Source organism: the organism of the source record quoted next, unplaced genomic scaffold (genome assembly GCF_019419815.1).
Source record: "Pyrus x bretschneideri cultivar Hongxiangsu unplaced genomic scaffold, Pyrus_bretschneideri_v1 Contig24, whole genome shotgun sequence".
Taxonomy (NCBI): Eukaryota; Viridiplantae; Streptophyta; class Magnoliopsida; order Rosales; family Rosaceae; genus Pyrus; species Pyrus x bretschneideri.
The window spans coordinates 6,218,992-6,282,500 of record NW_025999546.1 but is presented as its reverse complement, the minus strand read 5'-3'; the positions used below and the strand labels follow the sequence as shown (position 1 = coordinate 6,282,500).

General features: G+C 37.3%; 4 protein-coding genes across 10 annotated transcripts; 2 read left to right on the top strand and 2 right to left on the bottom strand.

Annotated features, from left to right (window-relative positions):
- Positions 1-17,711: 17,711 nt before the first annotated feature.
- On the bottom strand, positions 17,712-19,496 carry LOC103945802 (DNA polymerase delta subunit 4). Its single transcript, XM_048586308.1, has 2 exons — positions 19,249-19,496; positions 17,712-18,127 (listed from the first exon to the last, which is right to left on the bottom strand). The coding sequence occupies exons 1-2, from the start codon at positions 19,424-19,426 to the stop codon at positions 17,934-17,936; spliced, it is 372 nt and encodes a 123-aa protein (XP_048442265.1). The 5' UTR covers positions 19,427-19,496; the 3' UTR covers positions 17,712-17,933.
- Positions 19,497-30,325: 10,829 nt separating this feature from the next.
- Positions 30,326-36,514, bottom strand: LOC103945803. The gene is made up of 9 exons (XM_009356384.3): positions 36,292-36,514; positions 34,878-35,134; positions 34,663-34,730; positions 32,595-32,661; positions 32,304-32,458; positions 32,107-32,177; positions 31,696-31,764; positions 31,379-31,479; positions 30,326-30,825 (listed from the first exon to the last, which is right to left on the bottom strand). The coding sequence occupies exons 1-9, from the start codon at positions 36,467-36,469 to the stop codon at positions 30,532-30,534; spliced, it is 1,260 nt and encodes a 419-aa protein (XP_009354659.2). The 5' UTR covers positions 36,470-36,514; the 3' UTR covers positions 30,326-30,531.
- A 3,927-nt stretch (positions 36,515-40,441) lies between these two features.
- On the top strand, positions 40,442-42,687 carry LOC103945804. Of its 2 annotated transcripts, XM_048586026.1 has the most exons (3): positions 40,442-40,708; positions 41,018-41,605; positions 41,732-42,687. In XM_048586026.1, exons 1-3 carry the CDS (start codon positions 40,594-40,596, stop codon positions 42,601-42,603), a joined length of 1,575 nt encoding a protein of 524 aa, XP_048441983.1. In that variant the 5' UTR covers positions 40,442-40,593; the 3' UTR covers positions 42,604-42,687. The 2 variants fall into 2 exon arrangements, with proteins under 2 accessions (XP_048441983.1, XP_009354660.2); XM_009356385.3 differs by having other exon boundaries at positions 41,018-42,687.
- Positions 42,688-47,085: 4,398 nt separating this feature from the next.
- On the top strand, positions 47,086-53,614 carry LOC103945805 (cysteine protease ATG4-like). 6 transcript variants are annotated; one of them, XM_048586247.1, is made up of 10 exons: positions 47,087-47,254; positions 47,597-47,763; positions 48,132-48,641; positions 48,723-48,808; positions 49,129-49,194; positions 49,333-49,712; positions 50,193-50,331; positions 52,890-52,945; positions 53,015-53,085; positions 53,183-53,614. In XM_048586247.1, the coding sequence occupies exons 3-10, from the start codon at positions 48,182-48,184 to the stop codon at positions 53,398-53,400; spliced, it is 1,476 nt and encodes a 491-aa protein (XP_048442204.1). In that variant the 5' UTR covers positions 47,087-47,254; positions 47,597-47,763; positions 48,132-48,181; the 3' UTR covers positions 53,401-53,614. The 6 variants fall into 6 exon arrangements, with proteins under 6 accessions (XP_048442208.1, XP_048442204.1, XP_048442207.1 ...); XM_048586251.1 differs by lacking the exon at positions 47,597-47,763 and having other exon boundaries at positions 47,086-47,254; positions 53,163-53,405; XM_048586250.1 differs by lacking the exon at positions 47,597-47,763 and having other exon boundaries at positions 49,129-49,179; positions 49,417-49,712.
- The last annotated feature ends 9,895 nt before the right edge of the window (positions 53,615-63,509 follow it).

Sequence of the window (63,509 nt, the reverse complement as noted above, 5' to 3'; positions counted from 1 at the left end):
CTCCAATCTTTCTACTGAAAGTGTGTCATTGACTAGGTAGTCTATGATAGAACTCTACCAGTTCGGAAGTTGTACTAACCTATGACATTTCAATTGTTGGCTCCACCTCTATGCTTTCTTGAACATCATGTTTACCAATCATTAGTAAGTAGCTCCCGCGTTCTTAAGGCCAAAAAGCATGACTTTGTAGCAGTAGGTGCCTAGCTCGATCACTGACGCGATTTTCTCTTTGTCTGGCTTGTACATGGCTATTTGGTTTTAGCCAAAGTATGCATCCAAGAAACTGCGCAGTTGGTTTCCTGAAATTGAATATACTAGTAAGTCGATTCGGGGGACCGGATAAGGATCCTTCGGGCATATACTTTGTTAAGGTCAGTGTAATCCACACAAACTCTTTATTTGCCCTTCCCTTTCTTCATCATTAGCACGACTTTGGCAAGCCATGCTGAGTGTGCTACCTTTTCTATAAACGCAGCCTCCAGTAGCTTGTCGATTTTTGCTTCAATGATCGTCATTCATTTGGGTGCGAAGTGCCTTCTCTTTTTTATTACCAGTTTGGCAGCGGGGTCAACATGCATCTTGTGGCAAGCTATCTTGGGGTTGATACCGAGCATGTCGAAAGGTGACCATGTGAAGATATCACAATTTTCCCTAAGAAAAGCTGTGAGTTCCTTTTTTTTCCTTCAGGCTCAAACGTGAGCCAATTCTAGCTGTCTTCTCCAGCTGCTGAAGATCAAGAATGATGTGCTTGGCATCCTCTTCAGGTTTCCATCTCGTCTCATCTACTGGTGCGTTGTCTTAAACACTCTTCTTGGTCTGTTTACTGTAATTGTTATTTGGTAGCTTTCGTTGTCCCTTTGAACTACAATGGCCTCTACGGGGGTAAAGAACTTCTTCATTGACTCCTTCAGTACTTACACAATGTATTGTCAAGATGTGGCCCGGTCAGACTTGATTTCTCTGATTCCTCCTCTCGGGTTGTGGAATCGGATCTTTTGATACTTGACAAAGGTTACGGCATCCAGTTTTATCAGCCAAGGTCGCCCTAGAATCCCATTGTAGAAAGACGAGTCATTTATTATCGTGAACGTCTACTTTGAGATAATTGGCGATGTTCTCATGTCAGGTGTAATGCTGCAAATAGCAGTAGATGTGTCTCCGTTGAATCCTGTGAATACCTCTACTAAGTGATTGTCTTTTCAGGCCTATCTTCTGAATTACTAGGAGCTGAAATAGTTTGACCGCACTTTCGTTGTCAACCATCATTTTGCCGACTATAGCGTTAACTAGTTGGATGGATATCATTAGTACGTCGTCATGTGGGAAGTCGACGCCTTTGGTATCTTGCTCGATAAAGCCAACAATGGGTCTAGGTTGAGTGTCGACTGCCTGGATCTGAGAGATTAATAGATTTTGCCGGATTTTCCTCTTCTTGGTGTTATTGGTCGCCCCCAAGTGCTCAAATTCAGCGAGGATGTCATTGATCCGAATTGTCTTGGTTGATGGCTCTTCATCGACGTCTGCATTTCTTTTAGGCTATGCAGCTGGCTCGACCAAGTATCAGTCAACCTTACCTTCTTTCACTAGCTTCTCTTAGTAGTTCCTCCAAGTGTAACAGTCGTCAATCGTGTGATTGGGATCTCAATGGAATGCACAGTATTTGGTGTGATCCAACTTGGAGGTGTCTCCCTTCGATTACTTTAACAGCTTAAACCATGGTTCACTCGTGACGTCATGGAGGATTTAGTGGACCGTGATTGAGAACTTAGTATAGTTCTTTGGTTTCAGGCCTCATTTAACCGAGGTCGGTCCGTATACTTGACCACCGACCTAATCTTAAAGTTGTATTGTTTTCCATCCTCTTTCTTTTAAGCTATAGCCAATTCTTTTTTAGGTTGCTTAGGTGCCTTGTATGCTTGCCGAGCCTCATCCCAAAGTGCATGCTTCTCTACCAAAGCGAATGAGTATGCCAAAGTCAAATCTTCTCCCATGATCAATTCTTCGAATAGCAGGTGGTCTACTAAGAGTCATTTTTGGAATGATTGTTGCATCCGATTATCTTCACCTTCTTTGCTTTGAACCTCTTCATATAGTCGCGATCAACTCATCTGGTTTTTCTTGATGTTGAACAATGACTTCTTCTTAATCAAGCGATAGGACGGTGAAAACCAAAGAAAGCTCATTGAAACTCCAGATCGATTGTGGCGGCAAGGTGTGGAACCAATCTTGTGCTTCACCTTGCAAAGTGGTGGCAAATATCTTGCACATAAAGGCGTCGTTGTTCCGATAAAGGATCATTGCACCAGTAGTGCTTTAGGTGCCTCTCCAGTTCTCCATCTCCCCTGAAATATGTGAAATATGGCATGTTGAACTTGCATGAAGGCTCTGCCTGCTCAATCTCGTCCATGAAAGCTGACCTGATTATGTTGGTCATGTCATGTCAGAACGCGTCGTCCGTAACCTCATTGTGCTGAAAGTCGCGAATCGTTTTGGTAGTAACCTCTCTACTTCGTCCTTAATTTACCTCTTTTAGGGTAGCAGAGCTTCTTGCTGCCCTCAGTCGTGACCTGTTAGTCTAGGCTGATTTTCCCTATGCTCAGCTCGTCTATGTTGCGGTTGTGGTTGCGGTGCATATGGTATTTTCCTAGCAGGTGAGCGGGTTACTCGCAGGCTGCAGGTTGAACATGAGCAAGATTGAGTGACTGTTTCTCTCCGTCCATCATCTTGCCTACTCCGATGTGAAGTGAAGGATGCTCCTTGCAAGCCTAGTCATGAAAGAACACTTCGTCTTGAAGGTTGTCTATATTGACCATCGGAGTGTGGCCCCAACCGTAATGTATGCTCATCTGTGGGCCTAATCGGGAATGCACGCTCATCTACGCGCTAAGACGAGAGTATACGTTATCCCGATGGCCCGAGCGGGATTATAGACAACTAGAACACTCAGTTCATGGTTGGTTAAAATGCTGCCGGAGACAGTTATCGTCTACCCTTGTCCTGCTTAGGGACACCTTGTCTAGGGGACGCTGCATCTCGGTGTGCTGCAAAAGCTGATTCACCAAAAGCGTCTACTGGGCGAGGGCGCTTGTCAACTATGTGACTTCTTAGAACAAGTGTTGTTCACCATGGCGAATGGAAAAGCTTGGATGGTAAGTTTCTCAATGAGTGGTGAAACTATAATGGACTCCAGGTGCAAAATTTGAGCTAAAACATGCCAAATCTGCATAAAATAGGCCAAAACATTGAAAAATGGGTCTATATCACCAAAAATGGGTCAACTCAGGCACAAGAAGGCACGGATCCAGGTCACGGCGCGCAGGTTCGAGTCTGGAACGCAGGTCAACCCGCTAGGCTACGTGCTGGAGCGTACGCTGGGCTTCTGCACATTAGGTTTGCGTGGAAGTAAGCCTAGGTAACTGCCACAGTGGGTTGCCTCCCCGTGGGCTATTGTGCAGCCTTTGCTAGGCTCGGGTTAACATGGCTAGGCGCTAGGCCTGCATGCGTGTGGCTTTCTTTAGAGCTGCACGCTGGAATTGGAGGCTCGGGCCTTGGTACTACCATATCTGCTTACTGGGCCAATGTTGCGCCTAGGCTTTTGGAGCATTGGGATCACACATCCTAGGCCTTATGGATTTCTCCTAGATGCGCTGTAATGGATGCTTGCATTGGGATTGAGCCAACACAGTGGAATTATGAGTGGTTACAGAAAAATTGCAGTGATGCTTGATTGGGCCACGACAGTTGCAGTGGGTGGTGGCAGCCATCATTGCTCTGCGATCAGTCGAGTGGGTGAAAACGCAAGTTTGTAGGGAGCGTCGTTTGTTGTCGTTTCATAATTTTTCTGTCATCGTATTTCTTCCCCAGGGTTATTCAAAGAATTTATATAAAAATTCTAGGAGTCAAGCATGTGGGAAAATCTACGAATGAATGAAGAAAATTAGAAATGTTGAATGCAAGAGTCTTCTTCGAGCGTTTAAATCAAACTCTCAATAAAAGCATCATTTTGTGGATGCAAATTTCCACCATCTCTTCCTTTGACGAAGATGCACTTGCAAAATAACTAGGGTGGTTCGATATAAGACCCCAAACCGAAAATGTGATCCCGCATCCCAAACCGAAAATTTTCAAGACTAGAATTTGAAGGCCAATCGCAAACCGAAATTTCGGTATTCCCAATTTTAGGATTCTCGAAATGTTTTCAGTATTTCGGGATGGATCGAGATTGGATTTTCGATTTTGGGGTTTTAGGTTTTTGGGTTGAAATTTGAGATTTTTGGGCTGTGGACTAAAATTTGGGCTTTTGGCCTAAAAAAAATTTCCCCAATTTCATATGAACTGAAATTTTCGCTTTTTACCTCATATCAATTTGAAATTTCATGCCAATTCATTCGTACCAAGTCAAATCGATGTTCCAAAGTTCCAAACTACTTAATTTCATACTTTTATTTCTAATATAGTTTACTATCAAACTACCTAAATTCAACATTCAATATGCATGCAACCAAAATAATTTTTTTTTTCCTTGTCGGTTCGGGATCCCCGAACCATTGAATATATAATCCCGATTCCCGTACGAAAAGGTTCAAGATCGGTTCGGTATGGATCCCAAAAATTTCGATATTATCGATTTGAGAATTTTTCGGTATGGGATCAGGAATTTTTTTGTTTAGTTTGGAATTTTCGGAAAAAGATTATAGCCCTAAAAATAATAATTCCTTTGATTATGGCCAAAAGCCTCATGTGCCCATGATGAATGAAGGGGCTTTGGCCAAAGAATCTTCGATGTCAAAGTTAGAATTCTAAAAAGAATATATTTTGGAGTTTGTGGATAGCAAATGGCTTAATATTTTAGTAGGATGAGAGGAGTATTTATAGAAGGGTGGATGGTCCTTAGGGAGTGGGTAGCGGCCCGCCTTGTATGGTCGTGATGGGAGAATAATTGCAAGATATTATGTGAAATAATATCTTGCAATTAATAGGGCAATTATTCCTAAATTAAATATGAAGTTTTGGGAGTTACTTTTTGAATAAAATCAATAAGGGATTGATGAGAGCAATACTAAATAAATTTCATATTGATCACTTTGACTCTTCCTTGATTGAGCTGTTATTGTTAGTTGCATGTGCATAGGGAATCCCAGTATACCTCGAGGTAATCTCATCTTTTTATCCAAAAATCCACGTGTTGCCTTCATAGTTTTTTTTAATTATTTTTTGCTCCACATGCATGAGTTTGAATCTTGACCTCCGCCACGAGGAGGGAATCAGGTCACTGCCTTGGCAGGAAAGATCAAGGCAAGTGGAAAATATTGAGTGAAACATTTACAAAACGTCAAATTTTGATCGTCATCCTTATTGCGATCAATCCCTCTCCCCCCAACACAACCTCTCAACCTATAGCGGCGCGTCTAATGTATTCCAGTAGCGAATCTTTCTATCGTACAACTAACGACTAATTACATATTCAAAATTAGTCTAATAAGTTTTAGGTAACTCTGATGATACTTCCCTCCTTGTCCTTGCCCTAAAAGAGCAAATATGTGTGGCATAACAATATTTTTATCATGTAGTCCAAATAAATATTGGTTGATCACAAGTTATCACGAGAAGGAGAAGACATTTGAAGCGATAGCTAAATGTTAGCCTCACTATAATGCAATCATTTTTGCACTCACTATCCAGTTCCGACATAATAAAAATTATCTAAAAGAAAAACAAAATCGCAATGATGGTCAAGAAATCAGATGCACGAGTTGATGTAACAAAATAACAAACAAGGGACATGTTTCATCCCTAAACCCTACACCCTAAACCTGAAACCCTAAACCCGACACCCAAAAACCCCAAACTCCAAACCCCAAACTCCAAACCCCAAACCTCGAACCCTAAACCCCGAACCTCAAATCCCTGAATCCCAAACCCTAAACCTGACACCCTAAAACCCAAACCCTAAACTCGAAACCCAAAACCCCAAACTAGAAACACAAAACCCCAAACCCCAAAACATGCCACCCAAAACAGGCAATCAAACTTTGTTTGGACTTCAAAATAGACCACCCAACTTCTTTCCACGTTTGAATAAGGGTCAGCTCCAAAAATGCAAGTTTTCACTTTCTTTGCCTTAAAATTGATCCTTAAGTACATGTACCTGCACACTAACACAAAATAAGGTAAAACGCAACCAATTTAACTCAAAAACATCACAAAGAGACTAGAAATGATTGTTATAAATGTATGAAATATATGAGTTATCGTTCAACTTTCTTCAGCACATGGTTCAATATTCTAATGGATATGATATTAGATTTCTATATATGCATCATGTGTCTCAACTCCCACCTCTCTTGTATTATTATAAGAGTTTGGGTAAAGTACAAAAAACTACCTCAACTATTGGTGCCACGACACTTTCATACGTCATTTTTAAAAATTGACAATGTCATACCTCATCTTTAGAATTTGGTCCAATGTTATACCTTCTGTTATTTGACCATTTATTTTTCAGTTAAATGCTAACGTGGCTTGATTTGGGCTCACTTTCTATTAAAAAATTAATAAAATATTATTAAAAACTAAAAAAAAAAGTATTTAATATTTTTTAAAATATTAAAAGAAAAGTAAAAAAAAAAAAAAACCCTTATTAAACCCCCCCCCCCCAACAAGAAGAGGAAGGAGGAGGAGGAGGAAGAAGAGGAAGAAGAAGAAGAAGAAGAAGAAGGAGGTCACAAAGGTTTCCCGATTCCACCTCAATGAGATCTAGGTTTTTGTTTTCCTCCTCCTTCTTTTGCAGATTCGGGTTTTTTTTATTTTTCTTTTCCTCCTTCTTCCTCCTTCTTCTTTTGTAGATTTGGTTTTTTTTTTTCTTCTTATTCTTCCTCCTCCTTCCCTTCTTCTTCTTCTTCTTCTTCTTCTTCTTCTTCTTCTTCTTCTTCTTCTTCTTCTGGGTTGTAGATTTGGTTTTTTTTTTTTCTTCTTATTTTTCCTCCTCCTTCTTCTTCTTCTTCTTCTTCTTCTTCTTCTTCTTCTTCTTCTTCTTCTTCTGGGTTGTAGATTCGGGTTGTTTTTTTTTTTTTAATTCTTCTTCTTCTTCTTCTTTCTTCTGGGTTGCAGATTTGGTTTTTTTTTTTTTTTCCTTCTTCTTCTTCCTTTTTTTTGGGTTGCAGGAAGGGGACTAGAAGGGAGAAGAAGATGAAGATGGGGGAGAAAAGAGAAGAGGGGCCGCTGAGAGGGGCGGGGGAAGGGTACAAACAGAAGGTGTTTATTTTTTTTTAATTATTATTTTAATATTTAAAAATTATTAAATGATTTTCTTTAGTTTTTAATAATATTTAATAATTTTTTAATAAAAAGTGGGACCCGGATCAAACCACGTCAACATTTAACTGAAAAGTAAACAGCCAAGTAACGGAAAGTATAACATTGGACCAAATTCTAAAGATAAGATATGTAGGGCTGGAAAAAAATCCCAAAAATCCCAAACCAAACCGAAAAAATCCCGATCCCAAACCAAAAAAATCCCAAACCAAAATTCCCGAAAATTTCGGTAGGTCATCCCGAACCAAACCGAAATTTTCGGTATGGGATTCGGTATTACATCTCCATTTTTTCGGTATTCCCATACCGAATAGAAATAAATATTATATATATAAATATATTATTTTTTAATTATAAGAAAATTATTTCAACCGTTCATTGTTTTAGATTTAATCTGTGCCGTTCATTTGTTTTTAGGTTAGATCCCATTTCTTCCGTAGCTTGAAGTTGAAACTTGAAACGCAGCCATGAGCCACCAGCTTTCCTTCACCAGAAATCAGTGAATCACCACCACCCAGCTTCACAAATCAACACCCAGCCACCGGCGCCACGCCAAAGCATCCTTCACGAATCGTCTCCGACACGATTCCTTCACGATTCCTTCACGAATCGTCTCCGACACGAATCGCCGGACAGAACTCTCCAGCCTTCCTTCACGATTCCTTCACGAATCGTCTCCGACACGGCGACACTTGCGAGTTGCGATCTCTCTCTCTCTCGGGCAATTTTCCCTCACAGACAGAACTCTCAATCTAGCACTGAGTCTGAGTCTCACTCTCACCCAAATTAGGTAATTAATTTATGCCGTTAGCACTGAGTCTGAGTTTCACTCTCTCTCTAGTTTTACTGACCCTTCAAAGTTTTCCAGTGACTTCCCGATTTTTAAGATTTTTAAGGCGTTTTTTTATGCCAGTTTTTGTTTTTCCATGTTTTATAGGAAATATAATTTATCAAAGAAAATGATAAGCATTACTGGAGGGGACACGATTGACTAGAGGTCCGCCAAAACAACTACGAAGTGAGACAAACAAAGGTAAAAAACAGCAGATATAACTACAACCTAGAAATCCCCACAAAGTGCAGAGACCAACCAGTCCAACCTGAAAACTAAAAAACTGAAAAATCCAGATTATACCAAGGGGAAAATCCGTAAAAGTTTTAGACATAAGGTGCTTTCTACTAAGATGTTAGATTTTGAAAGGAATAATTAGAGAGCCTAGGGTAGCAGATAAATTATGGTTTGACCGTTTGAGGGCTTTTGGCTTGTTGTCAGAGTAGAATAATTACGAAACAAGACTGTTCGTATAAATATTCTTGTATTTATTGTTTGTATGGGATGATGAATCCGTCCTTTGGAGATTACATTTCTTTGGATCAACTTATATCTACGAACTACTATATTTCTTGTGGTACATCACTTGTCCAGCCTGTGGTCTTGTTTCTGTTTCTACTGTGCATGGTATACCTTGTTTCAGTGACTAATAAGTGGTTCACTTGATTACCAATCACTAATAAACAAAAATTCTTGTGCTTTTTAATCTCCAAATACCAGCACGAGTGGAAGGTATATTTCATTGATATCATAATGGGGTCAAACATAAATAGTAAGACCGTTTCCACAACTTTTGTGGGTTATTTGTTGTTATTGTAACTTTTACCTTGTGTCAATTTGTGGATTGTCTGTTGTAACTTTTTACATGGATGATGAATCTATCCATTTGGAGTTTATATTCTTTTGGATCAATTATACATTTGGAGTTAATAACTTATACATTTCTGAATCTGAAATAGATTTAATCTGTGCAGCAGCGTCGACCTCAGACTCGTCACAAGGTTCTTCACATAAATCAGCTCTCACGCTTCTGCAACTAGGCAAGTACTTGAAGGAACCACTTTGCAACTCTCAGTCAACTGCAATAGGTATGCACACATTAATAATCAACCTAAAAGCTTTTACTCATCAAACGCCACAAAAAAGATCTAAAAAATGAAAAACAAATACAAGTTTTAGATGCAAAAAATGTTCTTTTATAAGGAAAAGCAAACACAAATTATTTTCAAAAATATACTGCTGCATTTATGCATCTTTATAGTTTATGAAGAAGTTTATGATCTATGGGACCTTGTCCCATCTCATTTGTTGTACAAATAGGTAGATAATCAGTTGTATGATGTCACTGTTATCTATGTGGATGGAAATGTAATGTGTTGTTTTTATTTGTTAAACTGAACCCGGTAATATCATGCACTGCTGACTGTGTTGAGGTGTATTTTTTCCAACTTGCAGGACAGATAGTGCCCAGAAGTTTGGTTGGTTTTTCATGTTCTATATGGTATGTACTGATACTGTATCTATTTGACTTATTATGCTTGACTTACCTATCTGATTTTAATAAGTTTTCGTGTGGCAGCTCCACATTGGATTTTGTATTTTCGTGTGGCAGCTCCTCCAATTGTCTTTAATCCCATCTCATTTGACGTAAGTTCTTACATTCTTTTTTGTTTCTTGTTTCTTGCATTTAATATTATTTACTTGTGGTGATAGCTCCTCCAATTGTCTTAGTAAGTGTTTTGATGCTGTGTAACTGAACCAATATATTTTCCTCCTATTATTTTCGACAAATGTGTCCTTTTTTTTATTTTTTCCATTTTTCTTTTTATATACAGGGGAATTCTTTCGGCAATTGATGTTTTTAAGTAAATGAACGTAAAATTTATATATTTTCATCTAGAGAAAATTACATGACTGAGGAAATGTGGGGAAATTAATTAAGTATAGTTTTAGATTAACTATGTCAATTTTCTATGTTGAATGCTCAGATTTTTGAACCATTTATTTTATTTATTGATTGGAATTTGGATATATGCTGAACTGTGGTTGTGATATATTAATGTGCATTGTTATTTTATTTGTTAGGACTTAGGATGGACGGGTCTAGTAGCCAATCTAGTACACCTATGGTCTCGGTATTAGGAAAACGAAAACAAACCCAACCTAGTGGTACCCTTCAACTAGGCACTCCCTCACCTCAAGATTATTTGCATAATGATTATTATGAAGATTGTTGGGATGATGATCCGGATATGGAGGAGGATATTGCATTAGAACAAATAGAAGAAGAGGGGGAAGAGGGGGAAGAGGAAGTAGAAGAAGAAGAAGTAGTGAGACAATGGGAGAGTCCTCCTCGGAAAAAGGGCAATAGGAGAAAGGGTCCAAGTCCGGCGTGGAATGATGCTAAGAGGGTAACGATCACCGATAATAATGGGGAGAAATCTTTCATGGCCGAATGCAAGCATTGCAAACTCTTAGTACCGGCACACCCTATAATTCATGGGACGACGGGAATTCTTAAGCATTTGAGGAAATGCCCGGGTTCTAGTCTCTTTGAGAATGTGGATCCGAAGCAACCTACATTGACACAAGCGAGGATGGGAGGTCCGGTTGTCACTCACACTTTCAATCAAAAAAGACTTGATAGGAGATGTGTGAGGTGGATTATAATAGCGGAGATGCCTTTTAGGGTGGTTGATCAAGAAGACTTTCGAGATTTTATTCGTGATTTGAATCCAAAATACAAACTTCCTAATAGGCATAAGGTGGCGGCGGCGGTTTTGGAGTTGTATGTTGAAGAGAAGGCTAAAATAAAAAGTGTGATTGAGGGGTTGAGAGTGAGCATTACAACCGACACTTGGACCTCAATTCAAATGATAAACTACATGGTCATCACGGCCCATTTTTTGGACACTAATTGGGGGTTGCATAAGAGGATCCTAAACTTTGTCCAAGTTACTTCTCATAAGGGTGATGATATTGGAAGATGTCTAGAGGTTTGCTTGAATGATTGGGGCATTGACAAGGTGTTTAGCATTACCGTTGACAATGCTAGTGCAAATGACACCGCCATTGCATACATGAAAAGAAGACTCAAGTCAAATGGTACTCTTTTACTTGACGGGGCTCACTTGCACATGAGGTGCGCTTGTCACATCCTCAATTTGATAGTTAAGGATGGAATGACGGAGCTTAGTTGTGAAATTGATGCCATAAGAAATTGTGTGAAGTTTATACACTCATCCCCGGCAAGGTTGGAGTCTTTTAGGGAATATTGTGTCTTGTTGAGATTTGATAGGATGTCAAGTATCCCTTTTGATGTTGTCACAAGGTGGAATGCCACATATGAGATGCTTAATAGTGCTTTCAAGTTTAAAGAAGTGTTCTCTAAGATGGCCTTTGAGTGTGACTCTTTTATTGCTTACTTTAAAGAGGAGGTCTCGAAAGAGGTTGATGGGGTGACAAGAAAGACCAAGCGGGTGGGTCCTCCGGAGGTGGATGATTGGGAAAGGTCGATGAGTTTTGCTCACTTTGAGGGATCCCATACCGAAACCCTTGTCCCGATTCCCAAACCGAAATTTTTGGGAATCCCAAATTCAATACCAATCCCAAACCAAATTTTCGGGAATCCCAATTTTCGGGAATCCCGAAATAATTTCGGGATTTCGGGACAAATCGGGAATCCCGAAATGTTTTTGGGCTTTTGGACTAAAATTTGACATATTATGTTTTTGGGCTAAAATTTGACATATTATGTTTTTGGGCTAAAATTAAATTTCAATCTACCCACTACCCATTTGTGCACAAAGTTTCAATAATAACAAAGTTTCAATTTGCCCACTACACATGCATCATGCATGCAATAAAAATAAATTATGTTCCAAACCCAAAACCAAAAATAATAGTTACAAGTCAAGGTTTTAAAATAAATAAAGTAACAAACTCAAAAGCAAAAATAATAGTTACAAGCCAAGGTTTTAAAATAAATAAAGTAACAAACCCAAAAGCTAAAAAGCAAAACTTAAAGTCTATAAATATTGTTGGCCTCTTCGGCCCCTTCGTCCCCTTGATCTTGTTGATGCTTGTGGTTGCTCCCTTCTTGTTGGTACTTGCACTCTTCCCCTTGATGTTGATGGTTGAGCCCTTCCTCTTGCAATGGGTGGTCGTGGAGGTAGTGATTGATTTTGACGTTGTTGAACTTCAACTTGGAGTGGTCGAGGAGGTGGAGGTGGCATTTCATTTTCTTGTGTTGTATTCTCCTCACCTCCCAAATTAGCCGTGCCTAAAACAATAAACCACAAATCATTTACATTGAATTATAGTCTAATAGATAATAAATACTAAGAAAATAAAGGAGGAAATTAAATTGTTTACTTACTTCTTTCTAAGCGTTCAAGCTCCTTGTAGAAATGGAATTCGTCAAGTGTAGGCTCCTTATAGAAACAAAATTCTTTTCCTCTAAGCCAATCACTAGTACACACTAAAGCCTCAACCGTTTTAGGTGTTAAGGAAGTTCTAAAAGGATCAACAACTCTCCCACCAAGACTAAAGGCATTCTCACTAGCAACGGTGCTACTAGGAAGGGCCAAAACATCCTTAGCAACTTTACTAAGAGTTGGATATTGAGCACAATTTCCTTTCCACCAATCCAAAAGATTGAAACCCTCATATGTTAGGCTTTGATGTGGATCATTGAAATACATATCCACTTCATTGGCTATCTCATTTTGTTGTGCCTCCGCTCTCTTTCGTTGGATCTTCTTTGTCATCCTTGAAGCAACATCAATATCTACAATCACACCCCCCACATCATCTAGTACAACACTTGATCTTTGCTCCACATTTGAGGTAGCACTACTACTAGTACTACTAGTACTACTACTACTAAGGACCACTCCCTCCTTGTATGCATTATACAACTCGGTTACATAGCCTTTAACCCTTACTTTCTCCTCCCTTATTTTGTCCCATCCATAGCCGAGCTCTTCTAAATTTGTCTCCAACATATCAAATTTGTACCTAGGGTCGAGTACTTGGGCTACAAAGAGAATAGGATTCACCTTTTCAATGTGACCCCAATATTTGTCAAACTTGAGCTTCATTGAGGTAGCCACACTTTGCAAAGTGGCATTAGAGGCGTTTAAAATTTGTTCTTGTATCTCCACTTGCAAGGCAATCACTGTGCTAAGTATTAAGTGTGACGTTGGAGTAAGGGTTGCACTCAATGTCAAGGTGGCATCATAAAACTTTTTAAGAAAGTGAGCAAAACTCATCGACCTTTCCCAATCATCCACCTCCGGAGGACCCACCCGCTTGGTCTTTCTTGTCACCCCATCAACCTCTTTCGAGACCTCCTCTTTAAAGTAAGCAATAAAAGAGTCACACTCAAAGGCCATCTTAGAGAACACTTCTTTAAACTTGAAAGCACTATTAAGCATCTCATATGTGGCATTCCACCTTGTGACAACATCAAAAGGGATACTTGACATCCTATCAAATCTCAACAAGACACAATATTCCCTAAAAGACTCCAACCTTGCCGGGGATGAGTGTATAAACTTCACACAATTTCTTATGGCATCAATTTCACAACTAAGCTCCGTCATTCCATCCTTAACTATCAAATTGAGGATGTGACAAGCGCACCTCATGTGCAAGTGAGCCCCGTCAAGTAAAAGAGTACCATTTGACTTGAGTCTTCTTTTCATGTATGCAATGGCGGTGTCATTTGCACTAGCATTGTCAACGGTAATGCTAAACACCTTGTCAATGCCCCAATCATTCAAGCAAACCTCTAGACATCTTCCAATATCATCACCCTTATGAGAAGTAACTTGGACAAAGTTTAGGATCCTCTTATGCAACCCCCAATTAGTGTCCAAAAAATGGGCCGTGATGACCATGTAGTTTATCATTTGAATTGAGGTCCAAGTGTCGGTTGTAATGCTCACTCTCAACCCCTCAATCACACTTTTTATTTTAGCCTTCTCTTCAACATACAACTCCAAAACCGCCGCCGCCACCTTATGCCTATTAGGAAGTTTGTATTTTGGATTCAAATCACGAATAAAATCTCGAAAGTCTTCTTGATCAACCACCCTAAAAGGCATCTCCGCTATTATAATCCACCTCACACATCTCCTATCAAGTCTTTTTTGATTGAAAGTGTGAGTGACAACCGGACCTCCCATCCTCGCTTGTGTCAATGTAGGTTGCTTCGGATCCACATTCTCAAAGAGACTAGAACCCGGGCATTTCCTCAAATGCTTAAGAATTCCCGTCGTCCCATGAATTATAGGGTGTGCCGGTACTAAGAGTTTGCAATGCTTGCATTCGGCCATGAAAGATTTCTCCCCATTATTATCGGTGATCGTTACCCTCTTAGCATCATTCCACGCCGGACTTGGACCCTTTCTCCTATTGCCCTTTTTCCGAGGAGGACTCTCCCATTGTCTCACTACTTCTTCTTCTTCTACTTCCTCTTCCCCCTCTTCCCCCTCTTCTTCTATTTGTTCTAATGCAATATCCTCCTCCATATCCGGATCATCATCCCAACAATCTTCATAATAATCATTATGCAAATAATCTTGAGGTGAGGGAGTGCCTAGTTGAAGGGTACCACTAGGTTGGGTTTGTTTTCGTTTTCCTAATACCGAGACCATAGGTGTACTAGATTGGCTACTAGACCCGTCCATCCTAAGTCCTAACAAATAAAATAACAATGCACATTAATATATCACAACCACAGTTCAGCATATATCCAAATTCCAATCAATAAATAAAATAAATGGTTCAAAAATCTGAGCATTCAACATAGAAAATTGACATAGTTAATCTAAAACTATACTTAATTAATTTCCCCACATTTCCTCAGTCATGTAATTTTCTCTAGATGAAAATATATAAATTTTACGTTCATTTACTTAAAAACATCAATTGCCGAAAGAATTCCCCTGTATATAAAAAGAAAAATGGAAAAAATAAAAAAAAGGACACATTTGTCGAAAATAATAGGAGGAAAATATATTGGTTCAGTTACACAGCATCAAAACACTTACTAAGACAATTGGAGGAGCTATCACCACAAGTAAATAATATTAAATGCAAGAAACAAGAAACAAAAAAGAATGTAAGAACTTACGTCAAATGAGATGGGATTAAAGACAATTGGAGGAGCTGCCACACGAAAATACAAAATCCAATGTGGAGCTGCCACACGAAAACTTATTAAAATCAGATAGGTAAGTCAAGCATAATAAGTCAAATAGATACAGTATCAGTACATACCATATAGAACATGAAAAACCAACCAAACTTCTGGGCACTATCTGTCCTGCAAGTTGGAAAAAATACACCTCAACACAGTCAGCAGTGCATGATATTACCGGGTTCAGTTTAACAAATAAAAACAACACATTACATTTCCATCCACATAGATAACAGTGACATCATACAACTGATTATCTACCTATTTGTACAACAAATGAGATGGGACAAGGTCCCATAGATCATAAACTTCTTCATAAACTATAAAGATGCATAAATGCAGCAGTATATTTTTGAAAATAATTTGTGTTTGCTTTTCCTTATAAAAGAACATTTTTTGCATCTAAAACTTGTATTTGTTTTTCATTTTTTAGATCTTTTTTGTGGCGTTTGATGAGTAAAAGCTTTTAGGTTGATTATTAATGTGTGCATACCTATTGCAGTTGACTGAGAGTTGCAAAGTGGTTCCTTCAAGTACTTGCCTAGTTGCAGAAGCGTGAGAGCTGATTTATGTGAAGAACCTTGTGACGAGTCTGAGGTCGACGCTGCTGCACAGATTAAATCTATTTCAGATTCAGAAATGTATAAGTTATTAACTCCAAATGTATAATTGATCCAAAAGAATATAAACTCCAAATGGATAGATTCATCATCCATGTAAAAAGTTACAACAGACAATCCACAAATTGACACAAGGTAAAAGTTACAATAACAACAAATAACCCACAAAAGTTGTGGAAACGGTCTTACTATTTATGTTTGACCCCATTATGATATCAATGAAATATACCTTCCACTCGTGCTGGTATTTGGAGATTAAAAAGCACAAGAATTTTTGTTTATTAGTGATTGGTAATCAAGTGAACCACTTATTAGTCACTGAAACAAGGTATACCATGCACAGTAGAAACAGAAACAAGACCACAGGCTGGACAAGTGATGTACCACAAGAAATATAGTAGTTCGTAGATATAAGTTGATCCAAAGAAATGTAATCTCCAAAGGACGGATTCATCATCCCATACAAACAATAAATACAAGAATATTTATACGAACAGTCTTGTTTCGTAATTATTCTACTCTGACAACAAGCCAAAAGCCCTCAAACGGTCAAACCATAATTTATCTGCTACCCTAGGCTCTCTAATTATTCCTTTCAAAATCTAACATCTTAGTAGAAAGCACCTTATGTCTAAAACTTTTACGGATTTTCCCCTTGGTATAATCTGGATTTTTCAGTTTTTTAGTTTTCAGGTTGGACTGGTTGGTCTCTGCACTCTGTGGGGATTTCTAGGTTGTAGTTATATCTGCTGTTTTTTACCTTTGTTTGTCTCACTTCGTAGTTGTTTTGGCGGACCTCTAGTCAATCGTGTCCCCTCCAGTAATGCTTATCATTTTCTTTGATAAATTATATTTCCTATAAAACATGGAAAAACAAAAACTGGCATAAAAAAGCGCCTTAAAAATCTTAAAAATCGGGAAGTCACTGGAAAACTTTGAAGGGTCAGTAAAACTAGAGAGAGAGTGAAACTCAGACTCAGTGCTAACGGCATAAATTAATTACCTAATTTGGGTGAGAGTGAAACTCAGACTCAGTGCTAGATTGAGAGTTCTGTCTGTGAGGGAAAATTGCCCGAGAGAGAGAGAGATCGCAACTCGCAAGTGTCGCCGTGTCGGAGACGATTCGTGAAGGAATCGTGAAGGAAGGCTGGAGAGTTCTGTCCGGCGATTCGTGTCGGAGACGATTCGTGAAGGAATCGTGAAGGAATCGTGTCGGAGACGATTCGTGAAGGATGCTTTGGCGTGGCGCCGGTGGCTGGGTGTTGATTTGTGAAGCTGGGTGGTGGTGATTCACTGATTTCTGGTGAAGGAAAGCTGGTGGCTCATGGCTGCGTTTCAAGTTTCAACTTCAAGCTACGGAAGAAATGGGATCTAACCTAAAAACAAATGAACGGCACAGATTAAATCTAAAACAATGAACGGTTGAAATAATTTTCTTATAATTAAAAAATAATATATTTATATATATAATATTTATTTCTATTCGGTATGGGAATACCGAAAAAATGGAGATGTAATACCGAATCCCATACCGAAAATTTCGGTTTGGTTCGGGATGACCTACCGAAATTTTCGGGAATTTTGGTTTGGGATTTTTTTGGTTTGGGATCGGGATTTTTTTGGTTTGGTTTGGGATTTTTGGGATTTTTTTCCAGCCCTACCTCCAACACCACCACTCAACCTCTAGCGGCGCGTCTAATCCATTCCAAAAGCAGAAGCTGGAGTTGATGTCACCGGATAACAAACAAGGGACATGTTCCATCCCGAAAATGAAATACATACCAATAAATGACAACAGATAAACAAAATAGACAAACATTTACAGGCACCTCAACTTTTGAAGGGTCTAATAGAAAATACAGTACAGAAGAAGGTTTTCTAGTTGGTGTACGGACGAGCGAATAGAAAAGGTGTCCTTAGAATCCAATATAGACCATCAATACACGAATCAGGCTAATTTCTAAATGCGACCATCCCACAAGCACTCAGAGCAAACTTTGCCACCCTTCAAAAGATTCTCCACTTCTTTAGGAGGGTTCATTCCTAGACTGCAAGCCCGCTCCAACCGTGCAAGTCTGGTCATCCCAAGGCACGGTCCATATGCCATGTTCATATCAAATTGCCTCAATAGCTCTTCTTGCTCGTCATAATCGACTATCAGTCAGGACAAAAAAAATTACATTTAACCCATCAAAATATATAGAAAAAGCGCCATAGAAGAATCTATCATTACTCAAAACAGATATGGTTTAGGAGTGTATTATATTGTGTTTTCCTTAGCCCTTGATTCCATAGTAGTAAAATTTAAGAATACACAGGAAAACAGATTATTGTTAAACAATGATACATTAGGGTCTAGGGTATGTATTAGTTCAAGACAATGAATTAAAAATTGAACTCCTATGTTCCCATAAGAAACAATGAGGACTCCAATATCTGAGGCTACTTTGAAGTTTCAAAACTCCAAGGGTTAAAAGTTAAGGGAAGTTGGATCCTAATACAAAAATTTAGGATGCCTTTGGATATGGATCTTTGTCCAGTTCCCTTTAAATTTTTAGCTACGTAAGGTTCATTATCTACTAGTGCCTATCTATGCCCCCTTGAGTTAAATAATGGAAACAAGTCCAAACTCTCAAGTTTTACACATTCTTTGCTCTATTTTGAATGTTTAAACACCTTAAATCTACCCAATAAAAAAAAAAAAAGGATAAAAGTGTGCAGGTATCAAATCAAATATGTTATCGCCACATTTGGTACCTAGAAATCAATGCAGTTGAAAGAGTAATGGAACCTAGTCATTAAGGAAAGTTATCCCTTCCAATCACCAACTCATCTAATTTTCTTCAAATCCCTTCATAATTTCAACATGAACAACCACAACAACAGTTGATCCGAGTTTGAATCTGAGGACAAAAACAACAATGTACTGGAATTTCATGCAACTACAAAAATCTCGTTACAATGGAAATTAGGGGTTACTACAAATATCTCGTTACAATGGAAATTAGGGTTTCAAAACTACTGTAAACACAGAACACGTAAATTAAAACAACACAAGTATTACTTTTTGGATCTATAAATTTTAATGAAAATCCAAGTCCACTAAATTTTTTCAATGCAAAAAGGGTTGGGACGCCCAACAACGGAAGATTAGAAGGAATTTGGCAACGGAGTGGATACAATACATCGCAAGGAAATGAGCAGTGAAAACCAAAACAAGTATTCACAAAACAAGAGTAATCTACGAAAAATTAAAAGCAAGAGGAGAGACGGACCTTTGAGGTCTGGAGAGCCGTGTGAAATTACATCTGAGCCGAAAGAGACAGCAGTAGCTTTTGGGTGAGCGGCCGATTGGGATTTTTTCGTCTTAGAGGTACCACCAATGCTACTGCTTTTCCTTTGCCTGTAGAAACGCTTCATATTCTCTGCTTTTGGATTTGATTTTGAAGCCATCCCTAACCCCACTCTATCTCTCCTCTCTCTCTCTCTCTCTCTCTCTCTCTCTGAACTTTTGAATTTTGAATTCCTTTCTTCTTAGAAAAAATAAATAGACGCCCAGTACGTATTTATTGGAAATTTCTTTTTCCTTAAGAGGTCCTCTCAGAACTAAATATTTTGTTTCTAGCCCCAATATATTTACATTTTTATTTTCCATCCCAAATAATGTAATGGGTTTTTTAGCCAATCCCTGAGATTTGCATAACACATCATTTTAGTCCCTAAGATTGAAAATCAATAAAAATTGTCCTTGAAATTGTCAACTATCCATTATTTTGGTCATTCCGTTAAAAACTCTGTTGAGCTATTGGCCGAAAGTTTGGGCAATTTTCAAAGCTTCGTAACTCAATCGTTTCTTAACCAAATTCAACCCATAATATATCAAAATAAAGATAGGAAAGTGCAGAACAAGATTATACCATTTGAAAGCCCAATGGTTGCCGGAAAAGACCGGAAAATAGCCTGAAAGGTGACCGGTCCGCGGGAAAATTGGAAAACTCGCCAGAAACTGGGTAAACTTTAAACGTTCATAACTTCTTCAATACTCTACGAAATCGAGTGATTCAAAAACGAAAATCATACTTCTCAATGAGACGAAGAGAATTATACCTTTATCGATGGCTAATGCGCCGTGTTTTGGCTGAAAAACGGCTCGAAAGTGGCTGTCTTGGTCATTGAGTTAGCCACTTTCGAGCTGTTTTTCAGCCAAACCATGGAGATTTAGCCATCTATAAGGGTACCATTCTCTTTTTCTCGTTGAGAAGTATAATTTTTGTTTTTGAATCACTCGATTTCGTTGAGTATTGAAGAAGTTACGAAGCTTTGAAAATTGTTCAAACTTTCAGGCCAAGAACTCCAGAACACTTAACGGAATTTTTAACGGAATAACCAAAATAATGGATGGTGGACAATCTCAGGGACCACTTCCATTGTTTTTCAATCTTAAGGACCAAAGTGATGTGTTATGCAAATCTCATGGATCATTTTGGATAAAAAGCCAACGTAATGTGACTATGTGAGAGCCAAAGGTAAGCTTTTATTTTTGTGTGTCCAATAATTGAATAAAACTCATCTACTGTTTTGTCATAGAAAGAATCCATAGTAGTTTAGGTAAGTGTGATGTTTGAACTGTTGTTATAGAGGTTTTCTACTCCTCTTTGACACTGAACTACTATCAGCACAAGTTAAGCTCTTTTATTATGAATATTGAGTTTGACAACAAATTATTGATCGCTCATTGTGCAGCTTCGGGGTATAGGGTTACAAAATTTCCCAATTTTAAATTCATTCATGTGTGAGTGTGATGCATAACTCACCTACCACTTTCAAAGAGCAAAATCAAAGACCCGGTAACTAGACCCAACCTAGCCTTTGGCTCGAATATCTCTAACTATAAGGTCATCTCCAATGGATCAGGACATAAGGCTATGGGTTGTGTGGTTAGCCTGAAATGAGACAAAAGCTATCTCCAATGGAAGTTTGGGTCAAAAGAAAATGAGACCCACCAAGCCAAACTCTAGCCCTTTTGGCAATCGAGTTGGACAAGTTAAGCCAACCAGCCAGCTTGTTTTAGGGGCCCAACCTACAGCAGCCAACGGCTACATGACGTCAGCTAATTTTTTTTTCTAAATTTAAAAAAAAAAAAAAATTATTTTATTCTATAAATACCTAAGTCATTTCTACAGGATTTCTCACATCATTTTCACCCTTCCATACTATCTTACCTCATTTTATTTCAAACTTCACATTTTATTCACCTCAAACACTCTTTTCAGACACACCCCTCTCTTACCTTTTTCCAATAATCTGAATTTAAACTTTTCAATATTTTTCAAATGGCCTCATCTTCAACCAAAGGAAAGGCTTGGACCCGAAAAGAAGATGAAGGTCTTTGCAAGGCTAATGGATAGGTTTTGGAAGATAGTATCAAGCGTATTTATCAAACAAGTGAAGGCATTTGGACTCGTACATCCAAAAAGTACTATGAATTCTATGAAGGCACCACTCCACGGAACCCTAGAAACCAAGAGAGTTGTTCTTACGATGGAAAAAACAACTTCATCCAAGATTGAACAAATAGCATCAAGCCTTGGTAAGGGCCAAAAGGAGACATGTTAGTGGAGCCAATCTATATGATGAAGTTGACACACCTCAACCCCAATTACACAAGTTATGAGGTCGTGATGTGCTGGCCAATACTAAATTGATTGTATGACCCCATCCGAAGATGACGTCACAAACCAACTTAATGATGAAACCATATTAAGATAAATATGATGTGTAAGAATTTGAACCAAAAGATGTTCATTGAAATAATAAATCCAAAGCTGCTATATAAGTACTTATCATCCTCCCACTTGGGGACACAAATTATCTCGGGTTTGACTGATGGGTGTATATTTTCATATATTTCTTTTGGATTTTGTATATATGAATGGGTTAAATGCACTAAATTAATTGTTTTATTTTATAGGCATTCAATACAAGAGTCATACAAAAAAGGAGTGGAAAACAAGCTTTTCGGGTGTCTAGAGTAATTCCAGTGGAGCAAGAGGCTAATTAACTACACCAAGACAAATGCATGAAACTACAACGGTTTTGGAGATCAAATGGACATGGGAATGTTATTCATTGGAGTATAAGAGAGAACTTAATTATCAGTTTTTATTATTTCAGTTATTTTTCATTTTCTGTAATAAGGACTTGAAAGTCCATTAGAGCTATGATTAGTGGTCATTTATTTGGCATTTTCTATTAACCTTTCCAATTCTTGCCACGAGGTTATAATAAGGAAATTTTATTTGGACTTAGTTATTTTATCTCTACACCCAACTAAAAAGTTTTATCCACTAAACTTCCAAGTTTAACCTTAAATAGATAAATAAATAAGAAAATAACAATCGATGTTTCTACCCAATGACCCAAAACCTAGCACACCACTCCACCCCTCCATTATTTCCGGTGAAACAAACTACTATCCCATTGGCATTCTCCTCGGACCTGAGAACCACTTCTTGCAATGTCTCCTTCAAAACATCAGTCAATAGGGACCCAACAAACAGACCAAATGGTATCACCAATTCATAGTTTCTAAAGATAGAAAATATGATGTCCGATAAGAAGCTGAGGGTGCCCAAAGTAACATATGACCATATGAATGTTTCTTTTATTTCAAGTAGTAACAGCTGCTCCAGTGTTGTATCTGCTGCTTTTCTCCACGGGAGCTCCTGCACTGGGGGAGGTACGGCTTCCCACAGCTTCTCTTTTACAGAAGTTCTTTTGATTTGCAGCTTCTGCTTATTTTCTTTGTTGGGCTCTCCAAATTGTGTCGTGGATGAAACTGCTTTTACACGACTTGGATTTATGATATATAAATGCATATGGTCTTAATAATTTACTCCTAAAAATTTCAACAAATAATCCCAATTGAAAATTTTGGAGCCCATGGTTGTTAATGATCTTGCTTTCACTTGGGTGGGTTTCACCGGAAATAATAATGGAAGAGTGCAGTAGTGTCCTAGGTTTTGAGTTATCATGGGTATAGAGATAAAAAACACCGATGTTTTTTTTTATTATTATTATTCTTATTTATTTAAGGGCACACTTGAAAGTTTATTAGAGAAAATATTTAGTTGGGTGTAGAGATAAGACAAATGGGTCCAAATAAAATTTTCCGTTATAATAAAGGGATTTATCTCCTTGTTTTTCAGTTAGGTAGCCACCAAAAAAAAAAACAAAAAAAAAAAACATAATTCATATTTCAAAGGGGGGGCTGCGGCAAGGAAGGGAAAAAGGGGAGAGCTTTTCTAGGTTTTTTTTTTCTTTTTTTTTTTTCCTTTACTAGGGCTATGATGTAGCCTGATCATGAATACTTAATTGCCTTGTGGCATTGTTATTATCAAGTTTTGCATCTTTATTGAGTATCTTTTCCTAATCTTAATGCGCTTGATTTTTATTTAGATGTTTGATCACCATTTAGGTTTTAATTAAGTTGATTTGATGCAATTTAGAGTAGATACCATACTTAACTTGGGTTTAGCTTCTTGCAATTGATACCATAAACACCTCTTTGTAGATGTCATGCAATTAAGGTTTGTGTGATTTTCCAATGATTTCCATAGAGCTTAATGAGTTCTTACTTGTTTAAATTCATCTAGATGCCATAGAGGGTTAACATGTAAGGATACTTTTGATGCAACCAGATGATGTGGCTGTTGAATAATTTAGGGAAAATCGATCATCAATATTAGGGAACTACTTGAGCATAACATATTAAGGGAATTAAGTAGAATTGGTTACAGTTAACTCGGATGCCCTAGGTCTTCTTTTCTTATGTTTTCACTTTATTATTTACATGCATTTTATTTCAATTTAGTTAGTAATATTTTAGAATCAATTTGATCTCTGTGGGACGATATCTGTGCTTATATGCTATACTATCATTTGATTCGTATACTTGCAAACACAAAAATTCAAGACTTAATGAGCCTAATTTCAGTTATCTAATTTTCACAACATTGACCCCGTTATTAATCACATCACATCAAAGCAGCTAGAAGTTTCACACAACAGTAAATACAACAAAGTGCAGTGCTATGCATAGTCAAAAGTATGATCATGCAAATATTATTACAACTAAGATAAAACTGTAGCAAAAGAGTCATCACCCAAAGTCTAGAGGATGAAAGCCTCACTACCAAGCCCACTCTTCCTCACCAATGTTCTCTTTAGTCTCGTTAAGTCCTGAAGGGGTCGATAAAACAAAACGTGAGTGGACCAGTTTTAGCACAGTTATAAAATCATCATTAAACATAATAACCCCTATTTTGAAAACATATATAGTGAAAAACTATATAATATAATACTACTACAATAGTAAAGTCGTATTCATCAATATCAACGAAAAACCATCAAGTCAAGTCCAGAAATCATACCTTCCGTTAATCAATCATGCTAGCATCCACTAACATAAGTATAGCAAGCAGGAAATATACTAGCAACAACTAGTTAATCTCAATACCGGTAATATCATCAACCCTAGTGTCCACTGGGACAAATATAACCTGCAAACATATCTAAAGCTGAAGATAGCTATACGAGTAATCACATGATGACCATGTGGTGAAAATAGATCATGAATAACCTAAAGATATTATCCATATCATCTCAAGTCTCATCCGAGACTAACACAACAATATGCATTCACATATTAAGCATTAAAGCATATATATATTGTAAAACATTTGGTTTTTCGAAGGGGTCCACTCATAAGTAAGCAATGCATGCCTCGCAAGTAGGTTCATTGCTTGTATCCTTCTAATCCTCAATCAATCATGTGAATGTCAATATAAGCTAAGATAAGCTTAAATCATCAATTTAACGGAACATAGTCCAATTTAACCATTTAGGCTTCAAATTTGCATAAACACAGGGTACCACGTGATTTAGAACACCGAGTGGATTCGATGGATCTCCTTCGAGAACTCTCGCTAGATTTTGGAAAATGAAGAACAGGGAGTATGCATGTCAAAACCTAATGTTTTCAAGCCTAAAACTCACATGCAAAGGTACATTCGAATACCTGGAATGGATTGGAACTAAGCCCGAGCTCTATAACCCACATACCCGTCAGAGTTTACATGGAGAATACCACCAGCATTTGAAAAAAAATGCATAGATGCAGGTTATGAAGGTTTGAAGCACGATGTGGTGACGGAGAATGGTGAAAGTGATGGTGGTGTCTCTTGGTGCAAGAGAAAATGGAGATATAGAGAGAGTTCAAGACTTAAAGAGAATGAGAGTGTCTGAAATGAGGGAAAGAGAGGGACCGAGCGTGAGGTAATCCCACTTAACCTATGTTAAGTGAAATTACAAAGTTTCCCTTCCGATTGTTTTTTATTACAAAAAGACCCTCAAGGCCTTGATTCATAATTTGATTTTTACGTAAACTTACGTACGAAAATAAATATTATGAAACTAAGAAAGTACGAAGATATAATTCTCAAGTCAACGCTCGATAAATTAATTTAGACACCCACTCAGGGGCAAAATAATCATTTCACGCGCCTTGGGAATAAAATATAATATTTTAAGATACAGGTTGTAACATAAGTGTGACAACCCGTTCCGGATTTTCAAACCGTAGGGGTGAAATACGATTTTGCCCCTATTATGATTGTTTCGTTGTGTGGTTGTTTTTGGGTGTTGTTTGGCTGGTTTTGGACCACACACACTTTCCCACACCCCCTCACCCTTTTCCTTGTCCTGTATCCCTGTCCCGAGCTCTCTCTCTCCCATTCCTATTCTCTTTGTACAGACGACAACCAAAACCATCCAAACCTTCACAGATCGAGGAAAAAAATTACGTATTCGTGCTCGTGAGGTCCTTGGGAGTTCAACCATACCCATTTCAGGTAAGGATACCTTCGTTTTCACGTCGAACTCGGGATACCCCGATTTGGTCACTGTTCATGCACACGTTAATTCTTGTGTTTTTGGGAATTTCAAGCTTGTAGGAAGCTTGGTGAGGTCCTTAGGAGGCTCGGGGTGGTTCGTTTGAAGGTTGTGGACGTCGGGATCGTGAGTTACAAGCTTAGCCGGGGTTGGTGGTGTTTTCCCGTCAAGATTCCATGGGTTTTAGTGCTTGAAAGTGGTATGGATTTGTTCCTCTTGTTGTAAGCTTCATTTTGGTACCAATTTTGTGAAATTTGGTTGAAAACGAAGAAGATACAAGGTTTTAAAGTTTTCCCGATTTTCCGGCGCCAACGACGGCGCCGGAGCTTCGCCGGAGAAGATGACGGAATATTCTGTCAGTTTGGACAGAATATTCCTAATGGCGTTAACGGAATCCGTCAGAGTTAACGGAATATTCCTGACGGCGTTAACTGACGCCGTCAGTGTGCCAGGCACGTGCTTGCGCGTGGCCGGCGCGTGTGGCCGTGCCTTGGCCGGCGCGTGGGGCGCGTGCGGCGTCGAAAATGTTTTTTAAAAATATAGGGATGCTCCTGAGGTTGAGTAGATCACGTTGGTGTATTCATACACCCCCATTTAAGCAATGTATGAGAAGTTATTTCGTGATGTTGGTTATGTGCTTTAAAATTAACGTTTTTATAGTTGTTTCGCATATAGGTGAGACCTATCCCAAGGACGAGCGCTATCACTCGAGGCAAGGGGGTTACGACCCTTCTACATACCGGTGAGTGGGCTTTTGGTTTTCCGTATATACCTATATACTTATACTTTTCCCAGAAAGTGAAATGAAACGTTTATACGTTTATATGCCATGTTTATTGCTTGCCATTTATTTACGCATTTTTAGTCGCATATGTATATATGTTTGGTGCTGCGGACGCACAGGTAAGTGTCAGGTGAGTTATGATTTATATTTATGTTTAGTAGTGATTTGAGATGCATAGAGAGCTCATAACCTGCACCCCGGTGTTAGTGCTCCCGCCCAGAGTTGGGCAAAGTCCTTCACGTGATGTTCACCTCCCGCACCATACGCTCATCTTGGATCCAAGTTAGGTGCACAATGCTGTCGTACAAACCACTTTAGATGGTTCCGACTCGTAGGTGACCCGCGATTATTCGCCCAGCCTTCACGTGATCGTAGCACTTGAGCGTACTTATATTACACCCAGTCCTGTCGTACATACCACTTTAGGTGGTTCCGACTCGTGTGCAGGTATAGTTAGTGAGATGGAGATTTGAGCTCTAGATTCAACCATACAGGTCACGTTAGGTGACTCTGGCTGACAGATTACATGGCATTGTTTTGACATTACCTGAGCACTTGCATTTTATTTCGAGGCTTTTGGCATGGCATACTTCTGAGCATGGCTTTTATATATATATATATATATATATATATATATCTCTATATTCTATTTTTCTGGGAAGTATATAGGTTTTACGGCGAGGGGTTAGAATCTTGTTTCTGAAATGGTTTTTGAAAAGCTTTGTTTTTGCCCACTCACCCTTTTTGTTTTGCGCCCCTCCAGGTTCTAGTTGGCTAGCACTTTTGGTGGCTCCCCAAAGGATTTTTCCCGGCATATCTGACAGATTATCACCAGTGTAGGACCACCTTTGGGTGTGTTATGTAGTGTTGTTTCTCCTGGACTGCATTAGGTCTTCGTGCTCTGAACTTTGTTTTTCACACTTACGCTTGCACATGTATGCTCTTATTTTGTGTAAAGCTGGATTTTATTCATTTGTACTTTTATTATTATTTTATTAGCTTCCGCACTGCGTACATGGTTACGTCACTTCCACGTGACGGCCAGCATGCCCTGATCTCGATCGGGGTGTGTCATAAGTAAGTGTTTTCACAAGTTCTTTTAAATATTTAATTATATTACATTTAATTTCCTTTAATTTTGTAATTTTATTTTCGAGGAAAACTAAGCGGAGCAATTGTATATGGATGACATGAAAAAACCCTTTACTCATTAAGGTTGTTGGGAAATTTGTAAAGAGTGGGTGTTATTTCAAGATTCACCGCAAGTAAAATTTGGTCTTACACTGGTGATTGGAAATTTTTCCGCTAATATAGTTGGAGATGCAAAAGTATCTCATGTCATTGAAGAAAATATGTCTTCAGGTCAATCTTCCATACCTAGGGATGTGGGACGAAATAAGGCTAGAAAATTGAAGGAAAATGACGAGTTAGCCTTTCAAGAGGAAATGACCTCATTGCAATTAATAGCGGAGCAAAATGTCATTGTTGCAGAAGAAAGGAAGCATAGACACGAAGAACAGGCAAAACAAATACAAGAAGACAATAATAGGAACATGGAAATGAACACTACAAATTATACTTCAATGGGTAAGGCATATTTTGAAAGGAAAAAAGGGAAATTATGACCCGACGGGAGTTATTTTCAACATCCGACTATACTCCTACAATGACAAATGAAGATCGTTATTATTAGTTATTGTAGTCTTTAATATTTAAGTTGTTGTAGTTTTAATATTTAAGATGTATTTCAATTAAGTTGTATTTTGTACTAAAAAAATATTGGGTAAATTACATTTTCATACCTCAGGTTTGGGGTCTATTTCAATTCCTTACAACATCTTCAAAACATTTCACTTTCATACCTTAAGTACTATTTTATTTCAAAATAATACCTCGTTACATTTTCATCCATTGATCCGTTAAGTGCTGACGTGGCTGCCACATATATGCCACATGGCAAAAAAATTATTTAAAAAAAAAAAAAGAACTTCAAAAAGCGGAAACCCACCTCTTCTCCCTCCCAAGCATCCCAACATCCCTAAACCTGCAACAACAAGAAGGAGAAGGAGGAAAAAAATCCCAGAAATCATCTTCGCACCGGGGGGGGGGGGGGCGTGGGTCGCGCGGTGGGGAAAGGGTCCAAGAAGGAGGAGAATGAGGGACGCGGTGGGGAAGGGGTCCAGCAGGAAGAGAAGGAGGGACATGGTAGGGAAGGGGTCCAGGAAGAAGGAGAAGGAGGGAAAAAAATCCCATAAATCATCTTCGCGTGGGGGGCAAGAGGGGTGGAGATATGGGATCTAGGAACGGGAGGGATAGTTTCAATTTTTTTCCCCTCCCTCCTTCCCTCTCTCTTCTTGCAGATATGGGTCAGTTGGGAGGTGGGAGGGATAGTTTCAATTTTTTTTTTCTTTCTTCCTCCCTCTTCTCCTTCTTTTCTTGTAGACTGTAGGTCGCTGTGTGTTTCAATTTTTTTTTTTTTAGGTGAGAAAATTCAGGTTTTGGGTGGGATGGGATGGGTTTTTGGATGGGAGGGGAGGTGAAGAGAGTGGAGGAGAAAAGGGGGGTTGCGGGGATGGGGTGGGTTTCTGCTTTTTCAAGTTTTTTTTTTTTTTTAAATTCATGTTTTAAAAATTAAAAAATTAATTTTTTTGTCACGTGGCAGACATTTGGCAATCACGTCAGCATTTAACGGATCAATAGATGGAAAATGTAACGGAGATATTATTTTGAAATAAAATAGTATTTAAGGTATGAAAGTGAAATGTTTTGAAGAAGGTGTAAGGAATTGAAATAGACCCCAAACTTGAGGTATGAAAATGTAATTTACCCAAAAATATTTAAGTTGTATTTCAATTAAATGGTGATCTTTGAATTAATGTCTAAACCAATTACATCTCGACACGGGTCACTTGAAAATCATATCCGAAAAATTATTAAAAACAAACTTAATATAGTAGTTTAATTCAATTAACAAATAAAGTTTAAGAACAAACTTAAAAATAATAAATTCTTGGGAGGGCTAAAAAATAACTCATTCAGTTGTAAATAGTATATAAATATGATCTAATACTGTTTATTTAAAAATAATTTCTTAAAAAACTATTACACTAAACAAGGCTAAACATAGCACCTTCGAGTTAGAAATGGCCTAAGCATCTCTGTTAGGGCCCGTCAACTTTGCTGAGTGAGGCCATGGTATTGGGTTACTCCTTCCAACACGCGAGTCGTAACAAATGCACGAGCCCAACAAAGGTGTCTCCTCTGCCCAGAGAGATTCTTGAAGTGGTGTCTCGTTCATCACTAGAAGGACAGTTTCGTTAAACTGGGCTGTTTTAGTCCGCGTGTCGCCCCTCCAAGAGCCGGTACATTTGGTTCCCACACTCACTCAAAATATTGAGGCACAAATAGGTGATATCCGAATTTCTGTGTTCTCCCAAAAAAAAAACATTTTTTACTTCTCACACACCTCTTGTTGATTTCTGTCCCTTAATCTTCTTCAATTCATTCGATCCGATGACCGAAAATTAAAAGGATGTGTAAGAAGTAAAAAAGGATGTGTGTATACCACACCCAAAAAAAAAAAATGGAACATATATTATTAACAATGAACCACACAATGAGTAAAGGAGACACAGTTCCAATAGCAAGGAATTGACCAAAGAAGAAAATCCAGTAGCAATGTTGAAGTAAGCTGACAAATGACTAAACATAACCTTACTAAGTAGGATAGGCTGTATGAATCCTAGAACGTCGTTCAGTTTTGAATTAAAAAATAATCCAGAATGACATGTAGTTGAGAAGAATCCCACACCTAGAATGCTATTTAAAGATTTTCCATGGGAGTGAACTGAAAAGTTTTGGGTTTCACGACCCAATACCCAATAAAGACAGAAGCACACAACGAGATTACTGATAAGAGAAGGGCAAAAACACTGGCAGCATTAACCGAGCTACTTGGCCTTGCTGTGGTCAGCAGAGAACTTCTTGAAGAGATATCTAAGGGAACCCAGTCACAGCTAATAGAATAGTGTCCAGAGCCACGCCACGGTTTTTTATCAACTGGATACCAGAATGCAACTGACATCTTACTTGATCCTCCAATTGTGAATTGAACGTCCTGCAAGAGCGAACACAAAAAAAACTTGTTTAACAGAGACCTATTACACTTTGAAATTGCCTATGGAATCTATAAATATAAATATGTATATAGATATAGACCAATAATAACATTATTTCAACTATGTAATATTCTAGTCTCAAGTTACATAAGATGGATGTGCAAACAAATTTCAAATTGAAGTTTTAAAGGAGGATCAACAGTATTGTCAGTAATCAATCGAAAAAGACCTTTTGTACAGTATGTTTTGACAGCATGTAAATATTCTAAGAGATAGTTATAGCTTAAATTGCCAAATAAAGTTTGTAAGTAAAATAACAAAGGAGAACAAAAAAACAAAGCAAAGGAAAGGATCATTACATGATTGCAACAATCTTGTCCTAGGGATATAAACGAATTTTCCACTAGCAAGAATGCTAAGTAGTGTTTGTCCATAATCCTCTTTGTTCAACAATGAGCAACTTTCATAACACATGCTACAAGGTGTACCAAAATTTAATAGGGAAAAGAACTAAATTCCAGGTCGCTAGAAATTTAAAAGCATCAAGTGAACCTGTTGGAGACGATCCATAGTTCTCAGAGGCCTTGAGAATTCAAAATAAAATGTGCCCTTTTGAGCATCTGATGAATACGGGCTATCTTCCTCCACAAAACCTGTAACAGTAAACAAAAAAAAAAAAGTAACATTGAGGGGAAAAAACATATCTTTGGGTTTAAGGAGGGTTGAGTAGGTAATTCAAGCTCATGTCACATTCATGGACCTTTCCAGCGGTGGACCATTAACACAAAGTTATACATTTCTCTTCTCAAAGTGCAACATATACAGTTACATCCATCATTATATAATATTTAGATGATATACCAATTTACCTGAGTGAACATTCAAGCTACTGTGCCACCAAGCACCTTTCCAATCATTTTGTGCACTAGAATCATTTGCTGAAAATGGGAAAAGATAAATTAAATGATTTGATCACTGAAACTTAAGCAGCTTTCTGCACGTGGGGGGAAGAGGGGTTCAGAAGATAATAGTTAACTGTTGCTAGGTAGGCCAGAGATACTCAAGATAATGAATGAGATCACTTTTTAAAATAAACCAAACTTGCGAGATTATCATCTTTGACATTGAAATATCATTTCAAAAACTTAATGCGCCTTAATGACTTCCTAACTCTTGTAGCAACTTTCCCTAGTCCCTTTTTTCTATCATTATGTAGGTTCTCATGCCCATTAAGAAAAATAGATTAAAGTAGTAGTCGGATAAATAACTCCCAAAAATACCTGAAGAACCAATTCCATCTAGGTATCTACAATGCGGATTCCATGCATAAAGATCAACCAAATGACCAAACCTGTTGAAACAAAGATAAATAGAAATACAATAAAATGGAGTTTAGAAATGATAAAACAGAATCCATTTTCCCAAACAAGTGGATCATTGCAATAAATTCAAGAGAATGAGTTGTACTAGAACGCACCTGTCACCGCCATTTCCATTGCTGTTGTCTATAGGGTTTCCACCATAGAGCCGTCCAGGAATAGCATTTCCAATTGAGAAGTGCATAATGTCAACTTCATGACCTTTGCAGGTCTTGTTTGTGCAAGAGTCAACTCCTTCCTTGCAGCCACCCATCTAACAACACAAAAATCCATTTGGCTTGAATTCCCGACCGAGTAGAAAGGGATGGCCAGTATTGTATAAGTTGATAGAAAAATAGAAGTATATCCATATTCCATTGTTGGTTCAACAGGCCAGTGGAGTAACTTACGCTATGATAAGTTGCATCTCTGCCAATTTGAAACATGAGGGCAACAGATGGGCATTTATTGTTGTCCCTAAATCAAAGAAAAACAAATCTCAAAAAGTGTCTTGCTAAGAAAAAAAGGCATGAAATAATTAACTGGTAATGCAAACCAAGAAAGCATGCACTTAGACATAATCAATTCAACCAACACGTCGTCAAAAGTAGAAACTTACCAGACAATGACGACTAACATAATCTTCAAAGAATATATGAGGGTAAAAACAACAGTAATTGTAAAACAAAACAAAAAAAGTAGAAGAAATCGCAACTCTTGCCACCAATACTGAATAATAAAAAGGTTTAAACATCCAATTTTAAAATGAAAATTGGATTCAGTAAGTTTTATTAAATTAAAAAATTATAACCAAAGTTCAAATAAAACTGAAACTTAGTAAAACTAAGTCTGGATAACTACGCAACCTTTTGGGGTGATTCCAAATTGGTCCTAACCTTTTAAAACATTCCAAATAACTACCTAAAGTTTTGAAAAATGGACATCTGTTAGGTTCACTACCGTTGAGCAATGACGTGGTCAAATATGAAGCGTGTTTGAACTCTCAACTCATCTATGGTGCTTTGAATCTCCAAATAAACGCAATTTAGCTAAACAAATTTAAGGTTAAACTTGGCTAAAAGGGATCGATTTGGGGATTATAGCACTAAAGATGGCGATTGGTGAGAACCTACTTTAGTATATGTCCACCTCAACATTGAATTCTAGTAACGTCATAGCTTAATGTTAGTAAGTTCTTGACTTAACATCGGTGACCTAATATATGTATAACTTTCAAAATGTTAAATGTTAAAATGATAAGTAGTTATTTGGAATGTTTTAAAATTTTGACACTACTTTGGAATCGCCCTAAAAGTTTGGGTAGGTATTCGTACTTAACCCTAAAATTTGACCACAAAGATATGAAATATTCATCCAGTAGATAAAACTTACCCCTTAGAGTAAGCGTACGTTAGGATTTTTGGCTAGTCAAATATGTCCTAGTCGGTTTGGGTTTGTTTTAGGAAAATTACAGGTATACCGACTCTTGTCCTAGAGGGATTAGGAAAGTTCAGTTTTCCTTATTCAATTTAGGTTTGGATTTCTAGAAGTCTATTTGGATTTGGATAAGTGTAATTTCCTAATCCACTTAGAAATAGGAATTCAATCAGCCTTGGGAGATGTAAGCTGACCCTATGCCTATAAATAGGGTGAGGCAAGGCTTAATTTTGAGAGAGAGAAAATAGCCAGAGACAGCCGAGAGTTTTGAGATTAGTTCTAGGGTTTGCAAAAGTTTTGTAATCTCTATTATTAATCAAAGGAGCGGTGATTTCTCTACCTAGAGAAATCACAACTGGAGGTAGGCAAAAGTTCTGCCGAACCAATATAATTCTTGTGTGTTTCTAGTTTAGTCTATTGACGTTGGTTACATTAGAGAACAAGGTCTAGTGGGCGTGTTTTTCAACAGCGTAGTCCCCAACAATTTAGTAAAAATAAGTCTGGATAACTACGCAACCTTTTGGGGTGATTCCAAATTGGTCCTAACCTTTTAAAACATTCCAAATAACTACCTAAAGTTTTGAAAATGGACATCCGTTAGGTTCACTACCATAACCGTTAAGCGATGACATGGTCAAATATGAAGCGTGTTTGAACTCTCAAGTCATCTATGGTGCTTTGAATCTCCAAATAAACGCAATTTAGCTAAGCAAATTTACAGTTTAACTTGGCTAAAAGGGGTCGATTTGGGGATTATAGCACTAAAGATGACAACTGGTGAAAACCTACCTTAGTATATGTCCACCTCAACATGGAATTCTAGTAAAGTCATAGCTTAATGTTAGTAAGTTCTTGACTTAACATCGGTGACCTAACATATGTATAACTTTCAAAATGTTAAAATGTTGAGTAGTTATTTGGAATGTTTTAAAAATTTGACACTACTTTGGAATCGCCCTAAAAGTTTGGGTAGTTATTCGTACTTAACCCTAAAATTTGACCACAAGGATATGAAATATTCATACATTAGATAAAACTTACCCCTTAGAGTAAGCGTAGTCCCCATCAACTTGAACCATGAAGAAGGCATCACGGCCATCATGCAAAGCCTGCAATAAACCCATTTCTAATTGTGCATCAAAATATAAGAAAAACAAAACTCAAATACATCATACATAGACACACAAAAACAAAATCAACCAAGATTATTTAGGATTGTTTTAAGATTTTTAAAATCACAGTAACAATACGAGTACCTTAACAGTCATCTTTCCACCTTTGTACTCGTTTTCAGCATCTGGGTCAAGAGCAGGGAGGAGGGAGAACTCGAACCCATCGATATCCTTCCAGTCGTCGGCATGACCATCCAGAGTGATAAGGCCCGGTCCGAACTCGGCCTGGACCCGGATCTCAGATTCCGACTCGCAGCTCCATTCCCCCGACTCGGTGTGAGAATTGGCCTGTCGTATCAGCAACACGCAGTATGCTAGTACCACCACCACTAATCGAAGCACTGCACACAATAATTTGATGGATATGCATCCCATGAAAACTTATTGGTTCTCGCTCCTGACTTTTCTATACTGTTTTTCTTTCAAATAAAAATTAAAAAAATTAAACTGGTTTCACAAAAAATATAACCTCAAATCTTCTGTACCTAGGGTCCCCGTACCAAAAATTTTACACCAATAATATTTGGACACATGTACATTATTGGTTTCCTTAACCCTTGATTCCACAGTAGAGAAATTTAAGAATGCATAGAAAAACAGACTATTGTAAAACAATGATAAATTAGGGTTTAGGGTATGTATTAGTTCCAAACAATAAATTGAAACTTGACCTTCTATGTTCTTATAAGAAACAATGAGGACTCCAATATCTGAGCTACTTTGAAGTTTCAAAACTCCAAGGGTTAAAAGTCAGGGGCAGTTGGATCCTAATACAAAAGTTTAAGATGCCATTAGATATCGATCTTAGTCCAACTCCCTTTAAATTTTTTAGCTATGTAAGATTCATTATCTACTAGTGCCTATATCGGTGCCCCCTTGAGGTAAATAATGGAAACAAGTCCAAACTCTAAAGTTTTACACATTCTTTACTCTATTTTGGATGTTTAAATACCTTAAATCTACCCAATATCTAGGGAAAAAAAAAAAAAAAAAGTTACGCCCATATTTGGTGCCTAGAAATAAATACAGTTGAAAGAAGTAATAGAACCTAATCATTAAGGAAAGTTATCCCTTCCAATCACCACTTCATCTAATTTTCTTCAAATCCATTTACAACTTCAACATGAACAACCACAAAAACAGTTGATGCGAGTTTGCATCTGAGGACAGAAAATACTGGAATTTCATGCAACTACAAAGATCTCGTTAAAATGGAAATTAGGGGTTTCAATACTAACTTAAACACGGAATAACATGTAAATCAAACCAACGAATGTATACTTTTTGGATCTATAAATTTTAATGATAATCCAAGTCCACTAAATTTTTTTTTATTGCAAAAATGGTTGGGACGCCCAACAACGGAAGATTAGAAGGAATTTGGCAACGGAGTGGATACAATACATGAACAAGGAAATGGGTAGTGAAAACCATAACAAATATTCACACAACAAGAATATAATCTATGAAAAAATTGAAAGCAAGAGGATAGACGGACCTTTGAGGTCCAGAGAGCCGTGTGAAATTACACCTGAGCCGAAAAAGGCCGCAGTAGCTTTTGGGTGAGCGGCCGAATGGGATTTTTTCTTCTTAGAGGTACCACCAATGCTAGTGCTTTTCCTTTGCCTGTAAAAACTCTTCATATTCTCTACTTTTGGATTTGATTTTGATGCCATCCCAAACCACTAATCGAAGCACTGCACACAATTTGACGGATATGTATCCCGTGAAAACTCATTGGTTCTAGCTGTTGACTTTTCTATACTTTCTCTCAACTTTCATTTCTTGATTAAAAATTCATGGTTATTGGTCATTTAAATAATTCAAACGTGTAACTATAGTCATTTTCGTCAACTCCATTAAAATTTTTGTCAAATGAGTCATGTGTCATGCACATAAGGCTGAATCAATAGGCAAATATGAGAAACTAAATGAAAAAGTTGTAGAAATTGTTCCTCAACTTTAACCAAATTGGAGAAATAGTCTCATCAACTTTAACCCGATTGTAGCAATGATTCTTTTAACATTATTCATTTTGACTGAATTCTGACAAAGTTAACGAAAATAACCATAGTTGTGCGTTTTGAGCTATAATTTCCTCTCTCATCATAATGTCTTTATCTTCACACCCAATTTTCTAAGTACAAATTTATCCATTTGTAAAAGGATAATGCTATGAAGACTAAATTTTTAAACTAAATTTGCAAACCAACTGATATGTCACTAATAAGAAATAAGCACGTTAATCAACACTTTAATAATCCAATCATCAACCACCACATCTTTTGATTTACAAATTTGGTTTAAAAGTTGTGGTATCATCCCTGGTGGAATCTCTGATCGTAAGAATCGATCTTATTCACTAAAAGCGAATGAATTCATGGGACCAACTAGAAAAAGAGGAGGCAAGAGCATTCTCCCCAACCGAAAGAGGGAAGGGATGGGCGGTGAACATCCTAAATGAGTATTAGGTTGGAGCAACGCTACACTAGCCAATGAAATTGATGAGTTGAATAAAGGCTCGACCAACTCTTGTGTAGAGATGCAATTAGGGAGATGCGTCCTGGATAGACCTTTTGGTATCGAAAAATCTCTTGAGCAATAAGAATATTCTCACATATATGCCTACCTAATGGAGGCTGATTAACTTCTTCATCAAAGGCCTCAGACGATTCACCACTGGCTTGGTATATATTTGTTAAAAGGTGCAACTAATGGGTCTAAATTGCACTATTGTAAGATGATTCTTTGGGCACTAGGGTAATTGAGGTACAACCAAGGCCAATTCTTCAAATTTGTAGAAAGCTTGACCAGCGATAAAAAGTTTTTGGGGCCGAAGCCAAAAAGAGGTTGACCTGCTTCATTCACCAAGCAAATGATCTTAGCTTCATGAGAACAACATGCGATCATAGTATAATTCTTCAATAGGAGATTCATAAGCGAATCGCTTTCGTTTCCTCTCGGACTGCCCATTCATGAAGTAAGGTGCATGAGTTCTTTGCACATCGTGAGTAAGAGAGGAATTGATGCTACATCTACTTTAGAGCCCATAAGAGATCCAGGGCTGGTGGCATCCCCTCAGAAGAGCCTATACGACCCCCAATTTAATATACTCTATATATTGATCTTATCTTAAGTGGATCAATCCCTATTCTGTTTCTCTTAGAAGTTGGTTAGCTAATTCTCATTTTGTTCTAGGATTCTTCCTATCCGTAGGTAATTTATGGCACCTGGTAGGGCTTGTGTAGCTATAGCACGATTTGAAAAAGAAAACTCAATTCAAGCATGGGTTTGATTCCCATTCCATGTTTTGAGAAATATTTACTATTTGAAAATAGGAACAAACAGAGTCATTGTCTAAAGAAATGCCTGGAGAAAAGGCAGATGTATAGAACATTTCAACGAAATAGTGGCCCAAGCCTAGACCTCTTGTTTGAAATTGGTTGGTCAAGATGCGCCCAAGGTTTAGATTAAGATAAAGAAGTCGCTAAACGCTGCCCGATTCGTGCGAATGCTTCCTCCAACTAAAGAAAAGATCTTGGCGGAATTGCCGCACATGAAATGTCTTCGTAGTTAGCCAGTCCACTAACCCAAACTCCAATCTTGGCCGGAATTGGCCCTATTTTTTAGTTTTAATACATAACTCAATTTTGGGCCAACTGTTGGAGTGTTTTGGGGTGGGAATAGAAGTCAAATTTTCTATTGGTGGCACTATTACTTGTCTACCATCTGATAATTTCTCTAAGGGTGTGCAATGTTTGTGTCAAAAGAGCAAAGCTAAGGCCATCTCCAACCAATTTGGCCAGAGGGTCATAGGGCCAAAATTAACTCGAAATGACACGAAAACCGTCTCCAACCGAGGGTTAGGCCAAAGGGCTTGTGGACCCCACCAGGCCAAAACCTCCAAATCAGCCCAGCGGGCTGGCCATCTCCAGCCAGCCCGATGCAACCATTCTGAACTGTTTCATGAGCTCAAGCTCAAACAAGTGGAAAATTCAATCAAAAATCGAGCCAGCCAATCTTAACAAACCATCCAATTGAAATCACAATGTAGTTTACAAAAGGGAAAATTTGAAATAGGTCCAATTTTATAGGCCACCTTTTGAAATAGGTCCAATTTTTAGTTATTTTGAACCCATATCAAAAAATCCCTTTACAAAATTAGGCGTTTTTTATGACATCACAAATCTAATCTATGCTTCAATTTAAATACAAAGAAGGTAGATTTCTAAATTTCCAAGAAAAGCACAGAAATTTGGGACATTCAAGAAAAACCCATTAAATTGGAGCATAAATATAGCTTAAATTCAAAAAAATACGAACATGCATGAATAATTAAATTTATCATCTTTCTTGTTGACCAATACAAATCACTAATGTTATTCATCCGCTTAAATTAGAAAAGAAAGCAGACTTTATAAGGGAAGAGATTCCCATTTTTCTAAAAAAATGAGAATTATTTGCGAGACTCACTCAACATCGAACCTCAACGATCCGAACCATCTATTTTGTAAGACTCGATTCATAGATTTTTTTGCAAAAAATTAATTCAATCTGTAACCATTTGCCTATTTAATTATCACGATGAAATTTCAATTTCTTAGAGAGCAAAGTGTTCATAAATTTCTTTGAACTCAATTAAATGCTTCAAATATTTCTGATTTGGCTAAAATTTTGCAAGGATGATCTATGAGTTACATCTTAAAAAATAGACAGTTTAGATCGTTAAAGTTTGATGTGGTATAGGCCCCCACAAATTAATCTCCATTCCTTTATAAAAAAAAAAAAAAAATAGGGATCCATTCCCTTAAAAGCTTATATTAGAAAGTGTATAAGTTGAAGAAGTTAGTCCATCATAAAATTAATTGGCAATAAAGGTAATGTCAAACTACTTATAAGCACATGCAAGATCTCTCATTTCTTTAATGTGAGATTTATTCTTAACATAATTTTGCAGCCCCTTGATAACTTTTTTATTTTTTATTTAAATGAAATTTTTTTGGTAACTAGTTTTGGGGTTTTTATAAAAGAAAATGAAAGCTGAAAATTGAAATCCAAATTTTGCGCACTCTAAAAGAGTAGTTTTCATTTTTTTAACAGAAATTAGTTACCAAAAATATTTTCAATTTAAAAAAAATGAAAAAAAAAAAAAAACTTAAAAGGATATGGTTATCAAACGGCATCTTTGTATGTCCAAATAGTGACGAATTTCGGGCTTATATTTCACACAACACATTCTGAGTTTGATTTCTGATTATGATGAATCACATGATGGTGAGAGAGACTAAAATTTCTCTGCAAGTCTTCTCAGCCCCTAAAAGGATGGACTGACGTACTGAAGTCACCAGTTAGTCCCCTTTTAAGAAAAAAAATATAATAATAAATTCTTCCATCCAAAATTACAATGAGTTGATCGTATCCCTTGAGTATCATCATTATTTGTGGTAGGGTTGGGATGACCATTTTTAATGCCAACGGAGATGAGAAGTTGGAGAGTACACGACAATAGTTTTCCCCTGAGAAAGCAACTTTGGGTGTACAAGACAAGTTGAACGATGTTTAGAAGCATTTATGTGGCCAAAATTGGCTTGCTTGCACGTTACATCCAAGGGAAGGGCCGGCCCTTTTATCCCCATTCTTCTTTGCATCATTTTTACATTCCCCCTTCAATTGAAACAGAATATGCTTCTGGTTCCGTCTGCTGAACTTATTGTGCTTCAAACTTCCATCCCATGAAGATTATCTATATCATTAATTTGTTTATAGACATTTAATCTTAATTTCTTTTAAGACATCAACAATGGGAAATTGCCTTTCCCTATCACCTTCAGCAACGAGTGTTTTCAAGAAAACCAAAGCCTTGCCTATCGAAACCACGTTCAAGCTTCCCTCTCCATTACCTAGCTGGCCTCCTGGTACGTACTTGTTCATCTTTCTAGCTATTTAGACAGTTCTGATATGTGTTGCAATGAGGATTTGCAATCGGTCCTCTCTTCAAATGTATTTGCAGTATAAACTTAATAACCAGTTAAAGCTTGAACCATATATATTATATCTCTATACACACACACACACACACACACACACGCCTACGCATTATATATACCTCAAGACTTTGTTGTTGTAATTTCTGAGTTTTATATAATATACTTTCCAGTTGTAATGCCAATTAATCTATATTTACCGGTGTACATGAACATGATATATGGATCATATTTTATTAGGTGATGGGTTCGCAAGTGGAATGATCGATCTGGGAGGATTACTAGTGTGTCAGATATCGTCTTTTAACAAAGTTTGGGCTACTCATGAGGGGGGACCAGGCAACCTTGGGGCAAGCTTCTTCGAACCTTCACCCCTACCCCACGGATTCTACATGCTTGGCTGCTACAGCCAACCCAACAACATACCCCTTTACGGATGGGCCCTTGCTGCTAAACCAACAAAAGACAACGAGGATGACCCTTCTTCGCCCTTGCTGCGGCAACCAGTTGATTTCACTCTCATTTGGAGCAGCGAGTTCTTGAACATCAAGAAAGATGGCAATGGCTATGTCTGGTTACCCACAGCCTCAGATGGTTATAAAGCCATAGGCCTAGTTGTCACAAGCTCTCCGGAGAAGCCATCCCTCGATAAAATCAGGTGCGTTCGTTCCAGCCTCACTGACGAGTGCGAGGCCGACTCGTGGATCTGGGGACCAGGTACCGCCAGCGATGCCAATGGATTCAATGTCTTTAGCGTCAGACCCAGCAACAGGGGGACCCAAGCCATGGGTGTCTCCGCTGGCACTTTTATAGCTGCTCAACAAAATGGTGGGTTGTCAACTGTGGCTTGTTTGAAAAACGCCGCCATATCTAATCCCCAAGTATCTATGCCTAACCTAACTCAAATTGAGGCATTACTTGAAGCTTACTCTCCATTTATATACTTCCATCCAGATGAAGTATACCTCCCTTCTTCGGTGGGTTGGTTTTTCACCAATGGGGCCCTTCTGTACAAGAAAGACGATGATTTAAAACCCATTGCGATCGAAGCAACTGGCTCCAACCTTCCCCAAGGTGGCTCAAATGACGGCTCCTATTGGTTGGACCTACCCGTCGACAAAAGCGCCAATGAAAGAGTGAAAAAAGGAGATCTACCCAGCTCTCAGGTTTATGCACATATAAAGCCCATGCTGGGCTCAACATTTACTGACATCGCTATATGGGTGTTCTACCCTTTCAATGGCCCCGCCAGGGCCAAAGTTGAGTTTCTGAATATCTCCCTGGGGAAAATTGGTGAACATGTTGGCGACTGGGAGCACGTGACCCTACGAGTCAGCAATTTTACTGGGGAACTCTGGAAGGTCTACTTCTCGCAGCACAGCGGGGGCATATGGGTGGACGCTTCTGAGCTTGAGTTTCAGAATGGTGGAGGGAACAAAGCCGTGACCTATGCATCTTTGCACGGCCATGCTTTTTATGCCAAGCCAGGACTTGTATTGCAAGGCACTGGAGAAATAGGAATTAGGAATGATGCTGCCAAGAGTAAGATGGTATTGGACACTGGACGAAGCCAGCCTATAATCATTGCAGCTGACTATTTGGGCTCCGCTATATCCGAGCCGCCATGGCTCAACTACTGTCGGGAATGGGGTCCAAAACTTAGTTATGACATTACTGACGAGCTAAAAAAGGTGGAGAAACTTTTGCCCGGAAAGCTCAAATCTGCATTTGAGAAATTCGTAAAGAGTCTACCAAATGAAGTGTTAGGGGAAGAAGGGCCTACTGGTCCCAAGATGAAGAACAACTGGACTGGCGATGAAAAATGAGACTTCAGTTAATTATATATGTTGTATGTATAATTTAAGGGGATTCGTTCTACATGATCAAATGAATTCGTTTGTTGCCTTTCACCAATTAGTCTACTACTACTAGTTGCAGGAGGAAGGGAGAAAAATCTTAATTAAAACTTTGCGCAGTTGTAGGAGGGAGAAATCTTAATTAAAACTTGGTGTAGTGGAGAAGGGAGACGCTTTTAATGTGAAAACATTTTTATTTCTTCACATATTATAAAAACTATATAACAGTGCATGGCTTTTATAGCCAATACAATACATCATAATTTATTTAGCTAATTAAGAACAACTTTGTAACTGAAACATGTAGAGAAATAACTGACTCTATAGTAATCTCAATCATCACACCTCTAGGACTTCTATCTTTTATTAATCCATATTCGTGACTCTTAACTCAATAGCTGAAATTTGGTTTAGTTCTCCAACACTGGTAAGGCCTCTTTGTCCATTACATGTGCGTTTGTTTGTTACACAGTGGGACTATGTTTAATGGGATTGAAGGGGACTTGCGTTTACTAACTCTCTCACTAAAGGGCCATAGCATGGACTGCAAAGACCCTCGTTGCGTTCTTCTTCGCGTCGCGTCCTTCCCTGCTTTCTTTTTCGCGTCGCGTCCTACACTCACCAAACTCTGGCAATATCACACCACCGGTCCAAACCACCACAGATCTCTCTCTCTCTCCCTCTCCTTTTTTTTTTTTTTTTTTTTTTTTTACTTTACTTGTTCTGTTCTTTGAAGTCTCATTTGATGGATTATGTGAATTCGTTTCGTTTGGTTTGTGAAGGGAGGCTGGATTTGTGGGTTTTCTGGGATGCCAATTGGTTCTAATCAAATTGAACGATTTCTGATTTCTCTGGAATTTGGGTTAAGCATTTGTTATTCGAAGTTCTGCAATTTCCAAGGTGCAAAGGAGCACCAGCAATTTGCGAAGAAGATGCCCTTTTTTTCCATTTGTTAGTCCAGCTTCTTAGTCCAACATTGCACCAAAAGTTTCATTAAGTTAGTCCAACTTAGTCTAGTCTAAACTAGTCCAGCTTAATCCCTAAAACTAGTCCAATCCGGAATAGTCCGGTGCAATAAACACACCCTACAAGTAAATGGGAAGTATGTAACCTAGTACGACACAAACCATAATATTGAACCTATAAATTGGGACATGCATAACTAATTATGTAACCTAAAAACCAAACCAAACTGTAGAGATATCCATTTCGGTTCTAGTATGAGCGGTAAACTGGACTTGTTGATGCATAAAATCGGATGGACTTTTGGAACAACGTAAAACGTTAAGTTTGTGACTTTCGCAAGGTTGCTCCGTTCACCTAGTGAGGATAATATATAAAGAGATAGAGATATGGAAGCAAATACAAAATGTACGTGGTTCACCCTAAGTTGGGCTAAGTACACGGGGTAGAGGAATTCTTATTAATAGTGAAGAGTTTACACAATGCATAAGTTCAAGCATTATCATCATTAGCGAGTTCTAATGACGAGTTTAAATACAATAATGACATTAGGGATTAATTGTAGGAGAATGGTTTTTTTTATTTTATTTTTATTTTTTATAGTTGAGGAGAGTCGCTCACTTTTGTTTGCGGTCGATGTGAGACTCTAAGAGCTTTATTCTAATGTTGACACGTGTCGTGTTGTGATTGGTCTCTTGATTGGAGATGAATTCTTATGCTTCAGCAGGGGTGCCCCAGCATGAATTCTTCAGTGGGTCCTTGAAGATATGAAGTTAACCGGTGCTCGGTAGTTTTGAGATTGATGAAGTATGGTACAAACAAGACCAAAATCGAACTGTGCCCACCCTTATGAAGAAATACCTTTGCTTTAATCTAGAGACTTGCAATGGCTTTTGAATAAAGTTAAGAAACAGGGTCTTATTGGGATGTTGGGCGGCATCAACTACAGGTATTAGGAGTGGAAGAATTGCTCTACCACATAGGCCATGGCTTTTAGTGGTTATAAAAAGACACCTACTGTTTTTCTAGACGTTGTAGCCTTGTTCGGAACTCCTACGGGGTCTCACAACGACATCACCGTCCTCGAGCATCTTCAATGTTGGCTTTATATATACTCTACGAGGCTACTATATATATACACATATATAGGCCCTTTATGCAAAGGGATCCCCATTTTTTGAAAAAAAAATTGGGGATTATGAGGCCCACTCCACATCGAATTTCAACGATTTGAATCGTCTATTTTGTAAGTCACGATTCATAGATCATCCTTGCAAAAATTCAATTCAATCTGAAACCACTTACATATAAAGAACAAATTTCAATTCAATTCAATTTGAAAAATAGACGGTTCGGATCGTTAAAGTTTGATGTGGTGTGGACCCCTCAACTAATCCTTATTTTTATAAAAAAAAAAAAAAATGGGGATCCCTTCCCTTAAACATAAAATGATATAAGATGTTCTACTAAAAGGGCTTACTTTTATCAATTTCAAAATAAAAACACACTGCATATTGAAATGACATTGGTAGCTTAGAGAGCTAAACCGAAAACATAAACAAACAACATGCCTAAATTGCAAGGGTATTACAATTTAGTTAGTTAAATGCTACAAACACAAAACTTAGCCTCTTGTGCATGTTCATACTACATGTGTTATCAAATTATTACGAAGGGCAAAATGGGCATTTGAATCATCTACTACACTTCGGTTACGTAGATATTGATGCAGTGTTACAAGATCTTGATATGCATCACTCGTGTTGGGTTTTTGCGCATATTATTGGGATTAATTCAATTCAAATAATCACACGCAATAAAAACTAACATGCAATATGTTATCCCATTTATATATTTGGTTCGTTGTAATTGATAAATCAACAAACAAAGAAAGAGAAGAGATTAACTTACTTGAATCTCTAGCCACGTGCATGCCGCGTGATTGGATCACCCACTATTCAATATTCCTTTTCATGGTTGCAATCTTCCATGGTTGATCACGCGAAACTCTGCAAGCGTTGAGCTTCTAAAAGTATCCACACTAATACAATAGCAACCAATGATGGAGTGATCGATTTAAATGTGCTAGCAAATCTCTCACTTGGATCAGTGTAAAATGGACGGCACTAAGGTGTTTTGGCTTAGGATTTTTGTCTTTTTAATCTGAGAGACATAACTGAACAACTTTTGCATTGTGTGTATTGAGAAAAACACAGAGTGTATAGATACTCTTTGCCGCACCCCTTTACACAATTTACCTAAATAAATGACGACATGAAAATAAAACCAAGAATAAACTAAGAACATACAAAGAAAAAACGACGTTATACAGCATGTTGAATCATCAAATAAAAAAATAAAAGAAAAGTTAATGAAAATGACTTCAAAACTTTAAATTTTAACAAAAAAATTATATAATAATTTTATTTAATGATAAGGACAAAAGAAAGAATAAAAAAAAAAATAGAGCCAATGCACGCCATTACACCTATAGCCCTTTGGCCCCCTCGTTTGGAGATGATTTTTTGTCACATGGCTATGTTTGGCCTATGACCCTTTAGCCCCTTGGTTGGAGATGGTAAGAAATATGGTCTGACACTGTTCATTAAAATATTAATTTCTTTGAGGGTTGTAGGGCTAAAACGAGCCTCTCGAGATGGCATTAATGAATAGTGTCATACCATATTTCATACCATCGCCAATCGAAGGGGCCAAATGGCCATAGGCCAAACGTAGCACTGTGACAAAAAACCACCTTCAACTGAGGGGGCCAAAGGGTCATGGGTCAAACATAATTTATTATTTTAATTAAATTAATATAATTAATTAAATTAAACTACCATATTAAAATAAGATTTTCGGACATATTGAAAATTATTGAAAAAAAATTAAAGTTCACGGTTGCCGTTATGGGTAACCGTTTAGATGAATAAACGGTTATGAGTATAACCGTTTATCTATGAAATTTAAATGGGTGGTTATAGGTATTACTCATGGTTATAACTAGTATCCATCGGTTATGGGTAATATCCGCGGTTATAACGGGTATCCATTTACTTATTTAATTTAATATATGTAAAATTAAAAAAATAAAAACCCTATTATTTCAATTAAAGACTGTTATTACCCATTTCCCTATTTTAATTTACTTTGTAATCATATGATTTATAATTAAAGACTTGTTTGGATGTAGCAGAAAAATATCGTTCATAAACTATTATTTCAATCATTGGAACTGTATGAGGATTTAAATGATTAAAATAGGAAAATGTATGCTAAAATGTACCTATAATAATGTTTAATTGTCAGAAAATGAAAATTAAGACAACTTTTTTTTGGTAATTTTCAAGTTGTTAAAAAAAAACATGTAAATGAGTGAAAAAGAGGTAAATGGGTAAAAAAAAAAAAAAAAAAGGTAAACGGGTTCAAAACAGGTAAATGGTTATACTTGTGCCTGCATAACCATTTACCAGTAATTGAATAAACGGTATACCCGTCAGTTCATCCTTAGTTGTCAAACAAATCGCTGGTGGAAGATTTTAGCCAATCGTCATCTCCGGAGGAACTGGTGCTACAGAAGAGAGAGAGATGGGTGGAGCCCAGGCGATGAAGAGGATACCTCGCATCAAGTTTCCTCAGAGACACCCCAAATCTTCTGGTCCGTCTCTCTTTTCCTTTTCTCAAACCATTGTTTCGATTTTCATCTTTAATAAATTTAATTATTTATGCATGTTCGTATTTTTTTGAATTTAAGCTGTATTTATGCTCCAATTTAATGGGTTTCTCTTGAATGTCCCAAATTTTTGTTCTTTTCTTGTAAATTTAGAAATCTATCCTTCTCTGTATTTAAATTGAAGCATAGATTAGAATTGTGATGTCATAAAAAACCGCCTAATTTTGTAAACTACAGTGTGATTTCAATTGGATGGTTTGTTAAGATTGGCTGGCTCGATTTTTCGATTGAATTTTCCACTTGTTTGAGCTTGAGTTCATGAAACAGTTCAGATTGGCTGCATCGGGCTGGGTGGCTGGCTGGAGATGGCCAGCACGCTGGCCTGATTTGGTGGTTTTGGCCCGGTGGGACCTACAAGCCCTTTGGCCTAGCCCTTGGTTGGAGACAGTTTTTGTGTCATTTCGAGCTAATTTCGAGCTAATGTATGCATGCAAGTACGTATGTTTTTAATCTTACCTATTGATTTGAGGTTGAGAAATTGATTGATTGGTCGGCAATTCCATCCTTTGTTGTTTCCTTAATCTCGATTGATCAATTACTGGTTTGCATGATTAATTGCAAATTAATTATACTTGCTTGCTTCCTCTGTGTCTTTTTCCTAGGCTATATTGATGGATTCTTTGACATTCTCGCCTACAATTGAATACTTCAATTTGAGGATTGAAAAATTCCGCCTTAGTTCTTGAATAATATTATTACGCATAACTTGCCGTATACATGCTTCTTTATTTATTCATTTTGGTTTTCTTTGGAACTTGCTGCTTCTTTTACCGCTGGACTGAGATGGATGCTTAAAACTCAGGTTGCTTGTGCGAGCAAGTTTAGCATTATATGATGCTTCATGACTAGCTGATGAAGGGTTTTTGTGAGACGGCTGTTGCGTCGAAATGTTCTTCTAAAAGTTCAACAGATTCAACAGATAGAGGTTCATCGTCTGCTTGTTCAGATTCAGGATCTAGGGACAGTAAGCACAATAAGGCATCCCTGTGGTCAAACTTCTTTGCGTCTACTTTCTCAATCTTCGAAACACATAGTGAGTCATCAATTACTGAAAAGAAGGAAAGTCACTCTAGAAACAATGGATGGACAGCAGCTGTGAGGAAAGCTGTGACTATTGGATCTATGAGGAGAATTCACGAGCGTGTACTTGGATCCAGAAGGACTGGAATTTCTTCTGCTAGTGACATATGGCTTCTTGGTGTGTGCTATAAGGTCTCACAAGATGATTCCTCTGGAGATGCACCTATTGATAATGGATTAGGAGCATTTGAACAGGATTTCTCATCAAGAATTTTGATGACATATCGTAAAGGTTTGGCTTGCAAACACCATTTTTAACTTTAGCACTTATGACTTTGTGGATAAAAATCAACATGTACATATTTATTTCTAGGATTTGAGGCTATTGGAGATTCAAAGTACACTAGTGATGTAAATTGGGGTTGCATGCTTCGGAGTAGTCAGATGCTTGTAGCCCAGGTATGGTACAGTGTTTTATCCATTTTGGGTTCTTGCATTCTTATGTGGTTAATAACTGGTACATGTGTGAATGTTATTGTTAAGGTTTCTTGATCATGGCTTCGGTCCTTGCAATTAGATAACTTTTTGGTGTCTTCATAGATGCTTTACTTATAGGGGGATTGTGCTTGCTGATTTTTTGTGTGCCTTTATTTTTTATTTTGTGGACATCTTGTCCACTTTTTTTGTAATTTTGTTGTCATATGCAATAATATTTTGTTTCTTCTTCTTCTTAAAAAAAAAAAAAAAAAGTAGTGAATGACTAGAGTATATTTTTACAGGCGATGCTTTTCCATAGATTGGGAAGATCTTGGAGAAGGCCCTTGCACAAGGTAAAGTTGGGTGAGGTAGGATTGTTTTTTCTGTGATATAGCTTTGCCTTAAAATATTTGCAGTTCACATCTTACCCCTTTACATATATTTTCTTAAATCACATTCAGGAATCTGATTGGTCATACATGTTTTTTTATACCTCTGTTATGCAGCCTTTAGATGAAGCATATATTGAGATCTTGTATCATTTTGGTGATTCCGAAATATCAACTTTCTCCATCCACAATCTTCTTCAGGCTGGAAAGGCTTATGAACTCGCTGCCGGATCATGGGTTGGCCCATATGCCATGTGCCGCACTTGGGAGACTCTAGTACGATGTAGGAGAGAAGTAACTGACCTTGATGATCAGCCACTTCCAATGGCTGTTTATATTGTTTCCGGGGACGAAGATGGGGAGCGAGGTGGAGCCCCAGTAGTCTGCATTGAAGATGCTTCTAGACACTGTTTGGAGTTCTCAAGAGGCCAAGTTGATTGGACGCCTATTCTTTTATTGGTTCCTTTGGTTCTTGGACTTGAAAAAGTCAACCCCAGGTGCTTCTTTTATTTATAGTATACGGATGGTTATGATTGATATATGCTGAGTTGCTGACGCGGGAGATATTTGGTCATTTTATTTGTTGTCTAGCAATTTGAGTTAGTGTTATTTAGCTTTTGTTGTTTCCTTTTTCTTACGTTGTTAGATTAAGAATTTAGGAAGTCCTTTCCCAAAACTGTAAGCTTAAATGTCTCACCGAACCATAAAGTTAACTTGGAGCCTAGATGACATAGGGAATTATAAAATTAGTGAAATTCATAACTCCAAACATCTAAATTTTAGACCATTTATGTTACTTAAATGGGATCATTAATTGATTATCAGGTGCTGCTTTAGGATAGTTTAGAGTTGTATTTGTTTTGTGAGGGTTGTACCATTTTGTTGGTGGACCTTTGGTTCACTAATTTTTGTTTTGTGATTATAAGCTCTTTAATAAAATATTGTTTCTGATAAAATAAAATAAAAATTATAATCAGGTACATTCCATCGTTGCGGGCGACATTCACCTTTCCCCAAAGTCTTGGCATCATGGGTGGAAAACCTGGTGCATCAACTTACATTATTGGTGTGCAGGATGAAAAAGCACTTTACCTTGATCCCCATGAAGTTCAGCCGGTATGGAATTTCTTTTTAAATACTTCTCATTCAGATATCTTTGTATGTTTTCAACCAAAATAAAAGCTAATAATCTGAAAATCTGCATTGTTCAACGAGCAAATTGTCCTTCAAATGGCAAAGAAGTTGTATGGCTTATGTGAAACAAATACTCTGATGAATTTTGAATAAATCTCATACTAAAGACATATAGGTTAGGATGGACTAGTGTCTAGTCATAATTTGGGTGACATCCAGTTGTCTCCCATTCCAAATGCACTCATGGTTGTCGTTTTCTTTGATTGTGGATTTTCTAGAACTAACTGTGGAGAGTAATGCTGCTAAACTCTATGGCAATTGCATCAGCTTGGAAAATCTGTATTATTGATTCAATTTGTGTAGGTGACTAGAGCTCCTCATGAGGTGTGGACTGTATGAATCCTTTGTTGTATTCCACTCAATCGAGGACTATCGCCTCACTCAAGTTTGCAAATTCATGTCCGTCCGCCCACACAATACTTTTGGGCTTCCTCTTCTGCCAATATTCTCTATTTGAATAAAGTCACTCGTATACCAAGCATTTTTATGTTGTTGTACATGTCTAAATCGAGCAAACCACCTTAGTGTGCTTGGTTGAAGATCATGTTCTCTATTATCTGGCATAATATCTGATGCAGTAGCAACACCTTGGTTAAGAAAGCCCACGTCCAAACACAAGTCTGTTTTCCCAAATTGTTCTCTGTTTCTCAGTGTAATTCTGTTTCCTAAACTTTTTACTAGCTGAAGGCCAGCATCAACATGGCATATGTTGTCTTACAACAGATTGGTAAATAGAGCTTATTCATCCTCCGTTCTTTCAAATTTCTTTTTTTTCTTCAAGTACAGTAATATCAAAGCAAGACATTCATCTACGGTTGAGGGTTTGTCTAAAGGTTGTGTGGGCAATAAGAAGGCGCTCAATGAGTTGATTGGGAAACAGCTTAAAGATATTGTTGCTTCGGTTAGGGAAGATGCGAATGGGCAAAATGCAAACGTGGATTCTCGTTCGTCAGTGTCTAGACAAGAACCTAGGGAATTTGCGGTAGAGAATGGTTTATGTGGGATGCAGATTAAATAGGAACCAAGATGAATTGCAGAATAATTCAAGCTTTGAAACTCTGCATGCATTCTGTCTGCATCTTAGAAAATTGAAAATAGTATAAAAATCAGCATGAATCAAGTTAATTTCAATTCTTCATTATGTTCCCAAAATAAAAATTTATAAAATTAGGATGTTTTAGTGACTGATCAGACTTCTCCAATTAGGGGTTTTGCCCAAATTCAATGTAAGACTCAAGTGTCTATCATGTATATAGGTTGTTTTAGTGACTGACGAGATTAGGGTGGTGTTCAAATTTGAATACGAGTCTTAAATCGGCATGAAACAAGTTAATTTCAATGTCAATATTATATTCCTAAAGTAGACTCGTATGGTTTAGGATTTTGTTCAAATTCTAGTGTAGGTCTTTAAGTTCCAGGTGTGAAAGCTTTGGGAGACTGTCAGATTTTGGGCTACTACAGGCATCAGTAATGGCTGTCTACATGATGTGTTCTTTCTTGGGGACTTTTCTGATTGGAAAGCTGCAATAGTCTAATTTCTACGAGTTGATCTTGTAGCTGTTATTTATCCTACGGGATTTATAAGCCATTTCATGCCTCATATTATTGTTCTCTTAATTCAGATGCCATTTCTGTCTTATATGAGTTTTTATCTTCTAGTATTATTGGAATATTCCCTTCAAGTTATTCCTAATAAGAAACAACTCTACTATCCAAATTGTTCCTTTCTTTTTCTCTTGTTGTATGTTGAAGTTTCTGTCCAATAAACTCAGTCTATCTAGAGTTTGTTTCACCGGTATAGAGTCTAGCAAACAAGCTTTTGCTTGATTTGCCTCCTAACACCATGCCTATCTAGAATTCTCTTTTTACCCGTGAAAGTTCCTGTATTCCAGGTCTTCAAAAATATTCTACTTTCCTGGACTAGTCTCTTTACCTGCAAGATGTCTGTTAAATTCTATGTCTACACAACACAATTGGTGCCACTGTGGTGTTTCCGGGAACACCTTAGACAACCACTCCCTCTTTTTCACTACACTTGGATGTGATGCAGCGCATCACTAGTAGGAAATGTTCCACTCATCTCGTAGATCCAGTTCGTCTATAATCCAGTGTATGAAATTTCAAATTTACCCTTTTGACATTAAATGAGTTGAATAATAGACTGTAAAGTGATGGAAATATAATAGGTAAAATGTACTTAACAGTTTCAAGTTCCCCCACTTTTCTCGCTCACTACTATCTGCAATGACTTCATCTAACACATGTTGGCCCCACATTTATCTGGGATTTGGACTGGCTGTGGTATATGGTACCACATGAAGCATATGGAGTGATAATTATTAATTACATTGGAATGTTCTTGTTACAGGGGTTTTTATTTGTTCTTATTTAGGTTGGATACTTGTGATAATGTTTTGAATTATTACATTAGCTGTCCTATTGTTCATGGCAGACTGGTTTTTTGTCGTTGGTTGTGCCAGGTAATCAATATCAGAAGGGATGATTTGGAGGCTGATACTTTATCCTACCACTGCAAGTAAGATTCTTTAAGACTACCTGTCTTCATTGAATTGGGTGTTTAATACTAACTACTGGTAATTTGCAGTGTTATACGGCACATTCCCCTTGAATTGATTGATCCATCCTTGGCGATTGGATTTTATTGTCGTGACAGAGGTTTGCTGGTCACTCTGCTGAATTCGTATTTTTGCAAACGTTGGTTTATGTACTTTTAGTTAAGTTGATGTACTTAGTATTGTTTCATGGCTGGCAGATGATCTTAATGATTTTTGTTTTCGAGCCTCCAAGCTGGCAGATGAATCAAATGGTGCTCCACTGTTTACTGTGACTCAGACACATAGTTTTCCCAGGCCGGTTAACCACAGTGATGCGTTGGGTGATGGTGCAGTAGAAAACGATGATTCATTTTCTGTTCTGCCCATGAGCGATGCAGATGGAAGTGCACAAGAAGATGACTGGCAACTCCTATGATGACTATTTACTGGGTATGAAATGAATATGGGTGTTCGACAACGTTGTACATTGTGGGTGATTTTGGGCTGTCGTGGTTGTATCCGAGCACTTTTGGTTGGCATTTGGATTGCGTGCTTTATTCCTGGAGTTGGGGTGAATTGGACATTTGCGAAGAAAAAAAATTATGATTCTTATGACTTTAAATTATTATCAATCCCAAAGTTTTTAGCTAGCCTTTTTATTTAGAGTAAATTATGGCAATGATTTATTAACTTTAACTCAATTGGAGCAATGATCCCTCAACTAAAAATCCATTACTATTAGTCTCTTGACTCATCAAAACTTGCAGTTATGATCTCTTAACTAAAAATTCATTGTCATTGGTCCCTCAACTTTAACTCAACTAGAGAAATGGTTTGTCAATTTTAACTTAAGTGGAGCAATGGTCTCTTAATTTTAACTCAATTGTAGAAATGATTTTTTTAACATAACTCATTTTGACAAAATTCTGACGAAGTTGACAAAAAAGATCATAACTACATGTTTTGATGAGTTGAGAGACTCTAATTGTAGCAATGGCTCTTTTAACATAATTTATTTTGACAAAATGCTAACGAAGTTGACAAAAAGGACCATAACTACACATTTTGATGAGTTGAGGAACCAATGATAATGAATTTTTAGTTGAGAGACTATTGCTCTAATTTAATTATAGTTGAGAGATTATTACTACACTTTACTTTTTTATTTATGATAAGAGAAATGCTACCTACATTTCCCACTTACCTTTTTCTATTTACTTTTTTTTTATTCAACTTTTGACATGTGACTCTACTGCTACTACGGAAAATGATTATAGTTGGTTCATTTTCCTATGAATCATAGGGATCTTGTGATTATGACCGTTTATCGTATATCATGGGATTAAAAATCATTTCAAAATTAAAAATTAAAAATAAATAGTGCTTAACAAAAACTGATTGTACAATGAACAATCACGATTACGAAATTCCTACAACAATGATCCGCTGAGGATCCTTTCCCTGCTACTACTACATCAAACTATCGGGAAAAGCTTGGTCAACCATCGTTGAATCTAATCCAACGCTGCAGAAAAATAAGCCATTCAATATTACCTTCATTTTTTCTCTCTTTCCTCACACCTTTGCCCTGTCGAAAATCGATGAACGACAACCAACGAAGAATGACGAATGAAGGAGACCGACAAGCGATGGTGATTGACGGAGAAGACGAACGTCGTATCCAAGATTTCTTTATTTACTGCTATCCAAATCTAGCTATGTTAACAACGGAGCTTGTTGAATGTGGCGGCAATGGTCATCAACAGCTCGAATCTATCGATGGCATTGAGAGACAGACGTGGAGAGAGATGCGTTGAGGAAAGAGAGTTCGGAAAGAGAGTATAACTGTTTTAAGTAAAAAAAATATTAAAACAAAAACGCTTTTATTTCTCCACCCTTGGATTTTTATCCAAGGCTGTTGACCAAGATTTCCCTGGACTTTGCGTTCCAGGTGAACGGGATTGTCAAATCCAAATTACCTATTTGATTCATAAATTTCAGTAAGATTTTTTTGAACCAAAATGGTCTCTGAAATTTGCATAACTTCTCATTTTGATCATTGAGATTTGAAATCAATAGAAGTGATTCTGAGATTGTCCACCATTAATCATTTTGGTCATTTGGTGAAAAATTATGTTAAGTAAGATTCAAAATGACAAAAAATACCATCAATTTAATAAACAATAGGACAAATGATTTGACAAAATTTGAGGGTATTTTTGTCATTTTATCCTTATTCAATAGAGATATTTTAGAGAATGATCAAAATGATTGATGGTTGATAAATTTAGGAATCAATTCTACCGATTTCAAATCCTAATGACCAAAATGAGGAGTTATGCAAATCTCAGAGACCATTTTGGCTAAAAAGCCATTTCAATATTTGTTATAAAGAAAATTGTAGCAATGGTCTTTCAATTTTAACTCAATCAGAGCGATGGTCACTCAACTAAAAATCTATAATCATTGATCCTTTAACTCATCCAATCGTGCAACTATGATCCTTTTATTCAACTCTGTCAAAATGAGTCACGTTGGAATGACTATTGCAATAATTGAGTTAAAGTTAAGAGACCATTTCTCCAATTGGATTAAACTTGGGCAACTATTTCTCTAATTGTATTAAAATTGAAGGACCATTGTTACAATTTTTCTCATTTTGTTTTCCATATTTGCATCTTGATTTAGTCTCATATGCATGACATGTGGCTCATTTTGATTGAAGTTCTAACGAAGTTAACGAAAAAGACCATAACTGCACGTTTTGATAAGTTAAGGAACCATTGGTCACAAATTTTTTGTTGAATGATCATTGCTACAATATCTTCGTTCTTATAATATTGTGTTGATCAATTTCTTCGATCACAACGCCATATCTCAATCTTTTCAACGGGGTAAATGTTTTTATTTATATAATGATATATTTATATCGAGATGGTGGGAGAATAAATTGGTTGCAGACTCACCATTCTCGAAATTCAAACCTAAGAGTCTGCACTTAAATTAAGAGGAATACGACTAGACCATAGTACTAAGTGGTAGTGGAGTGAATGTTTCCTTTCAAGGATGATATGTTGCACATAAAAAAATACACAGTTCAGATAGTTGAAATTCAATGTCGAGGGCCCTACATAGTCTTTATCTCTTTTTTGTGGGGATCTGTAACACCAATTTTTTTTACACAAGTTTTGTCACATGTTTTTGTAGGGCCAACTTTTTAATGTATTTCAATGATCTATCTCTTAAGTATTTCTCAAAGATCATGTCTACAAAAAATCATCTAAATCTTAAATCATATGACCGTTGGATTAAGGATTTAGAGTTATTTCGTAGAACTATATTCGTCCATTTTCTTAACTACAAATAAATAACTTATGGGAGCAAATCCGTGACACCACTTCTTTTACACAATTTTTATACACGTTTTGTGGGGCCCACTACATAATGTAATTTTAACAACTCAAACCTTTTATCTTTTAGAACATCATTCTTGCATCATCCTTGCAAAAAATTAGACAAATCCAAGACTACTAAGACACTCATTTGGAGTGAAGAAAATGGAGGAATATGGTTCTATAAAAAAGAGGAGTTTTAGCTGATCGAACTCTCGAAACTCTGAACGTTTAATTCAACGGTTATATACCATGAATTTATCTTATATATATATATGTCTTCAGGCGAATTTGGTGTTTTTTTAGCCATTTTTGTAGCAATGGGTTATACTGTGATTTTAGAATAATAAGTAAAACAGAAGTGTTCGGTAAATTGTATTTTTAGTGGTGTTGAGACTAAATAAAATCGTGTCACACTGTTTGATAAATTTTGATGTAAGACTTCAATGGATGTTTATAATGACTTAAATGGACATGATGTTAAAAATTTCATGCAATAAGACATTCATAGTGAGGTGAAAAATTGAGTTTGATTCCGAATTCATCATAAGCTAAGCTCTTGAGTTCTATACAATAAGGAGTAGGATCCTCTCCCTTTTTTTTTCCCTTCCTTTCTCTCTCCTCTTATTTAAATGGTCACGGTTAAACCACATCAACATCTTATATTATTTTTTTATAGAAAGAGAAAGACAAACCCACTTTTTGAAGGGGGGGGGGGAGAAGAGAATAACCAGTAAGAGTGTGTAAATTAGATGAGTCCCACAATTAGTAGATAGAACTCACCCCCAATAAAAACACACGTTCTTTGTAGCTGTTGTGTTATAGGAATCTAACTCAAAAGTGCTAGATTTTTATAATAGTTCTGCTCTCCATCCTTATTTTGAGAATATGTGAGAACCAAATGCATATTAACCATAAGACTATATTAGATTAAATCCAAAGGCTTACAATGTTTGACAATTTAATAAAGCAAAACAAGAAAATGAGGTTTTTATTGGCTCATGGATTATATTAGATTAAATCCAAAGGCTTACAATGTTTGACAATTTAATAAAGCAAAACAAGAAAATGAGGTTTTTATTGGCTCATGGATTTTAGTTGGTTTTACTTTATTAAGTTGTCAAATATTTTAAGCCTTTGAATTTAATCTAATATAATTTTGTGACTAATATGTATTTAGTCCTCACATGTCTTCAAAATAAAAACCTTAGGATGACATGGATGATTGTACAGGGGGTGGGAATGTAATGGTAGTGGATTGTCCGTCGGGGCGATGATAGCGATGGTGTTGGGAGTTTGGCGGTAGTGATCATTGCTAATGTGGCGGCAGCAGATATTTATTGGTTTAAAATCTTGTAATTTAAATCAATAATTCTCAACACTAATAGTTCTCTTCTCAGGCTTTGAATATTTAACCGTATTTCAAGGACATGTACAAAGACACCAATGCTTGTGACAAACAGTAAAAGTAACAAGTGGTTGTTATATAGGAAGTGCGGTTTCGGATGACGCACTTTATGTTCATTCCCTTAAAAAATAGAGTCACATATTAATAAGACCACTTTCTCCAAATGTGTTAACCGTGTTTGTTGATCCTATAGGTTGTTGTTCCCCAGAAAGTCACAATGATCACAATCCAAGTAATAGAACTCCGAGGATGACACAATAACGCGGTATCCAGAGTGCTTGCACCTTGACATTATCATGTAGCAAAATGTCTTCCCAATAAACCACCGTCCTATTAAGAGATATAATGTGAGGGAAAGTGGAGTTGACAAAAAGCTCAAGGAGCTCACTGAGCGTTCCACCCTTTGATAGAAACGATTGAATGGCTGGATCAGCTTTCCAACAGCCCGGCATGATCTCACACTCTCAGCTCCAGCGTGGAAAAAATGGTTCAGGAAATAGCGTTGCCACATCATGGATGACGTTTTTAAGGACTTGGCAGTCCTGGTGGTCACCAGAGCCGCATCATGGGCCACTACAGTGGCAGCTGCCGCTGCTTTCATGGCTGTGGTCGCGCTCCGCAGTGTTAGGGTCGTGGCATTGAGCCTCGAAGAGCGATAGCGTGGGATCACGTTGTGATCTCCATCGTCTAGTATCCTTTAGCGTAGGATTTTTCGTTCGTTGTGGTTTTGAAATTTCTCGCCATTGTATCTTTTTCTCAGAGTTATTCAAAAAATTTATAAAAAAGTTTTAGGAATAGGAACATGTGGGAAAATGTACGTAATACGAAATTCAAAACGTAACTACTGAGATCCTTCTTTGAGCGTTTGAATCAAGCTTTCAATGAAAGCACCAATTTGTGGTAGCAAGAATCTACCGTCTTCAATATTAACGAATTTGTAACTAATAAAAAATTAGCACTTTCGATCTAGGCCAAAGCCACATGTGCCCACGAGGTGGGAGGGTTTGTTTGACCAGTAGATCTCCGATTCCTAAGTTAGTAACTTTGAAAAATAATGAGTGTTTAGGACTTAAGTGCGTAGCAAAAGCTTACTAGAATTTGGTAGAGATGAGATATTTATAGGGAGGTGGCCGGCCTAGGCATACTACTTTGCCCTCCATGTGGCGGCTTCCCATTGGCCAATGTTGTGTCATCCATAGGATGATGATGAAAGCATCCTTGATTGATTGTGATAAAGATTCCTTACTTCTTTGATCTTAAATTAGGAATGCATTAAAGATATGATTTGGTGATTAATCTTATCTCTAATGTCCTTGACTTTTCCATGCCACGAGAAGAGGGTTTGGAGCAGTCCTATTCAGCTGCTTAAACCTTTAGGGATGTTGAGCTGCGTATAGAAATATTTGTATACTCTGCCCATTTAATGAGGGAAATCTTGTATTCTTTGGAAAAAAAAACTCACTTGTCATCTCCAGAATTTTGGGATTATTTTTTACTCCACAGTTGTGGGATTGTTAAGATATTCGATCAAACGTTCCATATATAAAACAAATAACGAAATAAAAGGTCCCCTTAACGGATTGAAGTAACTTTTGTTAGATTAGAGGATTCATTGAATAATCATGGTAAAAATCAAACTAAGGGCGGAAGCTAGGGATGCGTATATTCAAAACTAAATCATTTTCTCAAAATCTTGAAGACCTAAGGGTTGATGAACTAAACTTATCCTAAAGTTAAAGAGTAGCGTATGAGATAATTACCCTTGAAGACTCTCTTTAGTTCATAAAACCAAAGTAAACACCTTTAAGAAAGGCCTTCAAAATCTCCATGGAATTGTTTTTCCTTTTCTTGAAGAGAGTTCTCCAAAGCCACCAAAGAAGATGACCTCTGTTAGGATGATATTTTACCCATATTTTGTACCCTTTTTGTGTATTATGTAGTCATGATCATGTATTAAATTGTTGAGTTTAATGCACCTTGTGTATGTATTGTAGAAATTACGGTTTTGAGAACAAAAGATGAGACTAAACGTCTAAATACAAGAAAACCCGACGACTGCCAAGTTAGACCATGGTATTATTTTGGGCTCGAGAAATAAGAGACAAATTGAGAAGTTGGACCGGTTAAAGCTTCAAATAGTTGGCCCAATTGAATGGACTTATTCAAGATAGTCCAAGGAGGCTGCGGCACAAATAAAAGAGGAGGGGTGGAGACCTAAAAAGAACAGAGCGCAGACACATACATAAGCTGAGAGAAAGAAGAAGCAATCGGAGAATTCTAGCTTTGCTGTGGAGTGGAGAATGGAATTACGGTTGTTTCCTTCTTTGTTTTCAAATTCTAGCGTGGTGGATACCAATTCGATCATGAACTAAGTCTTTTTGCTAGGACTATGGTGTACTCTTATCATGAACATATAATTCTCGTTATTTTATATTAATCTCAATTATTTTTCATATTGAGTAATTGTTATTGTGCTTTGTCGTTATCAAATAACAGGCCATTATTTGTGTGAAGAACTAAATTGTGACTGCCAGGTTGAGTTTAGTAGATTGCTTCTCATAACAATTACCATGAATTACATAATTGAGTGGACATACTGATTATGATTTGTGTAGTATCGTGTAATTATCCATTGAGTGTAAAAGGTTTCGGTTATCTATATTTGTGGCTAGACATAGCAAGGGTAGATAGTTAAAAACACGGTTAGTATATTCTGACAGGAAATATTGACGAATCAAGGGATAATTGCTAGCAACATGGGAATAATTTGATGTTAATATGAATAACGGGATTAGATGGAATTGAGAATGAGGAACCTGATGTCCTAGTGCTTCCATATATTAATCTTTTATAATTCATTCACTTTTACTTCGTGTTTGATCAATTGTTATTTTTACTTTCATATCGTTTCTTTGCATATTTGAATTTGTCAACGTAATCCTTCTTTTATTTAAGTTTAGTTTGAAGTCAATTTCAATAGTAAATTTAGATTAATCCGATTCTTGTTTGAACGACACTCTACTTATCAATATATTACTTGGACGATATTGTACACTTGCAATTATCAACAACAACCTCTAAGTAAACCACTCTGGAAGTGTAGTGCATAATCACAAAGTCATGAACCTATCTGCATGTCAGACAATGATGACTTATGTCTAAGGATTAATTTGCATTATTATAACTAATGAGTTGCTTGACATGTCGTTAAAACTCCATGCAAGAACTCGACTGATCGCGTTCAATGTGACCAATCACAATTGAGCATCTGTATACTTATCTTTGTAGCACAACAAGAATGGCAAGAGACCAACCGTTATGTTTTGAGATGATACGATATGTTTCCATCTATAGTAAAGGTCTCTAACACATAGTAAACATGCCCCAAAGTGTACTGTCAACAATTGAATTTTATTTGTAGTAGGTTGCTTGGGCTACTGTTAATATAATGTTGGGCTAGTGTTAATGTATAATGTTTTCGTAATCTCCGTTATTTGCAATATTATGTCACCTAAACCTGTTCAAATAAAGATTTTAGGCTCCGCCATTGATCATAATATACTTGGTTTGTGTACTCATGTAACATTATTAATTAAGTTTAAGCGGATCTGTCACGGTATGAGCTTAAAACTTGTTCTATGTAATATAGATATTTAGATAGATGCCATCTACATGATTTATTTTTTCTTTTATATGCTATTCTCGTTTTCCACTTGGACTTGAGGAAGATAATGATTGAAAGGTCATGCATTAGCTAATTCATCAAATTTTCCAGATTTGTTTTAGTTCCTTTGATTAGCTAGTACGGTATAGAGTTAACCCTGATATTCTTCATCACATTTGTGCGAAGCGTTGCGGATACAACACGTGCTTAATCCCACACGTAAGCATATGCATGTGGTTGTTAAAGGTTGTTGAACAATCAAGCCAATGGGGCCTTGTTTTGTGTTGAAAGACATACAGATGGATCATATTTTCAAACTCATCGAAATAGTAACCTATCAAGTATTACATGAGGAAAATTAGGAACCTACATACAACGATTAAAGGTATGCGCCAAATATGATTGATTATGCAACCAGAAATTTGCTCCAGTAAATATCAAATATATTCTTAATGATTAATAAAATTTTCCACAGAATTTGTATCTCGTTTATTATTGTCCGTTTTAGAGTTGCCTTTGATATGAAAATTGTCAAATCATATTCATATTATTGAAGAGCTGTCACATCCCAGTCCATCATAGCAAGATATTGTCCGCTTTAAGCCATGCCCTCACGGATTTGTTCTTGGGCAAGAGAACCTCACTACCTAAAACGCGTCTTGCTAGGAAGAGATGGGCATGTATATATAAGGCCAGGGACCAACCCTTACCCCGCCGATGTGGGATACTACAATCCACCCCCCTTAGGGAGACCGACATCCTTGTCGGCACATCCGAACGGACGGTGACTGGCTCTGATACCAAACTGTCACATCCCAGTCCGCCGTAACAAGATATTGTTTGCTTTGTGTCATGCCCTCACAGATTTGTTCTTGGGCAAGAGAACCTCACTACCCAAAATGCGTTTTGCTAGGAAAAGATGTGCATGTACATATAAGGTCAGGGATCAACCCTTACCCCGCCGAGGGATCAACCCTTACCCCGCCGATGTGGGATACTACAAGAGCTGTCCTCAAAGATGTAAATTCGACCTGTAAAACAAAACAATTAACTAAGGAAAATGCACCTGCCCTAACTGTACCATAAAAAATGAATCATTCTTTCCTTACCACATAGTTTATTCATCTTTCTTTTTGTCGAATACTAATCACTAATGTTATTTATCATCTTTCTTGTTGACCAATACTAATCACTAATGTTATTTATCCGCTTATATTAGAAAAGAAAGCAGACTTTATAAGGGAAGGGATTTCCATTTTTCTCAAAGGGTAAACTACATTTTCATACCTTATGTTTGAGGTCTATTTCAATTCCTTACAACATCTTTAAAACATTTCACTTTCATACCTTAAGTACTATTTTATTTCAAAATAATACATCCGTTACATTTTCCTTCCATTGATCTGTTAAATGCTGATGTGGCTGACACATATATACCACGTGACTGCTAAATTTCTGCCACGTGGCAAATAAAATATTGGGTAAATTACACTTTTATACCTCAGGTTTGGGCTCTATTTCAATTCCTTACAACATCTTTACAACATTTCACTTTCATACCTTAAGTACTATTTTATTTCAAATTAATACCTCTGTTACATTTTCCATCCATTGATCCGTTAAATGCTGACATGGCTACCAAATGTCTGCCACGTGGCAAAAATAATAATTTTTAAAATTTTAAAAAATACTTGAATTTTTACAAAAAAAAAAAAAAAGAAAAATTGAACAACCCACATTTGCAAGAAGAAGAATAAGAAGAAGAAGAGGGAGGAAGAAAGAAAAAAAAATAATTGAAACTATCCCTCCCCCCCCCAGCGACCCACATCTGCAAGAAGAAGAAGAAGAGGGAGGAAGAAGGGGAAAAAAAAATTGAGCGACCTACATCTGCAGCAGGAAGAAGAAGAGGAAGAGGAGGGAGGAAGAAAAGGAAAAAAAAAACCAACCGCCCCCCACCAGGACCCTCCTCCGATGCCCTTCTCGCGCGACCCTCCTTCCTCTTCGCAGTTTGGTGATGCAACCCACCCCCCCGGCCCCCCGTAGTCGTCAGAGACCTAGCTCTCTCTTCCCCGCGCGACCCT

What these genes read in the sequence shown, in the direction of transcription:
- LOC103945802 (XM_048586308.1), bottom strand. Translation starts at nt 19,426, where the DNA reads ATGGCTTCAAAATCAAATCCAAAAGCAGAGAATATGAAGCGTTTCTAC. An exon ending in CGGCTCTCCAGACCTCAAAG is followed by an intron (nt 18,128 to 19,248) that starts GTCCGTCTCTCC and finishes CCTGACTGATAG; the next exon opens with TCGATTATGACGAGCAAGAA.
- LOC103945803 (XM_009356384.3), bottom strand. Translation starts at nt 36,469, where the DNA reads ATGGCATCAAAATCAAATCCAAAAGTAGAGAATATGAAGAGTTTTTAC. An exon ending in AATGGAAATGGCGGTGACAG is followed by an intron (nt 32,178 to 32,303) that starts GTGCGTTCTAGT and finishes TTGTTTCAACAG; the next exon opens with GTTTGGTCATTTGGTTGATC. An exon ending in AGATGGAATTGGTTCTTCAG is followed by an intron (nt 31,765 to 32,106) that starts GTATTTTTGGGA and finishes TCCCATTTTCAG; the next exon opens with CAAATGATTCTAGTGCACAA.
- LOC103945804 (XM_009356385.3), top strand. Translation starts at nt 40,594, where the DNA reads ATGGGAAATTGCCTTTCCCTATCACCTTCAGCAACGAGTGTTTTCAAG. An exon ending in ATTACCTAGCTGGCCTCCTG is followed by an intron (nt 40,709 to 41,017) that starts GTACGTACTTGT and finishes ATATTTTATTAG; the next exon opens with GTGATGGGTTCGCAAGTGGA.
- LOC103945805 (XM_048586246.1), top strand. Translation starts at nt 48,182, where the DNA reads ATGAAGGGTTTTTGTGAGACGGCTGTTGCGTCGAAATGTTCTTCTAAA. An exon ending in TTTGATGACATATCGTAAAG is followed by an intron (nt 48,642 to 48,722) that starts GTTTGGCTTGCA and finishes ATTTATTTCTAG; the next exon opens with GATTTGAGGCTATTGGAGAT. An exon ending in GTCAGATGCTTGTAGCCCAG is followed by an intron (nt 48,809 to 49,128) that starts GTATGGTACAGT and finishes ATATTTTTACAG; the next exon opens with GCGATGCTTTTCCATAGATT.